Source organism: Amphiura filiformis, chromosome 7, assembly GCF_039555335.1.
Source record: "Amphiura filiformis chromosome 7, Afil_fr2py, whole genome shotgun sequence".
Taxonomy (NCBI): domain Eukaryota; kingdom Metazoa; phylum Echinodermata; class Ophiuroidea; order Amphilepidida; family Amphiuridae; genus Amphiura; species Amphiura filiformis.
Genome location: NC_092634.1, coordinates 5,152,276 through 5,224,364, shown reverse-complemented (window position 1 = coordinate 5,224,364; position 72,089 = coordinate 5,152,276). Strand labels below are relative to the sequence as shown.

Sequence of the window (72,089 nt, the reverse complement as noted above, 5' to 3'; positions counted from 1 at the left end):
AACATCCAATTCAAGCATGTAAAGCCTTGTTTGATCTTGTCTAATCTTGATATTACAAATGTAGCATTTTCATAAATTGCAAATTTTCCCCTTAATCTCAATTCCATAATCGAATTTTACGAAACTCCCTCATTTTCAAGCCTTTCCACGGAGTCAATATCTATCAATGACAACAGAGGCATCATGCGCTGATGATGGGCAGTGATTAGGCCATAGTAATTTTTAATCTTAATAGTCTCTAAAGCCCTTCCCAAGTTAAAAACCTAATACGGTATACGGTTTTAATTTTTTGTTATTATTATTCATTTTTTACTTTTCAGTAAGCCTATCTGTGGCAAGAATATACCAACTTTTTATCTCTCAGGGAGGTTGCACTGTGGTCAAGATAAATATTTTTATTTTTTAGATTAACGCTTTGGGCTATGTTGACGTCTGACGATGTCTGACGTGAGATTTTTGTGTGGTGGATCGAAAAAAAAAATAAAACAGCGGGAATAAAGTGAAAAAAAGGAAGATTTTACTAACGTGCGCGGGGCTTTGAGACGAATTATTAAATCAAGATGGCCTTAGCACACTGACTATACTATATATATAGATCATCGATTGATATTTGAATCCGTGGAAAGGCTTGAAAATAACGGAGTTTCATAAAATACTTATATTTCAAGAACGGTATGGTCAATTGTCATTTGAGTGGCCAAACGGTTCCTGGTAAGCCGTATACTTCTACTACAGTATATGCAGTCTACAAGTTCTCTGTTGACAAGGGGCAGTCTTCATTGAACAGCTTTTTCTCAGAGCCAACAAACCTTTAATTTAGCCGATAGGCGAGATCTGCTTGTTTTCTGTAGACAAGGGGCAGTCTTCAGTGAACGGCTCTTTTCAGAGCCACCAAAACCTACAAAATCAGCAGATAGGCGAGACCTGCTTGTCTCTGTAGACAAGGGGCAGTCTGCAGCAAACGGCTGTTTTCAGAGCCACCAAAACCTTTATACAGGGTGTATCAAAATGATTGGTACCGAAGACTTTTCATTTTTTGCCGAATTTTTTACTATTTTTTGTGCCAGTTTGGGGTTAATTATTAAAATATTTGTAATTATAGTAGTTTTAACTTCTCTAAGAATTTTAGATCATAAAGATAGCACATTCTATGTAGAAGTTACATGATTGTAAAGGAAAGTAGGTGCTTTTACACTTTTCATCGTAAAGCTGGATCAGTAGCGCACCATTTTCAAAGCTCTATTTTACTGCAAATTCCTTTTCGAGGATGATATGTTGAAAATCATGGAAATGTTTAATATTTTCCTTGCCTATTTCTTCATTCATAATAATTATATATTAATGTAATGTTCAATATTTATTGCTTGAGAGTAACATTATTGACTTAAATAATTTAGGTGGGGTGAAAGAAGTTTGTGTATCAACACCATCCAGGGCGGTAATTTAAATTGTATTTTTGAGATTACTAAGTAGATGGTGTGGCAGAATGGTTATAGACTGTAGACAGTATAGGTTAGTTTAGACCTGGTAAAAGCTATTGTAATGGCTCCACACTTCCAGTATTCCACACTTCAGTGTGCATTCATAGTTAAAAATCAAAAAGTGCAGAGAAGATTTAGGAGACAGTTTCTAAAAGCAAGGCGTATCCCATGCAAACATGCTATAACTTGCAATACTTCAACATTTGATATGGGCAGTTACAGAATGGACCCGTACCAGTTGTTAAGTTCTTTCTAGATAGGGCTTCACCTCACACTGCCAGAGTCGTAAGGCAGGGACCTCAGGAACTACCTTTCTAAAAGCATGTGTAAAGCAATTTTATGTTATGTATACTGAGGTGAGATATTAAAGAGTATGTATGAAATAAATGGTACAAGCAGTCAACATATTCATCTTGTGTTGTGTAAGTTAAACCATGATTACGTCGATCTTCGTTTTAATGACAATAGCTCCCAGATGCATCAACCTATCAACTTCAGATTAATAGATCAATAAGCTAACATATGTCCCTTTCTATTTATAGTACAAAAACTATATTAATTAGCAATTGTATATTTTTTATATATTTTTGAAAATGTCATATAGCCCGGTACCAATCATTTTGATACACCCTGTATTAGCAGATAGTCGAGATCTGCTAGTTCTCTGTAGACAAGGGGCCGTCTTCAGTGAACGGCTCTTTTCAGAGCCACCAAAACCTTTATTAGCAGATAGGCGAGATCTGCTTGTTCTCTGTTGACAAGGGGCAGTCTTCAGTGAACGACTCTTTTCAGAGTCATCAGTAGACAAGGGGCGGTCTACGTGTCTCATTCTTAGGTACTTTGTCCTGAAGAAGTCAGAGCTACTCCTGACGAAAGCTTGACAGTTCTAAACTTGTCCGACGGCGAACCCGCTAAAAACCCACTAATTGTTGTTATTTTTAGTTGTGGCGTTAAAATACAATTCTTTCTGGGACACCCTGTATCATCTATATTCTCTATTCCACACACTAACGCGTGGCTTTCCAAGCTGTGGTTCGCGACCTTTTGTACTAAAAATAATTAAATAATAATAAAACAAATGGGTTACATATAATATTGTTTGCTAAAGCAATTAAAAACGTGTGTCATGGTGAATATCTAATATATTATAGCATTGTTGCATTTTATATAATGTCAAAATGCCTCGAGTGCCACATTTTGTCAACGCAAGATACACATGATATTTACGTAAGAATATCGGTCTATTTATCTTCACCTATGTTTATTGTTTATAAACATTATTTATATGGCGAATTTGTGAGCGGTATGCGCTACCTTGTCACGCTTGCGCTGAAATTACCCTGAGCGCTTGTGGCTAGGTGACAAACCACACTTGAGCAACCAGTACACTGTGCCAAAAGCATGCACCGGTACTATTGCTGCAACCAGTACACTGTGCCAAAAGCATGCACCGGTACTATTGCTGCAACCAGTACACTGTGCCAAAAGCATGCACCGGTACTATATTGCTAAAAAATAATTGCTCGCGTAGATTGTTTTACATAATAATTACCCTCCGGCTAGTCGATAGAAAGCTTTGATTCTGCTAATGTTAACAGCCCATTACATCAATCATATAATATATAATAAAGCATAAAAATGAAATAGATTAATTGAACCGATACAAATAAATTAACCTATTTCAAACAAGAATGAAACATTACTATTATTCAAGCATGTCACTTACTGATTGTATTGAATTTTACTTGATCGCCAAGGTTTCTACCCACCGCATAAACTTTGTCTCAATAAAATCGATGGTCGACAAGCGTAGATATGGCCAATATTGTGTAAATTAGTCCTAAACAGATAAACAGCTTGGGCTACTTTCGTGTTTTTGTGTAGAAACAATGACTGAATTTTAAACAATGGTGCATTTGAAGTGGTATTTTAATTTATTATTTTTATTACTAATATCAATTGAGTGACAGAAAAACGAGGTACAAACTTGGCTTGGGGTCAAGTGTCCGAATGGTCGCTGACCTCTGAATTGGGTTGCCAGTCTGCTGATGAAAGTCGAAGTGTCGACTGAAAATTGCAGGTACGCAAATGTGTGTGTTGTGATCAAAATTATACAAACTTGATGTTTGAAATTGGCAAATAATGGTCCAACTATATAGTGCAATTAAGTAAAATCAGTCATAGCGTTTGAACCTGAACTAAGAAAGAAAGACACCAATCAGAGTTTTTTTCTGTTAGCCAAGATACGTATTATTAAGAGTTTCGAGTACAATGTATTATCTGGGTACCAAGATAGAGGCATAGTTATACAGTAAGCCACAAAATTAAGGTACCACTTATGTTCACCCCTGTATATCCTAAACAAAAACAGATATGTCATAATTGTAACCAGCAACAATAGCTGCATCTTTTAGCTCAAATTTAAGACCCCGTTTGTTGAAATTGGAAGATGCCAATTTAAAAGTTGCAGTTTGATCCATTGCATGCCCTATTGATTTGTACACAAAGCGTTCGCGAACAAGAGAGTTAGCGCCGTGATTCCATTGATTAGCACGTTGTTACGAGTTGTACTTGACTCAAGGCCAAAATCACCCTTTACCCGAACTCGCACAAATGCACAACACAAATGCACTGTTTGATTAAGCTAACGAAATCTAAGTCTTTAATTGAAAGCACGTTATGATTGGTACAATATATGATAACAAATGTACATACACAATAATCAAATATAATCACTCTTTTAACTATTTAGTACTTAGCCAGCATTCTTCTTCTTGGTGATCATAAAGAGTTCTTGCAATGTTCTGGACAGCTGAAGTATATATACTTATTCTCTTGCCCTGCGAAAATCAGCGAAGTACACTTGCATTGATACAATCTTTGCGTATAAAATCCTCACACAAAAATGGCGTTGCTTTCTCCAAACCGTTATCTCCTTGCGCTGCTTTCTCCAAACTCCTTCCCAGGTGGTGGCCGCATTGCATTCTCTAAATTCAGTAAATTTTCATCGTCAACCGTGTAATTGAATGGGATTATTTTGAAATTTTAAAACGCTTGAAATATCACAAACAAATAGGCCTATGTTGATAAATAACATAAATACAAGCTAAAACCGTTGTGGTTCGATAATGAACCCCACAAAACTAACCGACTATATTGGAAAATGCCATACGGCCGGGCGGTTTTCCAAGTTGCCGGCTCGATCATGTCATCCGCCGCTTGCTCCTTCCTTGCGCTAGTGGTGCTATTTCCACCTTTAACACAATATCTTCAGGAAGCAGGACTGCGACGCAGTTGTCCCCACTTATTTTTACAGTTGTGTTGGATCAAATACCATAGATCATCATATTTAGATAATCCATGCATTAACCAGACTTCAGCAAGTCGACAGAAGAATATATAGCGGGTGTCCCAATAAAAGGTTACATGTAGATTTTTGAAAATAATCTAAGTTAATGTTAACAAATATAAATATCCTTTTCATGACATAATCTATGTACCCTCTACTAGTTCCTCTGTGAATGTCAAGTTCACAATCTACGTACTTAGTCCACATTCCACGCATTCCTGAGCAAGCTCTTTACGTGACATAATGCAACACGAGGTTCATTATACCACCGTCACGGCCAGCGTGCATATGGCGGGGGACTTGAGTAGCCACCAGCCATAGCATGGCATATGCAGTATTTTATTCTGATAAACAAACAATACAACTTGTTCAGTTTTATTTCAGGAGTTCAGTCAGAAATTTAAAAACAAACAGCAGCGATTTCAAATCAACAAAACCTCGACGAGGCCTATAATGCAAAAGATTGACATTCATTTCAATATGTTGATGACAGATGATACAGCGTGCAGAACTGCTTTCACCAAAAACGTGTTCTTCCCTAATGACCATCTTCCTGTATTTGTTAACTCCAATAGTCAAGAAAGCACGACGCTAGTTTTAACGTTGTGATGTGCCCTGAGTAATTTGATTGGATGATTTATCTTTGTTTGCAATTACAATCTATTTGATGAGACGTTTTAGGGATTCCCCTTTCTTGCAGAAAATTAAATACATGTACATGTCAATGATTTTATCATGGTAAATCTTTGTCACCCAAGACATGTTAAAAGACAAAGAAATATTGCACACACTGTTGTAAAATGTTCTTTTATTAAATGAACTATACAGGTATTTGGATATAACATTATATTAAATTTTATAAAAAGTGGCACAAAAGGGTTTTCATTCATTTGTGTTTCGTGAAGTATATCTCTGGATTGCCGAAAACAAAAAATGAATGAAACAAACGGTATTTGAAAGCTAGGACTTTTCCCTTGACGGTGATGTAAGCATCATGTCACAACAGTATTGCCAAAGATGGCGCTTTCGACTTGCACAATTTTTTTTTGTATTGTCTCATGTTTTTGTAATCACGGATAGTAATCGCCATTTGCCCGTATTCCTTAAGTATATAAATTCAACCGGCAGCTGAACCGGCTGTACAATATAACTGACTATGTGTATCAGGTTCAGTGTCACAACTGATAAAACTTACATTGGAAAAACGGGACGACTCTTTGGGACTTACAAGAAAGAATAAAAATATGAGGCGGAAAGAAGCAACAAGATATTCTCGAGCCACCACCAAAGAATCAGAATCAAAATAAACAAAATCCACCATTACTAAACATGCTGCAAAGCAAAACCAAAATTCATTGGATGGAATCAGACTTTCTCACCAAAGACAATGAGATACACGAATTTGGATACAAGTCAGGGAATATTAATGAGATTTCCTGTTTAGATTGTGATGAAATGTACATTGGTGAAACAGGCAGAAAGTAAGAAAAAATGCTATCAGAACACAAAGCAAGGGCTGTCGGTTCCAAATCTTCTATCCGTGCGTAATTACTCCCATAACTAAAGAGTTTGTTCCAGGATGGTTCTAGAAGCCATATATATCAAACAAAATTCAAACGTAAATACAGACACTGGATTGGACCATTTGGAAAAGCCTTCTCATTCCTAAGTCAAGAAGCTCTTAAACGTATTTATTTACATTTTTCGAAATGTTTCTTTTGTGCAATAAGTTCAACAATATTACATAAGAGAAATATTAAAAGTAATACAGAAAACATCTGAAAACAAGGGTATGCTGTGCGATATTTTGATGGTTAGCCACTCTTGACACCCCTGTCATCTTGCCCTCATAGGTTAAGTAGCGTTTATGATACGGAATTGAAACTTTGCAAACAGTTACAAAAAGGATAAATAATTAATGTCTAAAAAATGACATTGTTTTGTTGTACTATCACTAAATGCGGACCATTTTCTACTTGTAACCTTTTTATGGGACACCTTGTATATTCCTTTCTTGGAACAAGTACGCTCTTTGACGTATTGTATATCTTCTCCGACAACACTGGCAGGTAGTAGTACATTGACTACTTAACATAATTCTGGTTTGCAATTTCCTTTCTTTGAAGGAATTGGACTGTAAGCATATTAGCTAGCTAGCCCAGATCGACACTATCAACTGTGAATAATTGTGTTTACATTTTCTTATCAAGCACTGGGAAATCCCAAGCATTAATATCCAAATGTGATCTTGGGAATTCCCAAGCCTTAATTATAACATTAATCTTTCTCATTACATCACTTCCTTAGGGGAATTTCATGACATCATTTTCACTTTACAAAGGGGAATTCCAAGCTATCCATTCAATTTGTTTTTGATCAAGTTGATGCAAGAAAGGGGAATCCCTAAAACGTCTCATCAAATAGATTGTAATTGCAAACAAAGATAAATCATCCAATCAAATTACTCAGGGCACATCACAACGTTAAAACTAGCGTCGTGCTTTCATTGATTAGAACACAAAAGTGCAACTTTTGATTTCGTTTCTTCATTAGATTTTAGATCACCATTTCTTTAATTCTCAACCAATTTCAACAAATAAGGTCTTTTAAAAGTCAGAGCTAAAGAGTACAGGTATTGGCTGCTTGTTTTAATTTTGACATACTTGTTTTTATTTAGGATGTACAGGGGTGAGCGCAACTGGTACCCCGAGTCTTGTTGGGAGTGAAATTATACAAAATAATGCTCGCATACTGAGATGTTGATGCGTTTAATGCGAACCCCGCAGCGGGTAGTGCATAGACGCATCAACATCTCATTGCGGGTGCATTATTTTGTACAACTTCGAGTAGCAACAAGTGATACGCATGTATTTTAAAACATATTTCATGCACAAGAAACAAATTCCGTCATTTTTGATATTTTATAACAAAATTGTTATTAAAATGCAAGCAAATATAAATGCATCAACCCGCAAAAAAAGTATTGCGTCCGAATGCACTGCGAGGACTACACGGAGTGCGTACCCGTTCAATTATGCACGCCTCGTATTTTACTAACGTTTGCTCTGATCTTTAGCGTTACCTTTCAGTCCATGATGTTGTTGGACAAATATTTTTCTCCTCTTGGATATGGATAAGACTGGAACCTTGATTGCGTCCATTTCAAATTTCACCAATCAATTTATTTTTCTTCTTCTTTAACATGTGACACTCAATCAGTTGAAAACACAATTAATCATCTGTTATTCATGATATTCCTTGATACCCTAAACCACTTTCTCAGGGGGATGCCAAATATGAGCTGAAACATTCCAGGGGCCCACTTTTGCCTCCTCATTGCCGGAGTCACCGAGGGGGAGGGGGGGGGGATCTTCTAAAACATCACCGGGGAAAATGTTAAATGGGCCAAAAGGTAGTTATATACAGTAAACAAAAGAAACAGTAGCAGAAAAGGTAGCAGTTGTGTTCACCCCTGTATTGATGTAAGCGGCGTGGAGGAGGGTTGGTGGGATGCACATTTTCTGTCGACTGAGGGTGATATTCCATTGATGTAAGCGGTGTGGAGGGGTGGTGGGATGCACATTTTCATGATATAAATCAAGATTAAAGGAAACAGTCACACATCACATTAGCTTCGGTATTAGAAACGTTGGTTTTATGTTTAGGTCGCGTCATATTATTCTCATGGAATTCTGGTGGCAAAAGGGTTTGGGGAGCTCTGCGCTAATGCCTTTAGTGCATTATTGTGACGCGATTTCGAATTGATGATTGGGTATTTTATTTTTAAGCTGAGAGGAATCAAAATTTCGTGTTTGTAGCGTAGAGTAAACACAAAATGGCTCCTATTAGGCGAGCTATACATGCAGCCTGCCTCAAAAAATATTGTGCAAGTGAAAAGCGCCCTCTTTGGCAATTAGAAAATACTCTTACATCAACGTCAAGGGCACAGTCTTAGCTGTCACTTGCTGACAACGAAAGGTAAAATCACAATTGTGCCACTTTTACTAGGGAAGTGGGCAGCACATGTATATCAATGATAGCATCAAGTTTATCGTGAAATGAAAAGAATGCATTGATTACAAAATTATATCAAATTGCTTTTCCTGTTTTTATCATGATGCAGTATACTCGTTATCCACTTGAAACAGATTGAAAGATAAATCATTCTGCTGTAAAATTAAATACATGTACATGTCAATGATTTTATCATGGTAAATCTTTGTCACCCAAGACATGTTAAAAGACAAAGAAATATTGCACACACTGTTGTAAAATGTTCTTTTATTAAATGAACTATACAGGTATTTGGATATAACATTATATTAAATTTTATAAAAGTGGCACAAAAGGGTTTTCATTCATTTGTGTTTCGTGAAGTATATCTCTGGATTGCCGAAAACAAAAAATGAATGAAACAAACGGTATTTGAAAGCTAGGACTTTTCCCTTGACGGTGATGTAAGCATCATGTCACAACAGTATTGCCAAAGATGGCGCTTTCGACTTGCACAATTTTTTTTGTATTGTCTCATGTTTTTGTAATCACGGATAGTAATCGCCATTTGCCCGTATTCCTTAAGTATATAAATTCAACCGGCAGCTGAACCGGCTGTACAATATAACTGACTATGTGTATCAGGTTCAGTGTCACAACTGATAAAACTTACATTGGAAAAACGGGACGACTCTTTGGGACTTACAAGAAAGAATAAAAATATGAGGCGGAAAGAAGCAACAAGATATTCTCGAGCCACCACCAAAGAATCAGAATCAAAATAAACAAAATCCACCATTACTAAACATGCTGCAAAGCAAAACCAAAATTCATTGGATGGAATCAGACTTTCTCACCAAAGACAATGAGATACACGAATTTGGATACAAGTCAGGGAATATTAATGAGATTTCCTGTTTAGATTGTGATGAAATGTACATTGGTGAAACAGGCAGAAAGTAAGAAAAAATGCTATCAGAACACAAAGCAAGGGCTGTCGGTTCCAAATCTTCTATCCGTGCGTAATTACTCCCATAACTAAAGAGTTTGTTCCAGGATGGTTCTAGAAGCCATATATATCAAACAAAATTCAAACGTAAATACAGACACTGGATTGGACCATTTGGAAAAGCCTTCTCATTCCTAAGACCACCGTTGATGTCATCTGGGACGTCATCCAATGTTGTCAAACAAGAACCCATCTGGGCCATGATAACATCCGACTGAGGACGCAGTTGTTACTGTGAAAGAGCTCCCGATAAGCGATCAAATTGAGTGATATTAGGGTTTTCTAATCTAGTCTATATACTGCGTACGAATGAACTAAAAGACTGCCTATTAAAATGAATTGTTTCTTTATGTTTAATTTGTTTACTTTATTTGTACCTTCAAACTGTCACCAACTACTTTATTCCTTTCTTAGAACATATTATTTACCTTTTAATGTCTTTTTTCTTTTTCTTTCTCAAAATAAATAGAAATTTTCAGGGTCGATAGATAGCATGATAGGTCGGGTTACGCCAATCAAAACTATTTTTTGCCTAATTGGGCAATTAACGACTATAATTTTTGATTGAGTTATATAATATGAGCTATTGCAGGTATGTCAATTCTAACCAAACTTTCAAACGCTTGATGCAATGGAATGTGGTTTTATTGTCAATAGTGAAAAAATGTTTCATTCCTGTAAGTGTTCGCTTGCAATAAAAATCACTATGTCCTAACATTAATCTGAAGTACCGTCGGCCCTGTTTTGGTAAAACGATCTAACTAAAATCGCTGTGAAAAGAAGCTTTAAAATATGAACACTTGACGCTTTCATTTTTCATCAACTAAATTAATAAACACATTTAATATCTTAGAATATATAAAAATCTTAATATTTGCAAACATTTGACTAATTTAGTTGAGTCATTTTGAAATAACAACTATTTTTAGGAAGTTAGATTGTTTTATATTGATTTACTTCGTAACACAAACGAATTTTGAGATAGATTGTTTTGCCATGAGTTACGAGTCGATTAATAACTCAAGGCCAAAAACACCTTTTTTCCAAAATCACTTCAGAATGTATAACAATGCACAGTGACACTGATTAATTAAGTTAACAATAACTATTTAACTTTTAATCAAAAGAAAAGTGTGGTTTAACAATAATTGTTTGAGTCAACATAAACACATACAATCAATCATATAATAATTATGTAATGAAAGTTACTTATCCAGCAGCCTTGTTCCTGTTCTTGATTGTAAAGTTCAATTTCTCAATGTTCCTGGTGCATATCCTGATTCACCTGTCCACAGTTAGCTAACCCACAACCACATTCAATTGTCTTGAATTGTGTAAACATTTTCTTATATACCAACCATTGAAAAAAAATCCCATTCTTATAATAGCCAATTACTACCTTTACAATATATGATGTAATCTGGGAAATTCCCAAGACTAAATAAGACATTAACCTTTCACATTCCATCGCTTTTTTCCCAAGATGATGTAATTTTCACTTTACAATCTCGGGAATTACGAGGGGACTCACTTTTACCACATTGACTGTCAATTGTACTTCAGACAGCTTCTTAAAGAATTGATGGCGTTGTTCCATGTGTTGTTCCCAAATCATATACATACGCTTCACATCCCTCTATGTCTGCCACAATTTGGTTCATCATTCTCTGAAATGTCGCTGGCGCGTTTTTCAACCCTATTGGCATAACTTTGTATTGGTAAATACCAAATGGTGTACAAAAATGAGAAATCTCTTTGTAGTCTGTTGGCTTATGTAGAAAAAGAGCAAATTTTTGGGTAGAAATCTTGCCAACAATGTTTAAACACATCTAAAAACATTACTGATTAATAAAAAGGTGGTTGCCAGTTTTTCCATTAACATTAAGAGCCTCCATTTTGAATTTCAAAATGGCCGCCAATTTTTTAGAAAAAAACCCAATTAATCATCACTATTCATTCAAAATGTCATACAATATTTATTATATTCTATTTTAACTCACACAAAATGGCCAACGAATCATTGAAAACAAAATAAAGAACACTAGAAATACTCTCAATTAGCAAAAACCTAAGATGGCCGCCACATTTCAGGCTTTTTTACGTAAAATGCCATAACTTTTGAAGCAATGGACATAGGAAGATGTTTTTGATGACTAACCATATGTTTTGGCATATGAAGATTCCAACAATAACAACGTATTTATGATTGGAACAATACCAATCCTTCAATTGCCATATTTTTAACCGATCCGTATGATATTTGGTGTTCATCATTATTTTAAATATATTCGTAATGTGTGCAAAGCGTTTGGGTACCAAATGCATTATAGTTAAGACAACTGTTTATCTGAACATTGCTGGTAAATAACAATCGTTACAACAGAAATTTATCTCATGACTAGTTTAGCTTTAAACTGCACATTCTCTGGCGCGTCAAGCCAATTTGTTCCACTTTTCATCATAATTAGTGTTTTAGCTTAATTCGAACTGATTTTGTTTTCGCATTTGTTCGTGAAAAGATATTCTGAGAGTGAAAACATTTGATTCAATCTTTTGCAGTCAAGTTAGCTCAATCAATAAGGCGTTCGACTATGGTGCGAGAGGTTGCGGGTTCGAACCCTGGCGGCGCCTATACGCTCACATGAAAAAATTGAGTTAGCTTGAAATTCCCTTGGACAAGGAACTCACTGCTAATTTGTCTCGTTGTAACCCGTACGAAACTCGGGGAGCTGATCCTGGTTGCGATAGTTATTTGTGGAATGTCTAGGGTGTGCGCTCTTGAAGCAGCAATGTCCCTGATTTGTTATTTAATGGTTTGTGGAATGATGTGGGCCGTACTGGTCAGCGACAACATGTAAAGTGTGCTGAGGCTTGTGGAGCAACGTCTAGGCGTTGTGCCTATGCGTAGCGCACTATAAATCACTGCGCTTTTCTTGCTTTTTTTTTCATGATTTTCACCAAAATCAACCCTAATGTCAAAAAGAAGTTTGTGCTACACTGAGATGGATGTGGATATAATGCATGGAGATGGATGTGGATATTTTTTCTTGTGAAACGTAACGCGCGAATAAATAATTTCATTCATTTCATTTCATTTTATTAAAAAAAGCATCGTGGCCCTAAGGCTAAATTGAGCAATTTTTACATTAATTGAAGTCATCAAAATATTACAAAGTTACAAATACAAAATATATAAACAACAAATTTAAATTCAAATAAAGTAAGATAAAAGATGAAAAATATTGCACATATAAAGCATAAATGGATATTGCCACATATTAAAACATCAGTATGCAGGTGTGAGTCGGTTCCTGGAGTCGGTGTGGGTGGAAAACGGGTACACAGGTGAAGGGTGCATGAGTGCATGCATGCAGATTTTAAACTCAATTTAACCTTAAAATAATGCTGTTTTTTCGCAGCACACGAACTTCAGGTGAAAATATAAAAATGTAAAATACAATTAACCAAAAAAGTAATTGTTGAAAATAGAGATTTTATGATTAAAATAAATTGTTTTTACTTCACTGAGGTACTATTTTGTTTTTCACGGCCCCAACTATCAGCCCAATTGATATAATAGTGGCAAGTCGAAGGTTTTCAGTCATGATGGGAGCTAGATGCAAGAGACAGGTCACGCAGAATGTCTTCATTTGAACAGTCAATGATATATAGTGGCGCAGTAAAGGCGAAGATGGGGAGCCCCTTTATTACACACTTCCCCGTCTTAATAAACAATAATTACTTTTTACAGCCGCTCAGCTGACCTCAGGTGATCATTTTATAGTTAATTTAACAAAATATTACAGAATCGATAATTAATTTTACTTGGAAGAGGAACACTATGTTTAAATTATAACAACAGAAGCTCGCTTTCGTTTCAAGAATACTTGTCCGTGATCATGGTATTCGTTATGCCAAATTACATTTCCCCGTGATTTATTCCATTTCAAAAGAGCTGGTGTGATGTGCCCTGAGTAATTTAATTTGATGATTTATCTTTGTTTGCAAAGTTACATGAGTGATGACATTTTGGGGGAATTCCCCTCTCAAATTGAGCAAAACAAGTTGAATCATATCTAATTTGGAAAATTTGGAAACCCCCCTGAGGTTGTAAAGTGACGATGACATCACGGATTCCCCTCAGGAAATGATGTCATGTGAAAGGTTAATGTTATAATTAAGGCTTGGGAATTTCCAAGATCACATTTGGCTATTAATGTTTGGGATTTCCCACTGCTTGATATATAAGAAAATGTAAACACAATTATTCACAGTTTATAGTGTTGATCTGGGCTAGCTAGCTAATATGCTTACAGTCCAATTCCTTCAAAGAAAGGAAATTGCGAACCAGAATTAATTTAAGAAGTCAATGCACTACTACCTTGCCAGTGTTGGCGGAGAAGATCTAGAATACGTCAAAGAACGTACTTCATCCAAGAAAGGAATATAAATTCTTCTGTCGACTCGCTGAAGTCTGGTTCATGCATAGATTATCCAAATATGATGATCTATGGTTTTTGATACAACACAGCTGTCAAAATAAGTGGGGACAACTGCATCGCAGTCCTGCTTCCTGAAGATATGGTGTGAAAGGTGGAAATAGCACTAAGTTTGGAGAAAGCAGCGCAAGGAGTTAAGTTTGGAGAAAGCAGCGCAAGAAGATAACGGTTCGGAGAAAGCAACGTCGCAACGTCATTTTTGTGTGAGGATTTCATGCACAAGGATATTTATAAACGCAAGTGTACACTGGACTTCGCTGAATAAGGATATATTACATCAGTCATCCAGAACATTGCAAGAACTTTATGATCACCAAGAAGAAGAATGCTGGCTAAGTACTAAATAGTTAAAGAGTGATTATATTTGATTACTATGTATGTGCATTTGTTGTCATATATTGTACCAATCATAACTTGCTTTCAATTAAAGACTTAGATTCTGTTAGCTTAATCAAACAGTGTATTTGTGTTGTGCATTCGTGTGAGTTCGGGTAAAAGGTGATTTTGGCCTTGAGTCAAATACGACTCGTAACACTGGTAAAATAATGACAAGGAAAAAATACATCATAACTAATACAACCAAACGCATGTACAGTAAGACTAACGCCAATTAACAACAATATTAACTGTTTAGAAACCAAAATACAATTTCAAAGTAGTTTTGTGACGCAAAATATATAATTAGTGCTTCTTGGGAGTCAACAATGGTTCATCAAGGTATCTGATTTATCTTCACAATATCCGTTTATGCCGATATTGATGTACAAATATTGTGTATCGTTTATTAACCAGCTCAGCTGGTCGTTAACAATGTAATTAGTGTCCAAGTTATTACTGCCATTTTGGAATTGCAACGATTCTTGTGTTATCTAAGTGTCTAATTATTACCATTGGTCATTATTCGCAATTTAATTATATGATTTCAAAAATAAAGCTAACAGTTCATTATTTTCATTCGGTGTTGATAAATATTAGATTTCACAGGTCACCTCACGCTATTGCATTGATTCGATAGTGTCAAATTATAATAAAATGTCGTGATAGAATGCTTCTTGAAGACGAATAACATAGTGCAAACGGTTTATGTGGTACTCAGTTTGAACAAGAACTCTTGAAATCAGTGTAAAATGAGTCGTTTATCCGTAAAACCTGCGATGGGGCTTACTGAATTTTGCGAAACGATTTTAACGTCTCCCTAACCAGTTTATGATTTTTATTTTGTTATTAATCATGTGTTTCAATGACATAGATTAAATTATTAAGCATTTTAAGTTAAATTTAATAAATTTAATACATGTCCCCACCTTATCCGGGTATTATAGTTGACTCATCTTGCATTAAGTGTTTTATTATATTTTTGTTGTTGTTGTGAAACGTGTGAACATAGATGAATGTGAAGACTGAAGAACTATCTGCAGAAAAACTCATGAATTGCAAAATACATAACCGCGTGATATAAGCCCTGTACCCTCTGGCTGCGATGGCCTACACTATTAATCTTTGTGTGCAATGAGCCTGTTTCGCATTTTTGTGAAACGGACAAAAAATCTTTACATAATTTCTTCGCATAGTATCATCTTTCTTGACAATTCGCATTCATGTGGTAAAGGTCAAAGGTTAGGTCCCCATACTTTGGGTGCAATGAGCCCTAAACCACTTTTAAATGTTATGAAATAATATATCTCATTAGCTAATGACAAGTTATTTTAAAACAAAAACTTTTAACTTGCTAGTTTTTATATTTTGGGTGCAATGAGCGAATGACTTTTGACATGAAAATATTTTGGGTAATTTCTTTGCATAATATAATGTATCTTGACAACATGCATTCCTGTGGTAAAGGTCAAAGGTCACATACCCATACTTTGGGTTCAATGTGCCAGATAAGCAACTTAATAGGCTACAGAGACTACAAAACATGCATGGCTACACGCATCATAACTTACACCAAAATGTCTGACCACATCACACCTGTGTTAGCTGACTTACATTGGCTACCTGTTTAAAAACAACTAGTGTCTTTCAAAGTTTGCTTGATCTTGCTCAAATGCATCCATGATCAGGCACCTCTCTACTTGAGTGATCTAGTTGATGCTTTCACTCCGGATAAAGCTGGATTGAGATCAACGGACAGTGGACGCCTACAGGAGCTTCGCACAAGAACCCTATGGGGAGATAGATCCTTCGAAGTTGGGGCACCTAAACTATGGAACACACTGCCTGTCACTAAGAACATGTGACAATATCACAACTTTCAAATCTGGACTTAAACCCATCTGTACAAAGAGGCATTCAAAGAGTGACTCTTTTAGTATTTGACTGTTATTTATATGAACTGTGTCACCATGTTGATATACTTTTCTCAGATTTTTTGAACTTATTGTTATTATTATTAAACTACTTTTTTTGACAAGAAATGTATATGCATGCAAAATTTGAACTTGCTAGTGTTTATACTTTGGGTGCAATAAGCCCGTTTCGCATGGTTGAATCCGATACCCAATCTGGCAGTCCGCATGGCCTTCAAGGTCTCATACCTATCAGAGATGGGTGCGGCGTCATCCATGCTCAAGACCTGTTTGATAGCTCCAGCTGAAATTCCTCCTTTGTAGTGTAGTCGAAAACCTCAATTCCGTGACCATTCTCTGGCTAGTAAGGTTTGACGATTGATTTGACTTCCATGGACTATTTAGAACAAGAATTCCTGAAAAAAATTGGTGTCAGTTCCAATTTACAATGTAATTATTATTTGAATGTAATGTTAAAGATGGAATTGAATGCCTGAGTGGAAGAAGGGCCCAACTCCAATTTTTTTACAAAATGCAAATTTTGCGACAAAAATCACATGGGATCTTAAGACTGCCCCTTACCACCATCCCACCAAGTTAAATCTCTATACGCCTCACCAGTTCCAAAAAATGGCAAAAGCCTTTTAAAATAAACAAATATGCAAATGAGGTGGCTAAATTGAATATTTTGCAACAAAAATCACGTGGGATCTTAAGACTGCTCCTTTACCACCACCATACCAATTTACATCTATAGACCCCGTTTTTAAAAATAGAAAAAAAAGGGAAATGAGGTGGCTGATTTGCATATTTTGTGACAAAAATAGCATCTGATCTTAAGACTGCTCTTAACCATCACCCCACCACATTACATTTCTATATAGTTCCGAAAAATGGCCAAAAGCAAGTCGACAAATAAAAAAATAGGCAAATGTGGTGACTAATTTGCATATCTTGCGACAAAAATTGCATCGGATCTTACGACTGCCGCTTACCACAACCTCATCAAGTTACATTCCTATACGCCTCACCAGTTCTTCGAAATGGCAAAAAAAACCACCCAAAACCAATTTTCAAGTTAAATATGCAAATTAGCTACCTAATTTGCGCCAAAAATGCATCAAGTCTTAGGGCAGCCACTTACCACCACCCTACCAAGTTGTACCCCCAATACACCTCACCAGCTCCGAGAAACTGCCGCTTACCACAACCTCATCAAGTTACATCCCTATACGCCTCACCAGTTCTTCGAAATGGCAAAAAAAAAAAAAAAAAAAATAATTTTAAGTTTAATATGCAAATTAGCTACCTAATTTGCATATTTTGCTAAAAAATGCATCAAGTCTTAGGGCAGCCACTTACCACCACCCTACCAAGTTACACCCAGATACACCTCACCAGCTCCGAGAAACTAACCTGGAAGCCAAAGGCATTTAAAAACAAAGTTCACACAATACAAATGTATAAGACCCCATTATAGCATAAGGTAATTTATAAGTCATTTTAAATGATTTTAAATGTGACGTATAAAATTTGTCTTTAACACAGGGAGATATAAAAAGTAGGGTTTTGGGTACTTTTTGTTCCATTTTCACAGAAATTGAAGGATTTTGACCTATGTTTTTGTTTGTCTGTTTACCCCTGGGTCGCTGAAACAAAGAATTATATTAATTAAATCACCTAATTTACAATTAATAAAGGACAAAGAAAGATAAAAGCAAAAGTATGCTTCATTTAGTTAAAACAATAGTAACATCCCTGTTGTGTACAAAAATATAACTCTATACGACAATGCAAATCAGGATCAATTCATGGACTAAGTGCTCAGGGAAATGTTGAGTATGTAAATTAAATGGAACAGCCAAAATGCCAATGGGTATGTAATTTAACTAGAACAGCCTTAAATTGATATCGATATTAATATTGACGTCACAGATTCGATTTGTCACGTGATCGTCAAACCTGTACTAAAGGTGTCAGTTCTGCAGGAACTGACACAAAAAATTGTATCAGGGCTATGTTGACGTCTGACGACGATGTCAGACGTGAAGTAAGATTATTGTGTGGTGGGTCGGGAAATCGATAGAAATTTGAATCCGCGGAAAGCATGAGGGAGTTTCGTATAATTCTTATCTCAAGAACGGTATCATGGTATGGCATTGTCAAAATTCAAAAAGTATACATGTATGTATGATAGCTGATTTATTCCTCAACCACACCAAGTATTTAGTTATTTTTAGTTGTGGCGTTAAATACCCTAATAATTACGTTTACGACGATACAGTTCTTTCAGGGACACCCTGTACCAGCAACTCAACGACGAATTTGCAGGAATTCTAATTACAATTGAAGACTTAAGACGCATAAATCTGGTCAGAAACAAGACTGAATCGCGGGCGAGTTCATGGCATAATACGATTAAAAATAATAATTATCTAATTCTTCTGAAATAAATCGAAGACGAGGACGTAAAGGAGATCGAGCGTTATATCGAAGACCAGGAAAAATCATCAAAGAAGCAAGTAAATCTAGGGTAAACGTATTTTATCGTGAGGGACTATACATCAAAACCCACAATTCACGGAAATCCACATATAAGATACATGTAAAAACAATCATGTGATCCAATAATGAAATTAGCAGGTTGGACGTAAAGCATTTTTAATGAGATAATTATGGCCATCTTCAGTAGTATTGTGTATCTTTTAATGGGCTATTATACACCCCTGTGGAAGAACTGGCCTCAATATCCCACACAGGAAGTGTGAATTCAAATTCTGAATAGGTAACTCCATTTGAAAAGAATGTATATCTTCAAAATGAAAGGTCAACATTTTCAACTGATGGTACAATACTTGTTTTGCTGTCGTTTTGTTTGATGAGTATCCACTTTTTCAGGGCTGGACCAGCTGTTGTTTTGACGACGATCCATTAAAATACACGGAAATAGTAATATCTTTCGGGAGTGTTTGCTAGATTCTTTCCTCCTGTCTCAATAAATAATAATTACTTCTTGCAGCCGCTCAGCTCACCTCAGGTGTTCATTTTATCTGTATATAAATATTACTTCGAAGAGAAACGCCTGGTTCAAAAGTATGCCAACAGAAAAGTTATCCATGATCGCTATGAAAATAACATTTTCACCATGGTTCGTATTGTTCAAAAGCAGGTCAAATAATAAAAAGTAATGTACATTAACTATCCAAAGTTATAATACGCAACCAGACGCATGCGCAAATGAATCGCATAGTACTTATTAACAGCTGTCAAGACACTATCCATTGACAATATTACATCAACTGTTTAAAAAGCAGAATACAATTTGAAAGTCCTTTTTGACGTAAATCTGATTGATTTTCTCTCACATCTGGATTAGTGCTTCTTGGAGTCAAGTAGCAACCACAGTAGCAACGATGGCTAATCGATTTTATCTTCAAAATCTCCGTTTATGCCGATATTGGAAGGTATCTGTGACATTGCGGTACAAACGTGTACCGTTTAATAACTGGCTGATAGTGTTGAAGGTCGTAAATAATCGAATTATTGTCGGCGGAAATCACTGCTACTTTGTTGTACACCGGAATTGCAATGGTTTCTTCAGGAAGGAAAAGTTTACATAGTGCCATTTCTATCTCATGTTTCTATTGTGCTGTAGTGGAATTCAATGGTTTGTGCGAATCTCTATTAGTATTACTATTTGCTCCATATCCGCTGTAAATTACATTCAATATTCAGCTTCAGACTACGTTAGCAGTAGTCACTTTACCTCATGTTGTTTTAATGTTACGTGATTTTTAAAGTAATTTTGGTGAAATAAATGATCAATGTAAACACGTCATTTCGATTTGGTGTTGATAAAGATAAGGCTTAACATGTCAACATGTCAACATGCTATTGCATAGCGTTTATAATGTCACAATACTTTGATAATCTCATGATAGAATTTCTCACGAATAACACTTAGCAATTGGTATTATCACTGATTAGTTTCAGCAAGAACACTAGTAAACCGGTTTAAAATGAGTCGCTTATCCGTAAAACCAATGATGGGGAATGCGGACACTATGTCCCAGAACTCATACGCGGGAATGTCATCAATCACATCTGGATTATTCACAATTGACTTCCATACGCGAAGAGGGCAAATACTGCAACTTGTTAAAATGGTAACATTAACTTTAATTCCAGCAGGAATACTTATCTCGTTTATCGCTACTGAATTATCTCACACAGTTGAAACAGAGCATCAGTTGAAAGCCCTTCAGCATTCAATTGATGAATCTATAACATTGGGTGATTTCATTCATAATTTGCAATTGGAATTAGAGGACATTACATATTACCTAGCACATAGCAAAGGTGATCAGCTTCACCGAGATATTTATGAGCAGTATAGTTTAACTGATAACGCCTTTGATGCAATTTTATGGTGGCCATTGACTGACAATGAGCAAGAGGAATTCAACAGCCCTGAGCACTTTCGCGCATTTTGAACATCCAAAGACAAGAATTTTCAATGGAAACAAAACGGTAAGAGAAGCAATACTGTTTTATGAAGACATTAATTTGGTGTTTATAGAATGGTTTACATCAAGTTTGCAAGATCAGAGTCACCAAGGGGACTTGTGGAAACACCTTATCTCGTATAAATTTATCATTCGCGCTAAAGAAAACACAGGAATTATGGCGGCATATGGACAAGAGTATCTTATCTATGGAAGCTTTATACAAGAAGACTATATATATTTCATTAGTAGCGACGTTTTAGCCAAAGACCATCTTGAATCCTGCTTCCGTTTTAGTGATGCAGCTCACAACTTATACCGTCAATTTCACCATGAATTTGATGCTATTCTGCTTACAATTGAGGACCTGAAAGAACACATCAAAATGTTAAGACACACGACGGAGTCACAGTTAACCTCGTGGCACAATACGATGAAAAATTATCTGACTCTTTTGAAACAAATTGAAGATGAGGTCGTAAAGGTGATCCAGCATGATATCGAAGAACAGGAAAAATCATCAAAAAAACAGGTAAGTTAAAGGTAACACTATCGCCATAGGTGTGCTATGATGAAACTATGATTGGAATGAAAAGAAAATAATCTCAAAATTTCATATGACCGTTGTCTCGGCCCTAAAATCATCATTTAATTCATAATTTCTCGGGCTTGCATCATTTTCAAATCCTGGCATATATTAATTGTGTCTCGAATTGTCTTACGCCCTGCTAGGGTGAAGTATAGAGGCCGCCTCCTTCTTCATTATTTAATGTTATAATTGGCCGCTTAGACATAGTGAGAGAGTTGATGACATTAGCTGAGATTGCCCGAGTGCATACTGTGAACTCAGGTAGTGCAATGGTTAAAACTCTGTTTGCTCGAGCGCCAAAATCATTAATTTTTAAAACTTGTTAAAGAACAGTTTTGAAGACCACTGTCATGTTTTGATGTGGTGAGTCACATTTTCCCTCTATGCATAATTGGTTAAGTTATACTCCCTGGTATTATAGGGCCACGAAACGACAGCCATCTTAATAATACAGTTATTAACCCAGACTCAAGCAAAATTAAACATAATCTGAGACCGAATTAAAAGGACTAGTTTGCGTCTGACGTCAGCGCAAAGGTGCGTGATTGGTTGCTGAGCTGCGCAGTACGGTATTTTTAGCCTTGTTGACTGGACGACATACGCAAAATTTTTAATTCAGTCTCTGATTATATGTCCTCACTCAATGAAGGTAAGTTCACTACACATTTAATATTGTTTTCTATATTAATGTAATTTTGCCCAATCCGTGAAAATGAATACGTGACGCATTGGGGACATCAATGTCACGTTCTCCCTTGACACGGTTGCTATCGCAGAGCCATCAAAGATGGTATACTGACATCTCAGATGGATTTGATATAGGTCTATATGTAAAATGTATTGGCTATGATGATACTCAAGGTTCTTTCGAAATTTGTCAATTTATGATTTCTATTGTATGGGCCAGTCGCGTGCAGCGCGTAAAATTTTGCAATACTCCATTTTGGCCAAGCACGGTGTTTTGTTGACAAAGAAATGAAGATGCACTTTTTGTTTTTGTTCTATTAGGATTTTTTGAAGGGACGGTCCCTCTTGGAAAAATTTAAGGAAGATAGTGCCCCCTCCGATCCTCTCCCCAGCATCAGAACGTGGGGTAATGAATAATATGTACATATTACAAAGAATTGTTAAATCGAGATAAGGCGGTTGTAAAGCCTCAGAAATGTAATATTTGAATAGTGCTATAACTTAATTATTCACATGCAATATACAAAAGTATACCTTTACGAAAAAAAGAGTCGGTGGATCTAAATATAACTAGCGTTGGTCTAAGACCACGAACACAGCCGTGTTGTGACTCCTTAATGACCTTTGACATCAAAATCTACGAAAACCCTATAGGCATTGGCTTATGTCAATGCATGTGTGTACATAGTATCGCTCTGTAATGTTATTTGTGACAGAAGAGACATTTTGAATGTTTCGTCTTCGACCGGAAGTGACCCCTTAATGACCTTTGACCCAAAATTTAAAAAAATACCACGTGTACACTGGGTAACATCAATTCATGTGTGAATATACCGTAAATGTGCTGTTTTTCTTAGCTGATACAATTTTTGAAGGTATTTGGTTTTATACCGGACGTGACCCCTTAATGACCTTTGACCTACGTAATTTGTGGGAGAAGTAGCATTTTGAAGGTATTTCGTTTTACACCGGAAGTGACCCCATTATGACCTTTGACCCCAAGTAAAAAATAACCACATATAGATTAAAGACAGAGATAAAAACAATTTATCGCGTCTGATGTCACTGTCAATTACGATCCTTGATTGGTTTACACAGGTTAATCAGCGCGTAAAAGGAAGACGATCTATCTGGTGCTGATCGGAGAAAAGGAATAGCAGCAAATGGCGAAAAATACGTACTTTTACAAGGGAAAGCGCAGCTTTTCTAGGCATTGTCGACATGGTGCCTTCACCAAAGAAAGTTTCCTACTATAAAGACCCAACTTTTGAGATGGTTTGCATGTCGAAAGGTGCAAAATTAACAATAAGGCGCCCGGTTATAAATCCGCATTCAGCAAGTCATCATCACGACACTTGTAAACAAACCGTGCTCGAGTTTTATTGACAGGTGACGTCAGACGCGATAAATTGTCTTTATCTTTGTCTTTCATTATAGGTAAACATTATTCATGTGTGCACATACCGTCACTCTCCTATGTTTTTCTTAGCTAATAAAATTTTTTGAAGGAATTTGGTTTTTACCGGAAGTTACCCCTTAATGACCTTTGACCTCAAATTTGTGTATGATTCATGGACACTGGGTAATAGCAATGCATGTGAGCAAGTTGCGTCACTGTCCTTTGTAATTTGTGGGAGAAGTAACATTTTGAAGCATTTCGTTTCATACCGGAAGTGACCCTTAATGACCCAAGTAAAAATAACCACATATAGATTAAGTAAAAACTCCTATGTATTTCTTAGCTTATAAATTTTTTGAAGGTATTTGGGTTTACACCGGAAGTAACCCCTTAATGACCTATGACCTCAAGTCTGTGTATGATTGATAAACACTGGGCAATAAACAAACGAATTTATTGTCTACATCGTCGTCTTTGCACCTGCGCATAGCTTCGAAGCACAATTCACAACTGACCAATAATTATCCCACTTTGGAAAGTAAATTAACCAATCAGAGTGAAACTGTTTAGTGATACAGCTATGAAAGAAAACAACAACATCAACAACAACAACATCAGAGAGTAAAACATTTCGAATATCTATGCACCAAATACAAATGCCGTTGCCAAATGCTACTAGGAGTAACACTAATAATCTAGTTAATTCAGTGGTAGAAGTAGTAAACGAAAGCGTGAGTATCCAGTGCTGGGATGATACAAGGTGTCCCAGAATGATTTATACCGTGTTTGAACAAAATATCAAAAATATATAGCCAACAGTGTATCTAATCTTACTAAGTGCAATACAATGCCACACATGTATCCTACTTATTCTGTGACATTCATGGAAATACCTTGATTTGTTTTCGCGTGACATTGCTATTACTGAAAATGTACAAAAACTGCATGTGTGTAATTTACAGTGCAAAGGTATCATAACACATGGATCCTTTATCACCATCGTTCAGCCGCACTGTGCAATATATTGGAGAAATCCTACATTCTTTTATAGGAAATACACCAAATTTGGCACAGATGTAGAGCTTACAATGCTAAATAAATCTTGATATGGGATTAAGTGATAAATTTCAATATGACATCAGATATTTAGGTTGAATTTTGCCCCAAAGGATCCTCCGCAGTAAATTTTAATCTTCTTCGTCACGTAGCTGTGGGTTTGCAAATATACTGTGGACATAAATGCATGCTGTGACACAAGGACGAACCTTCTCTATACTGTTATAAAAAAATCCATCTCTGCCGACATTTCAAATGATGAAACTCACATACCGCAATAATTGGCTTCAAAACTGCCGCCAAAGAAAGAATAGTTTAAGGTCACTCAAGCGTAGCAAATCCTTTATTCCATGCAGGGATTGCTTCGTAACATCATAAATAAACGATAGATATAGGCTATTTAGTAGAAATAAGAACAGGACACAACACATATACTGCATAACATTTTCCAAATAACTTTTTGCTAATTTTACAGATTTTCAAAACTTGGAATTCACCATTCTACGAGAAACGTCCAATTTGTAAAATCCAAAAAATATATGGAGAACTTAAAATGCAAAACAATATGACCAATAAAAATACCGTTCATACCTAAAAAATTCCATCTTTCTCGGTATAAATCATTCTGGGACACCCTGTAACTTTACTAAAAGTTTTAATTTTATTTTACACTGTCAATGCATCTATCAATCATATGCCACTAGTCTACTACGTTATCAAGATAGCTATTGCAACTTTTATAATCAAACAATACAGTTTTCAAACTAAAATGTCAAGTGCCTATATACAGCAGTATTTGGTCAAAAATAACACAATACTTGACTAATTACATCTTGAGTCCACATTCCACGCAGGCCAAAATTGTTTACGTAACAAAATGCAACCTGAAGTTCATCACCGTACATATGGCGAAGCATTTTGAGTGTAGCATGACATAGCATGACACATGTACTATTATATCCTGATGTGAGTATAGAATAAAACTTAGTCCTTCGAAATGTTTTATTCGGATGTGCAATATTTTGTTTTAATGTTTTTGTTTTTTTTGCAATAAGTTCAAACATGCAAAAATAAAAGAGAATTAAAAAAAAAAGTATTCATGACAAAAATGAAAGGTGTACTTGTGTTCATCTTGCATTATGTGATATTGTGATGGACACCCATTGTTAATTTGCTTTTAGAGTTGAAACTCAGCTGATACTTACAGGAAGAAAGAACGAATAATAAATAAAAAGATATCGTTTGTTGTACACTAGCAAAATGGGTAATATGTTTATTTTGTGTTGTATAAAACTTTACCAAACTACACCTGTTCAATGTTTTATACGACATAGAAGGCTACTATAGTACTAATTAAATTAAACAACAATTTAATATAGTGTCTATTATCTTCAAATGTTTTGTTCCTGTAGTTTCCAGTGGTTGTTCCTCATTCTTTCGGAAGTCTGTAATTGTATTACATATAGCATTATGTATGTATACAAACTAACTTTCATTGCACAAAATCAATTTTAAACAATGAAGGTTTGAATATCAAAATGTAACTTCATTCTGAAGATTTGAAGTAAAGAAGCCTTGTAAAAACATAATTTCGGAAATAGGAAATGGAATTGATTCTTTTCCTGGAGACCAGGAAATTAAAACAAAAACAGTGAAGATGCTTGTATGCATAAATAATACACAAACATGATATATAGCAAAGTTTCATAGAATTTACGCACATCACTTTTATTTGCTGTTTATCAAGATTAGACGTAAAACGTCAACATGCATTGTGTAAAAACAAAAAAAAATGTGTAACAATATTCAGTGCCTCTTCAGAATGAATACCGTATAGTACCTGGTTATTACACTGCAAATCAGTTTAAAATGAGTCGTTTATCAGTAAACCCTGGGATGCGGAATGCCGAGACAATGTCTCAGGCATCATCGGTGGGACTCGTATCAATCACATCTGGATTATTCACAATTGACTTCCATACGCGAAGAGGGCAAATACTGCAACTTGTTAAAATGGTAACATTAACTTTAATTCCAGCAGGAATACTTATTGCGTTTATCGGTACAGAATTATCTCACACAGTTGAAACAGAGCATCAGTTGAAAGCCCTTCAGCATTCAGTTGATGAATCTATAACATTGGGTGATTTCATTCATAATTTGCAATTGGAATTAGAGGACATTACATATTACCTAGCACATAACAATGGTGATAGGTTTCACCGTGAAATTTATGACCAGTATGGTTTGACTGATAACGCCTTTGATGCTATCTTATGGTGGCCATTGACTGACAATGAGCAAAATGAATTCAAAAGCCCTGAGCACTTTCGCGCCTTTTTGAACATCCAAAGACAAGCATTTTTCAATGGAAACAAAACGGTAAGAGAAGCAATACTGTTTTATGAAGACATTAATTTGGTGTTTATAGAATGGTTTACATCAAGTTTGCAAGATCGAAGTCACCAAGGGGACTTATGGAAACACCTTTTAGCGTATAAATTTATCATTCGCGCTAAAGAAAACACATGCATTATGGCTGCATACGGACAAGAATATTTCATTAGCGGAAGCTTTCCGCGAGAAGACTATATCTTTTTTATTAGCAACGATGCTTTAGCTGAGGACCACCTTCAATCCTGCTTCCATTTTAGTATTGAAGCTGAAAACTTATATCACAAATTTGCAGCAATTCTAATTTCAATTCAAGATATGAAAGAACACATAAAGCTGGTCAGAAACGAGACTGAATCTCATGCAAGTTCGTGGCATAATTCGATGAAAAATTATCTGATTCTTTTGAAACAAATCGAAGATGAGGTCGTAAAGGTGATCGAGCAAGATATCGAAGATCAGGAAAAATCATCAAAAAACCAGGTAAGTTATGGGTAACACGACAGTTGCCAAAAACTCACATTTAAAGACAACTATGGATGGAAAGGAAAGAAAATTTGGCACATTATTTAACTTTGCAACATTCGGCATAAATGTGCATAAAATCCCATATTAAATCAAATCGGCGGTATTTAGACTGGTTAACGAACAGTTTTGAAAATCATTTTCATGTTTTGATGTGGTGGCAGGAAGTATAAACTAAACAATTTTAATTAAAATTAATTTTAATTAATTTTAATTGAAATTGTTTAGTTTATACTTCCTGCCATTATGGGGGCACCGAAGGACTTAACATTCCTCTCTCTCTAATGTTGGTCAATTACAACATGCCAATTAGTCAAAATTCATGTATATATGTAACGTTACAAGTAGACACAAACGTTTTCGTAACATTTTCAAAAGGTGAGCAAAGGTTTCCAAAAAAGGCTATATAAGGCGGAAACAAATTGTTTGCTTGACCTCGACCAAAAACTGGCCAAAATCAGGGGCGGCCCTTTAAAAAAATGTTGTTGTTATTTTTTAGTTGTTAGTTTATATTTTAATGGGGGTTTTTATTACCTTCTCTGTGTCTAAATTTCATTTCAAAGCTAAATTTGGTCAACAACAGAAATTCCCATATGACTCAATGTACATGTGACCAATATATTGCATGAAAGTCCCAGTGGATATAAGAAGGTATAAGTGAAAGAGAGAAATAATTATAACTTGGGAATTTACAATTTTACTACTTTGGTATATAGGCAATGTAAATTTTATTCTCGTCACAGATTTGAGTTAGAAAGTGGTTAAGCTTTCGAATGTGTTATCTAAGTGTATTGAATTATAACATTAAATGGTATATTTTGAAGGTATATAACATTATTCATCTGGTGCTAAGGACCATGTTCAACATTCTGGTAAATGATTTCAGCTAACAATGCTGCAAACGGGAGCAAGTTGATGGTTCTACAATCTCACGAAGTCATTTGGTGGAAAATGCGATCATTGTATTGTGTGCTGGATGGGAAACATCAGGGTATGATTCACCCTTCTTCGTTTAAAGTTTAAAGATTAGCCGAATAATCAGTTATAAGAAAACGAGCAAGATATACCAACTTCATGTAGGGAAAAAGTAAAATACAGGTATGCAAATGGGGACAAACAACAACAAATGTAGGCACAGAAGTATGTATAGTTCGATAGCCAAAAATACCAATTCCAAGACCCACAGAAGTGTTGAACCTGCCAATCCAACCTGGGATTAATAGGAATACAAAAGTGCGCTGAAACAAGTGATAAAAACTACTGTGCACATAAACAGACACGATAAACTAAACAACAAATGTAGGCACAAAAAAGGCAAAGTTCGATGGTTCATTACATGATTTGTTTGTATGACACAAAAGAGGAACACTTAAAATACTCTTAACCCGAAATACTCATTACCCGAAAAAATCATAGTGTCCTTTCCTTAATAAGATTGTTTTAAATGATTGTAACGTGACACGCGACCAATCAGACAGCCTATATCAGAGGTGCTACTTCTCGATATCGATTCCTATATCCCCTTTGTGCAATGTTGTGATTTTCTTGTTTATACTAGGGGAAAAAGCACCTGAGGTCGGCCATATTATTTCAGGACTGAATTTGACCCAATTGTAGGTAAAATATAGATTTCAGCAATGTGCGTTATTACTTTTATTACGTACACAATGCGCTATTCCAGTTGAAATATAATATACACACCTTATGGAAGACACGACCTTAATCTACCACACAGGAGTGTTAATTTCAAATAGGGTTACCTGAATGGGTGATTTTAAATTAACACTACACCCCTGTGTAGAAGATTAAAGTCATGTCTTCCATAGGCCGATAGGGGGTGTATGGATTTCAACTGCAATAGGCCAATTATCTTTTAAGTATTTTGTTGTGTTTTTCCAGCATTGGTTCAGCTGTCTTATTTTCTTCTTTGCTGGTACATGCGTTGGATATTTAAATTACAATTACGAATTGTGTTTTTTAGGTAAATAAAGGTTTATCTCATTACTCTCCTCCTCAATTTGCAACGCTAAGATAGTGTTTTATACTTGTACCATGCCATACTGTCATACCGATTGCCTCTACGCGGCAGAACGCACGCGCATTGACATTATCAAGATATTTTCAAGACTTGTTATTGGCTGATACGCAATGAAAATCTGAAATGGGCATTGGTATTCTTTAATAACCACCCCGAGGAAAAATGCCAGAAATTCAAGCTGGCCGGCTGCTATGATACCATAAAATTTGCAGGCATGTAAATATGAAACTGAATCCTTTGATCCGACATATTTGGCTGTAAAGCAGTGGCATGTCCACATTGCGTCAACATCCCTTGCAGACCTGGGTTGCTTGCGAATCCACCCAAAAAAGTTGACAACACAAATGTTTTTGTATTACTTTATTTTTTGATGTCTTATTTCAATATATTTTGTTATTTTTTAATTATGGAAATAAAGATTTATTCTTTCGAGACTGAGGTCGGTCTGCTGTATGTGTTATGAACATCACGTGTAAGTTCAACTAATATTTTGACTGTATAAATTAAACAAAATCTCAGATATTGTCACAAATACAGCCCCTAAATGCTGATTAGAGTACAATATAATTGGGTAAATCAGAATCTTAAAAACATTCATGGCGTCCTCCTTAGCAAATGTTGCAATATTGCCTTCATTGAGTAGACAATGGTATCTGTTTTCTTTTTACTTAATGAAAGTCATAAGCATGGCATCGTCCGAGTAGATGATTTCATCCGTCCGAATGTGATCTATGAAGATGATGAAAAGGAGAGGACCAATGATGGATTCCTGTGGAATGCCTGCGATGCTGAATTCCTTCCAATTTAGGATGACCATCAAGGAGCGAATCAAGAGACAATCCTGTAGCCAGTACAATTATAGCTTGCCTGTGAATCCGAGGGCAGATAACGTTGCCAGTCTGGACTCTTCTCTGTCATTGATGACATTATTTGTAGCAATAGTAAAACCTGAAATCTTAATTTCACCTACAATTGGGTCATCTAGCCTGAAATTGTTACAAACAAGAAAATGACAAATGGGATACAGAAATCGATATCAAGAAGAAGCGCTCTAATAAACATCTGATATTACTTAAACAATCGTGTAATTGGTCGCGTGTTAGGTTACCAATCTTACCAAGAAAGGGACCCTAAGATTTTGTTCTCCAAGGTTAAAGGCTTATCAATAGTCAACGCATGCGTAAATGAATTTGAATAAATGACAAACAAAATGCATTGCCTTCGTCTTTCCACATGCGCAAAAATGAGTGAAATAAATACATCGTAATACGACAAGTCTTTGAGTAAGAGAGCTTCGAATCATAGCTGACAAATAATTCGCCCATTCTGGAAAGTAAATTGACTAATCAGAGTGAAGCTGTTCGTTGTATGTAGTCTATAGTTACAAGGTTGCGAGTCGTTTTGCGCAAACGCTAATTGTAAATCACCAATTGGTTTAAAGTTTGATAAGTATACGGTGACCATTTAAGAATATATTATGACGTTCCAGTGTCGAACCAATATCAGATATGAATCAATTCAGGGCATAACCCAGTAATGCGATGTGCCAGTAGCAATGACGTAATAAGATATCGCAATCGAAGGAGGTGCTAAAATAAAATAAGGGGAGGACTCATTCCCCTGCCTCACGATTAAGTAGCTTGTTGATGTACATGTCCACACAACGAAATGGATACGTCAAAAGAGTTCCGAGATTTGCAACAAAGTATGAGGACCCATATCACTATTTTACTGTTTATTATATGTTATTATTCATAATGAAGCTACAAAAACCTGTTTAGTATATCCACCATCAACTTCATGCACACGCCCAGAGTGTTTGGTTTATTGAGTGAGTTGTTTGATGCTTTTGTGTTGAAGGACCATTAAAAGAATATTCAATTAAACAATTTTGAAGTCTCACAAATCACTCAATATTTAATGGATTTCGCGGGTAAGATTTTCAAAGTATTGTGTAGAATTTGGTAGAAGTCATTAGAAAAACTTAACATTCATTAAGTAAATTGAGGTTCAATGTAAGCCATTTGCGTGTCTTAAAAACCTAATTCAAAATGATTGGAGGCTACAAATAAACTAAGGGGCTGTGTAATAATTACCTTTTAACCCTGGCGGTAGATATGTAGGTGAAGGAAGTTCTTCACAAGTGGGTGGGTGAGCAATTTTGGAAGTTCAAAAATCATTGACTTCTTTTTGACAACCAACATTTAATTATGGGGCACCTTTTAAATATAAAACCACAAAGTAGGTAATGGTGCCTCCAACGGACAAGGTACAAAACACACCAAGGATCAAAGGATGATACAAGAGGATGCCTAGAATTTATAAAAACAGAAAGATTCGAGCCAGGTATACCAACTTGGTGTGGGGAACAAAGACAAAGACAAGATAAAAACTAATGCAGTATGTAAACCAGAATGGTGTATATGCACTGTTACGTCTGCATTAGAAAAAATCCAAAACCACAGGGATGGTAGACAAAGTTAACAAAAATAAAACCACAACTTTTAGTCGAGGTTTTATCCAACTTAAAAGGCTACTAAAAAGTTAAACCCTATTCTATTACCACCACAAAAGTGGTATATTTGAGTGGTGTGGAGGTATCATATTAACTACTGCGTTGCAGTGTTATTACTTGGGTAAAAACCAATAAGTGGCATACCATTGACAAGCTTGGACTTTAAGCTTTGAGAAAAGCAAGATTAATATTTAATTATGTACATTTTATGCAAATTAGCTCATGAATAATTAATGAGCTCATAGCCAAATATGAAGAAAACATTATTTTGATTTACATTTTTGAAGTGTATGAGTACATCAATGTGGCATTTTTATGCAATTTGAAATACACTGCCGTGTTTCTACATATAACAAAAAGAAATCCGAGTTACTTTGGACTATGTTTTAAAAGTTTATGGACATTTTTGGGCTATTTTTAGGGCATAATTTGGCCTAAAATGGTTAAAATATGCAGGTTTCCGACATTTTAAACCATTTTATGATGTGTTAATGGTAGTTATATTAGGATAAAAGGCGTTTTGTTGATAGAGAAGTGATAAATTATCAAAATTGTTCCAAAGATAAGACCTTATTTGTGTAAATAATTTTTTACATGCATATTAAGCCATTTCGTGCCATATGGCACGATATTGATAGGGTTTAATCACATTTAATAGAGTGGCCGGTAAGTTTTGTTCAAGTGGTTCCCAGTAGAAAGAAAAAGAGCAAGGTATGTCAACTTGACGTGGGGAAACAAGTAAAATACAGACCAGACGGTACGCAGAGGAGGGACAAAAACAGCAGTAGTGAACTTTCTTTCATAGAGTTTATTTTGCTGTCTGTTGTCTGTTGAGTTCAATTTGAACTTGCCTTCAGTTTATGACTTGAATTTTGTTTTTCATTGTTTGCTTTTATTTAGAAGAGCAGTTTATTTGCTTGAAACGTCGGCTATATTTTATTTGTCTGCTACGTGCACAGTGATTTTCATCACTCCCAGTGTACTTTTGTACTGTTTTTCTGACACTTATGTGGGCTCTGTAATTGGCAATTTTTGGCCATCGAACTTTGCCTGTTTTTGTGGCTACATTTGTTGTTTGATTTATCGTATATGTGTATATGCACAGTGATATTCTTCACTTGTTCTAGTGCACTTTTGTATTCCCACTGATTAATGTTGTTTCTACAGATTTAGCACTTCTGTGGGCCCTGGAACGAGTAATTTTTGGCTATCAGTTTTACCTACTTCTAATGCCTACATTTTGCGGTTTTTGTCTCCTCTGCGTACCGTCTAGTCTGTATTTTACTTGTTTTCACCACGTCAAGTTGGTGTACCTTGCTCTTTTTCTTTCCAGTTCTTCATATTCAAGGTATCCTCTTGTATCATCTGTTGATTCTTGATGTGTTTTGTATCCTCGTCCGTCCTTTACCCACGTGGTTCCCAGTGGTTTTGCTCATTCTGATGGAAGTCGATAAATCTGTTGCATATTATACAAATATTACATGCCTATGAGGGTGATAGTACAAAATATATCATGAGGTCAAATTTTGACTTTTCTATTTTACGAGGCGTAGCCGAGTGAAATAGATCAGTCAAAATTTGACCAAATGATATATTTTTACTATTACACGAATATTGGCATGTAATATTTGTTTTATATCATGATATCACATGGTTTCTTTTCATGCCATGTGATAGTAAAAACTATAACACGGCTAAAGTCACTGTAATCATGATATAACATATTCTACAAACTAAGAACACTGAAGAACTAAGTTAAGAATCTTGGTAAAATAAAACTTCGGAAACAGGAAAGAGAATGAATTCCAATTTTGTATTTTGTGTATTGAATCCAGCTATTTACAACAAAAAATAAAAACAAAATTGAGCAGTATAAACTTTTTCAGAGTTAAGTGCTTAATATTGCAGAAAGCATGGATGAATTTGTGAATAATGTCAATATCCTGTATTATGATAAAAAAATTAAATTGAAGTTACCTATAATATCATAATAGTATGTGATTTGATTGTGTCCTTGAATTAGATTATCCAGTAATACGCGCAGTGTCGTCTTATGTATTTGTAAGTGGTTTCTATGACATAAAGACAAGTAGGATGGAATCGTTTTACTCATAACACATCTGAAGTTATCGATTGATTAATTTAGTTTTCATCAATACTCAAACGTGCGATGTGACTGATAAGTGCGTTAAATATTGTCACTATTGGTAGTTTATATCTAAGGAGAATATGTTCGATTCTGGAGAAATTTTACAGGGATATTATTTACGGTGTTTAAGTTTAAAGACGCTGACAGCTTCTGATAAATCGATTGTCAGTTTTTGAACGTATGTGTCTTTAGGAACAAAGACTGCATAGATTTAGGAAAAATTCATCACCGATTTATTGCAGATTGCAGCACACCATCAACGTGTTTAAGAAATTGTTACAATTGCTTACCTTATTTCCTCATTAAAATTTACGCCCGGTCGTTTGACCTTTTCTCTGGGTCACACAATAATATTTTGCTATTCGACGAGAACTACATGTAACATATACATTGATTGTTAAGACCTTTGAAAAATTGTCAAAACGTCACGTAGCACACGTTAAATTTTGAAATAAACTTTTAAATTGAAATTAGCTTTTTCTGATTGAATTCAGGTCATTTGTCAACTATTCTGAGGGATTGTGAGTTGCGATGTTACCTAACAGTCATTATCGGGAGATGAACAGCACTGCAGTTACTCGGCGATAGCCGCCATATAGCTGACAAGCGCGGCTATCTTGAACTAATTTGAAATTGAGTTCAACTGCATACGACGTGTAGACTGCCTGCAGTTGATAAAAATAACAACCAGTATGATAACAACTATTACAATTACCAATTAGTATTGTAATAAAGGAATTGTAATTAATAATATCATTAGAGTAATACTGTCAATATGAATTTGGGAATAAGAAATTCGGATTTTGGTGCGTCACAGGGCAATGGCAGGTCCATGGTATCTATGGCTTCATCAATGGTTTCCGTAAATTCATCAATGGCATATGCACGGCATGGATTACTTTATAACACTATGAGAACAAGAAAAGGACAACTGAAGCAACTTATTAAAATGGTCACATTGACTCTGGTTCCAGCCGTCGCACTTATTGCTTTCGTCAGTATAAAACTAACGGAAACCGTATATGAAGACCTGGAGTTGAAACAACTCCGAGCGTCGATGGAAGAATCGAAGAAAGTTGGCAATTTTATACATTCATTACAATTAGAATTGGAAGAGGTGACGTTTTATTTATCGATCGCGAATCATCACGACACTGAAAGTGATATTCATGCACAGTTTCTATTAACTGACGATAAAATGGACGAAGTCATAGCATGGCCAGAGGATGGGGTGCCAATTTCTGATGGGTATCATAACCGCGATGACTTTTCTGTGTATTTGAACAAAGTCAGAGTCCTTATTGTTGATAGGAGTATGGCAGTAACGAATGCAATACAGTTTTATGAACACGTAGATACAGTATTTATAGAGTGGTTTATAGGTAAATTACAAGAAGACACACATCGCGGAGATATTTGGAAAGATCTTTTGGCGTACAAGTATATATTGCGCGCTAAAGAAGACTACGGCCACACAATGGCATATGGGATCGAGTACTTATTGAATGCTAATATATCACACCATGACTACTTACATTTCATTACTAATGACGCTCTTGCAAATGATCATTTGGAATCCTGTTTCCGCTTTAGCTCAGAAGCGTCATTAGAATACTACATGTATCTTCAAGATTTTACCGAGCAATGGTATAACATCCGTAATACCACAAGGATGATCTTGGACAATACTAAGTCCTCATTTAGTCAACATGTGAACCTAAGTTGGCATGATGATTTTGCTGAATATATGGCAATATTGAAGCACATTGAAGATTTTGTCATACTTCATACGCAGTCTGATATTGATGAGCAGCTTGCTTATTCCAATAAACAGGTAGGTACTCATAGAAAACGTAACAATGTTTAATAACAACTTCAACCGAAACTGGTCTGTTTGAACATGAAATCTGACATACTGGGTGGTTGACTTGTTGGCTATTCACACCATCATCGTAGCTGTCACAATCTTTTTACCATAGGGTGAATATAATATCATTAAGTTACATGGAAAAGTTAAACAAAATAAAGTTCAACCTCAAGGCTTAGATTTATGCAGGTAGAATTACAATTACCATGCATGATTATAATAATTGTAACTTGGTGCCTTTCTTTTTTATCATATTTGTTTTCCATTATAATCGATATACATGTATAAATAGAAACGTCTTGATTGAATTGATACGATGGGTGAATTGAATATAGAAGTAACGAGAGGTTAAACAAAATCCAACAATTCAACAAGGTCAAATAAACTCATATATTCATTCCTCATAGAAAGACGGATAGCAAAGGGCAACAATATAATGTTCTATGAACATGAATGTAACCGACACGTATTTCAAAGACCACTGTGTATTGCTGGATTTCCACAGCTTTCCAACGGGGGTCACTCCAATATAAAATTGCTACATCTGCTCGTTAATCTACTCTCAAAAAGGCCATAAATGGCGTAACTAAAGGTAACAACTACGCCGGGCCACTGATTAGGATACACAACAAGCGTGGTGGTAACATCTGTAATGGTAAAGTGTAAAATAAGTTTCAGTTTAAGTTTCAGTAAGGCTTGCTAAGCGGATTTGCAATCTTTTGTTACTTGCCAAGGATCGAAAAGGAAAATTTACAGCAAGTCTTCATGCAATCGATCCTCAATCACCATGTCTTGTGGCGGTAGCACACATGTCGCTGGAGTATACAGCGCGTTTACAGCGTACAAAAGACAACAACATTATTTTAGCATTCCTGCACCATACCAGTAAAATTGCTGAAAATAAAATTATGAACACATCCCATGTTCTTCAGGAAATTGACAAACTACCTCTTTTTATTTACTTAAAACACACAATGACAGGCAAAATTTTACTTCCTAAGTGCTTGTATAATAAGAATAAAAAACCTAATGAAAACAGGAAAGCGCATTTTATGTTTCAACTCCGTAGCATCGCAAAAAATTGTTACAAATCACATTCTATAACAATTATTATGTTAACATTGATTTGACTTTTTACTGTAAATCAAAATACTTCTTGAGCCATGCACAGACAATAAAAAAAAAAAATTAACCGTGATAATTGTGTAATTATTGATTTTAATTTTTATATAACATGAAACACACAGAAATATGACGATAGAATATAATAGAATCACAGCCCTACGTCTAGGTAACAGATATTATAGTCTGCAATTATTTTTTGTCCCACGTTATATAACAGATATATAGTCTGCAATTATTTTACCTAATTTTTGTCCCACGTTATATAACGGATATATAGTCTGCAATTATTTTGCCTAATTTTTGTCCCACGTTATATAACAGATATATAGTCTGCAATTATTTTGCCTAATTTTTGTCCCACGTTATATAACAGATATATAGTCTGCAATTATTTTGCCTAATTTTTGTCCCACGTTATATAACAGATATATATAGTCTGCAATTATTTTGCCTAATTTTTGTCCCACGTTATATAACAGATATATAGTCTGCAATTATTTTGCCTAATTTCTTGTCCCACGTTATATAACAGATATATAGTCTGCAATTATTCTGCCTAATTTTTGTCCCACGTTATATAACAGATATATAGTCTGCAATTATTTTGCCTAATTTCTTGTCCCACGTTATATAACAGATATATGGTCTGCAATTATTTTGCCTAATTTTTTGTCCCACGTTATATAACAGATATATAGTCTGCAATTATTTTGCCTAATTTTTTGTCCCACGTTATATAACAGATATATAGTCTGCAATTATTTTGCCTAATTTTTTGTCCCACGTTATATAACAGATATATAGTCTGCAATTATTTTGCCTAATTTTTTGTCTCACGTTATATACCAGAAATATGATCTGCAATTATTTTGCCCAATGTTTGTCCCACGTTATATAACAGATATATGGTCTGCAATTATTTTGCCTAATTTTTGTCCCACGTTATATAACAGATATATAGTCTGCAATTATTTTGCCTATTTTTTTGTCTCACGTTATATACCAGAAATATGATCTGCAATTATTTTGCCCAATGTTTGTCCCACGTTATATAACAGATATATAGTCTGCAATTATTTTGCCCAATGTTTGTCCCACGTTATGTATCAGATATGTATAGTCTGCAATTATTTTGCCCAATGTTTGTCCCACGTTATGTATCAGATATATAGTCTGCAATTATTTTGCCCAATGTTTGTCCCACGTTATGTATCAGATATGTATAGTCTGCAATTATTTTGCCCAATGTTTGTCCCACGTTATGTATCAGATATGTAGTCTGCAATTATTTTGCCTACTGTTTGTCCCATGTTATAATATTTACATCCAAAATCAATTAGAGTAATGGGTATCTTTACTATTTGTACCATGAGAATGTTATATTTGAATTGGTATCTTTATATATTTTGATCGTATTCTTTATTCTAAACAACATCTCATAGCTTAACTTCATTTTTTTCCATCACAGTAGCCATTTTTTCTTGTCTCTTGTGTTAAATTGTATATAACTTTTGTGTAAACTTTTTTTGTGGTTTGCTGAGTTGGGGGCACTGCGCCTTTTGGCGACAGTGCTTTCCTTTGCTTTTCAGTGCTCCCTGGCAGCTCAGGAGGCCTCCTTTATGTTATTTTCTATTTTTGATGTTTGTTGCCAAATGAATAAAATTAAAATAAATAAGAAAGTTTGTGAAGGAAATTTAACATTTGTGTATGGCCCATGACGAAATTCGTGAAAAGAATTAGGGATTCAATCATGTTTCACCGTTGTTCATCACCGTTTAACAATGATGCGGCCGCGTCGTCTGCGTGGTTTACTTCGCGAGGGCAGCTTTAGCTGCCCGAGCGAAGTAAACCACGCAGACGCGCCGGACGCGAGTTGTTAAACGGTGATGAACAACGGTGAAACATGATTGAATCCTTTCAACAACGAAAAGAAGCTAAATATCGTATAATTCACGATTATTTATGAGGAATGTCAGGTAATCATTGCCACTCAGCCTTACAAAAACTTCGATGATTTCTCTTTTGATATCAGCAATAAAACTACAGAATAAAACGGCAATGTTTAGCCGCTACCTGAAAAATAGTGAATTCAACTTGTAAGTTGGCATACGCACAAAGGTTCCAGGCATGACGAATTTTACGCGCTCTCGCGTAACGCGTAGTCTCGTTCGCGTTTGCGTATACGCTACAGTAAAAGTGTGGGTTCATCACGGTTTAACAACGGTTGGCTCCTGTACAAAGGTATAGGAAGAGTTGTTGAATGGTATATCAGATGTCAAAATTCAATCAAAGCTCCAGGAAAGGATGTCGTCAATCCATAGTGCAGTAAATCAACTTGACGTTAGACATTAATAGATTTCTGTTACTTGACAAACACCTATATTTTGGAAGCACCAATTTGCAAGTTTTTTTATAACATTCTATGTTCAACAAACCGAGTCTTTGTTGTGAACTTGGACATTAACCAATGCTGAAAGTGGTCTCTATCAGAAACCTATGCACTTTGTTTATTTGTATGAAACATAAACGATGCATAGAGATGATTTGATTATGAATTAGTTTATTATCCCCGGTAAGCACAACCCAATCCTCTTACCTATGCTCCCCTCTCCCCCTAAGTGTCTCCTTCTCCCTTCTCCCTCCTCCCATCCCCTACACCCTATATCTCCTCTATCTCGAGTTCTCTTCCCCCTTCCATTTTCACTTCCAATGCTCTCTCCTGTCTGTTTCTCTTTCTACTTACCCTTACCTCCCCACACACCCCACTTCTTTCCTCACACACACTCTCTTTCCCCCTCTATCTTCTATTTTTGTTCCATAAAAATTGCTTCAGTAAAAGTCATTAGCTTATATTGGAAGTCATAATGATCTTCCGTCGATTCTGGTACACGGGATTAGGGACATGTATCGATTTTGTTTATAACACCTGAGTCGCCCCTTTTATAATGTCGAATGCAAAATGTCGATGGTCTATATTTTTCACAGCTAAGATAGCCATAGCTTATTCGGTTTTCTAAACCACTATTTTCAATGTAAATCGACATGCTCGGTTTCTCTCCTCGTGAATATTGCACTGCGTAAGTTAAACATTTCTTTTGTTTACTTAGATCAGGTAACTTCAAACCAAATGATTTCTCCTTCACACCATTATATAAGAAACTTAAATGGAAACCGAATCTCCTTGATACAAATTTTAAGTTTTTAACAAAAGGTAGAAATAAAGATATCAATATCTTGTGATTCAAGGGGTTAGGCAGGATAATATGAAACCACGTGACCAAACCAAAACCAACACTAAAACTCAATATTTGAAATGAGGCGATGCCGAACATTGCTGTGGACTATATAGTTAGCCGAAAAGAGTTTGCTTACTCGTTCTCATTCAAATGACAAAAATCATATTAGCTTATTGAAATCACAGCTCTAGTGCTAATAAGTTCATACTTACCCACAAGTCGTATACTTTCCAAATGTATCTACTATCTTACTTTCTTTTGTTTAACTCAATATTATTTAATACTGACCATAGTAAATGGTCCCATAATAACATTTCAGAGGTCTTCTCATAATTTTCACCATGCTAACCGGTGGCATGTAAAGGCTTTTATAACCATTTTAATTATTTGTATGGTGAGCATTCGATGAAACAATTTGAAGTAAACTGAACTACTTAATTCAGGTCGTGGGTGAGCTATTTGAAGTATCATAATAAGTAAAACACGAGTTAGCATCTATAAAACACTTTGAATATCTTACTGCGTTTGATGTCTTCAATTAATTACTTTATTTTGATGTGCACCATACAGAGTTTATAGCTACGGAGCTGTTTAAAAACGTTTATTTAATGATCTGTCTAATAAAAGAATTTATAAACGATTTTTAGCTATTTTTACGTACAAATATCCGCTGAATTTCCCATATACACTTTCATCATCGAGCTCGTACAGGGTGTCCCAAAAATAGAGGCCCCTCATTGCATGCTCTTTTTTTCCTATTTCAGAAAAGTTGATCAAGTATATGTTGGTATGTAAAGAAGCCTTTACCCGTTAGCTTAAATAAACCGAAACAATTATTTCAATCGGCTCATAACTTTTGAAGATATGCCCTTTTAAAGAAATGTATCTGTTTTTCACTCTGGCCACGGAGGAGGTTTGGCTACTTCAAAGATTGAAAAGTGCATATAGCATGCATGAATATAAAACATTCCTCGATGATAACTTTATAAAATAACAACTTTATTTTAGGGAATGGGCTTTACCGGTGGACTTATGGGTTATGAATTTTGTTAAGTGTCATTAATTTGGGCGAAATTGATGTGGGATGGGACATCTTTTGCTATACTTGCAATTAATTATGTTTTTCTCGGTTATTTTATGTCTTTTTGTTTTATTATGTTTCTTACTTTCTTACTTTATTGTTTCTTGCTTTCTTTTTCTTGACAACATAAGTCATTTCTCTTTTTGGAATAAAAGGTAGCCCTCAAAAGGGCTGTTTAGTTTGTCTTTGGTTCTTTTGAAGTGAGTTTAATGTGCTGCTCTGCCCTCTACCTGGTTGCCTCCTTGACGAACACAGGTTTCAGCCCTTGTCCTCATTGCATCAATTGCGTTGCGTACCAACCTTGTGCGCCGGATACTTGCCAGTGTTGGAGGACTCGGGACTCGGACTCGGACTCGAGTCCGGACTCGAGTCCTTTTTTCAAGGACTCGGACTCGGACTTGGACTCGGAAGCTAAGGACTTGGACTCGGACTCGGACTCGGACCCCAAGGACTCGGGGACTCGGCTTCGAGTCCTCCTCGAGTCCGGCAAAATAGGGCATTTTTAGGTCTTTTATTTTCGTTCATTGTAAACTTCTTCTTATGCTTGGTCAATGATCACATCACGTGATTAACTTAAGTAATTTTATATGCAAATAAATCCAATTTGTAAATAAAAGTACCACCAAAAAGCAAGATTGCTTTCAGTTATATCTTTAATTGGTGAAATGGATTTCAATCATATTCGTTTGTTTTGACATGACTGCTTTGTCAGATGCAAGTCTAGAATGTACATGAAAAATAATAATACTCTGGGGCACTCAAGTTAAATTTTGGTAGGGGTGTTCGGCGCCGAACTTTGGGAACTGTAAGAACTTAGGGACAATAGGGGCTTGATGAACTGAAATTTCAACATTTTTGGGCCAAATTATAGGCTTTGGAGCTAACAACTTAGGCCTATTCAAAATGTTTCCAAATTTTAAATGAACTGGAGCATGATGCAAATGTGTTAAGGAACTGCCAGAGAGCCTGATAGGAACCACTGACGGCCGCACATACCCGTACCACCTTTACATGTGAGTGACCCCCCACCCCCGGAATAATACTGCATAGGCCTACAGCCAGATCTAACACCTCTTCGTTTGGCACCTGGGGTTTGGTAGTGACGTCATATTTTGATTGTATTATTGCATCTTTTGCCTCTCTAAAACACAAGCCTATAATAAGTTACTGTAAGTGTGTGATTATACTCTGTTTCCATGCTACCTAAGGGGCTGAGCAAATATTATGAGCATGGGGGCAGGTAAAATTGGGGTAAAATTTTTTTGACCGATCGAAAGGGAGGATGGAAGCAATTTTTGGCAAGCCGAGAGGGGGGAACAAGCAATTTTTGGCACATATGGGGCACCTTTCAAATAACACGCTCTTAAAAGGCTTAGAAAACAGTACGGAAACGCTTACATAATGCAAATTTCCCTGCTCGCTGCGCTCGCAACATAATTATCTAAACCATTTAAAGTTCGTAAATTGGGATCCCCAAAAAATGGCATGTGCAAAGGAGGTGCAAGCGATTTTTGGCAGGCCGAGAAAGGATAAGCATTTTTTGCAATTTCACCCCTCCCCGGGCTCTGCATAAATATTGCATAGCCCCAAAACAATACTAGGCATGCTAGGTGGGACTAGCAAATTATGTATTTACAAGAAAATAATATAGAACCAAAATTCTGGTTAAGTATAGGCTATGCGTTGATAAAGTATTGGTGAAAACCACGGGACTTGAATTTGATACATAAGGACTCGGACTCGGACTCGGACTCGAACATTGAGGACTCGGACTCGGACTCGGACATCAGAAATTGGCAGGGACTCGGACTCGGACTTGGACTCGGACACCAAGGACTCGGACTCGGACTCGGACTCGGATGACGAGGACTCGACTACAACACTGATACTTGCAAATATAGTGTAGTAATACGTTTGTAAAGTTCTTGGATTTTGCCACAAATGAAGAAATCAAGTGGTGTGAGGTCTGGTGATCTTGCAGGCCACTCCACAGCATGACCCATCCCAAACACTCTGTTTTCTATCCGTGGACAGAGTGAAAAACGGGTACTTGTCTTTAAAAAGGCATATCTTCATAAGCTGTGAGCCGATTGAAATATATAATTGTTTTGGTTTATTAAAGCTAACAATTAAAGGTTTCTTTACATATCAAAATATATTTGATCAACTTTTCAGAAATAGGTGAAAAAGAGGGCGCAATGAGGGGCCTCTATTTTAGGACACCCTGTACATTTTCCTCCAAGTGGTATTTTCTATGCTCCTGTCTTATTACACCTTACACATGCCTAATCCGTTCTTTATAGAAAACTAATGCACTTATGCAACAGATGTCGTTTTTATAATTAATTTGTGTCTTGTGATATATTACTTGCATGTCTGTATGGTACCCTTTGCCAACACAAATTAAGTAACTGAGGTTTTATTGCAATTCCAAATTATAAAGAAAAGGTACGTCTTTTACCGTTTAATGTAAAGATGAAATGGCAGAATAACTGTTAAACAAGAGAAAACAGGCAAAGAAGATAATACAGGACGCAGCAGCTTTGTAGACCCATCTATTATAAATGAGTTCTTTTTAAATGATTCAAATGGTGGGTTAGTATTTATATTTCAGTTGCCCGGTACAAGGTCATTGGTTAGTAAATTCTTATTAAATTAAACAAAACAGCCGTCAAAGCCACGATGAATCGATAAAATAGAAGACAATTAAATAAATTAAATTATCCCTGTCTGTCCAAACATATTGTGTGTCTCAGTTAAATATCTATAAAGCTATTTTCAATATAATTGCAAAGTTGATTTAATTTTATTGCCATTTAGCTACTATGACCTACTTTTGTCTACGCAAATTCGTATTTCAATCGAACCAAAATTTTTCATTTTCTGAAGTTGTTTATTTGACCACTCAACATTTTACTATACGGCGATTAAACCAGTTGATTTAGTTCATTTTCTAAAACTTACAATCTGAAAAAAAGAAAGAAAGAAAAGTCAAATATTAATGTTACATGCATAGATGATTATCACAGTGGCTTTAAAATTGTTAAGGCCGACACCGAATATTCGACGTAGACTATTTGATGTAATATACCTACATTTTTAATTTATTCCCATTCTATTTCAAAGTTTTTCAAAGTTCTAACGAATGTTTGATGACGTCAAATTGATAATATGTTACGTAGAATATCTTGTAGAAATTGCACGATTGGTCTTTGCCTGGCTTCGGTCGAATAATATAAATATAAATATAAATATAAATATAAATATAAATATAAATATAAATATAAATATAAATATAAATATAAAAACTTTTCCCAGCAAACACACATTTTTTTCAACATTATTCGGATGAACCACTAGCAGGCTATGTTAGCACATCTATGACAATGACAAAGGTACCAAAATCTGAATTTTGATGATTTGTACGATCTTCCGGATGAGCAAATCACTGAACGTGCCTTTAAGTGAAACCATTGGCTCTGTTGTTGCTAGAGAAACGTTTGAACAATATGTTTAGGAGATACTTTCACATACTGTTAACCCAAAGATAAAGGTGTGAAAAACATTCTTTTTGTTAGATTAATTGATTGGTTGATTTATTTTTTATCTCGTACGCAGAGAGTTCACTTAATTTCTTTTGTCCATTCTAAACTACAATGCAGCACATAAGTGTTTAATGTGTATTTTTGCCATTGGAACGGTCCAATAATGGGTCTATTGTACAATCCTAATTATCTCAGTAACGCATTAATGAATTTTGATCATCTGTGCATCATTTTAAAGAAGAAACGCCATGGTTTTTGAATATTTAAACTAGTTTTAATTTTACAGCCGACTTTTTAAGTTATGTCTCCATATCCACAAGGCCTATTTTTATTGAGACACCCTGTAGACATAGGGGATGTCTATTATTAACCGTCATTTCCCTTTTCAGATACCGGATACGTTGATTATTGAGATATTTTTATAATTAGTAATTTATTTTAAATATTCAATTTCTTTTTATCTTCATCTAGATAATCGTTGATATTATTCTACTTGTTGTGGTTATCGGAATCCTTCCAATTATCACCTACCTATCCTATAAGACAACCAAAGAAATACAGACTTACGCCTTAGGGCTGTCCAACATGACTGAATCTCTTAAGGTTGAGAAGAAAAGAAGCGACTCGCTACTTTATCGTATGTTACCCAAGACGGTGGCTCAACGTTTGAGGCAAAATGAGAAAGTGAGGCCGGAGAGTTTTGATTTAGTGACCATCTTCTTCAGTGATGTGGTTGGGTTCACATCGATGTCGTCCAGGAGCACGCCCATGCAGGTTAGTGTCGGTGAATTACTCTATTTCGCAGATCAAAACAAAATGAAACAGGTTCTACAAAAATACAAAATATTAAGTTTGAATATTGCTTTTGTACAATGAAAAATGCCTAAGAATAAATAATCTTAGATTTGCGGATGATATAATTCTAATAGCAGAATCACCAGCAGAACTACAAACCCTGGTAAACAAAGCATACAACGAAAGCAGCAACTATGGACTCAAAATAAATATTGCCAAAACACAAGATCAAGCCATTACCAAATATAACAACAGACTGGATATTACAATTGGAGGAGATAAGCTGGAACAAGTAAAATCATTTGTGTATCTGGGCGGCACCATATCTGGAGATGGGACATGTGAGGAAGATGTGAGGCACCGAATCAGCAAAGCAGTAGGTGCAGTTCAAAGTCTTCACAGCATCTGGAAAGCAAAATACATCAAGCAAGACACCGAATTACAATTGTACCAAACACTCATCATCTCTGTATTACTATATGGATCAGAGACCTGGACCCTCAGAAAGCAGGACGAAAACAGGCTTCTGACTTTCGAGATGGCATGCCTCCGCCGAATTGCTGGAGTCACCAGACTAGATAAAATTCGTAACCAGGCTATCCGGGAAACCCTAGGCATAGAACACCCTATCTCAGAAAGAAGATTGAAGTACTTTGGCCACATTAAAAGGATGGAGACAAACAGATATCCAAAGATAACCATTGAGGGTAAAACACATGGAACAAGACCAAGAGGAAGACCAAGTAAAAGATGGCTGGAGTGTGCTAAAGCAGATGGGCAAGCAAGAGGAATACCAACCCTAACTGAAATGAGCAGGCTAACAACCAACCGAGGCAGATGGCAGAACATTGTGAAGCAGAAGCCATCACACAGCCCACTGCTGCTGTGGACGGCATAAGTACGAAGTAAGTAAGTATTGCTTTTGTACAATGAAAAATGCCTAAGACGGGATATAGGAAGCAACCACTGTCGAACTGATTAACGATATTTATATTTCATTTGCATTCATAAAGGGAAAAGAAGATATATGAGTTTGTGTATAGAAGAACATTCACCTGTCTCATAGCTGGAGAGGAGTTCTGAGCATTTTAATTGCTGATCTAGCCGGCTCTACTAACGTAAACTTCTTTTAATAGAAGAGTAACATCTTTTAATAGGAAGAACCATGTTGGTCAAGTGAGCCCGCTTAGCAAAATACAAGTATTTTAGATAAAGCGATCTTTTTTCACAGTAATGTTATTGATTCCTAAATTCCTTGTTACCAACTGTTTGATGGGAATTCATACTACCAAATCCACTTTTTGATGACATACCTTGTTACAGTTCCATGCTGCTGACAGCACTTCATTAGACTGGCAACCATGCTTCTTCTTTTTTTCCTAAAGTTGCTGCCGTTGGCGGCGCCATAAGCTGGTCGAAAATATTCGGTAAGAAATAGTTCCCTTCATCTCTGTTTATGGTGTTTCGCCCTCGCCGCCTGGTCCAAATTGATTCTCTAATTTGGTCTCCCTTGATCTAATATTTTGATCCTTCCAACCTATGACATGGTTGTTTTACGTAACATGGTCTGTAATAGCAGATTTATTTATTTCTGTAAGCGATTGCTTTCTCTGTGACCGGGTGTGAACCCCAAGTGCTGCCTTCTTTGAAAAAAGGGATTTGATAGTATGAATTCCCATCAAACGGTTATTATTGACAATCCAGATGAACCTAATACATTATATCCTTGTTACGCAAATTTACCTTTTATGGTTTCTTTTGATTTGCTTCGTTTTATTTGTTCCTGTGTGTTGTGCCCTGAGTAATTTACTTGATTTGATTTTAATTTACTTTATTTCATGAGAGATAAGAGAAAGGGGAAAACCAAGAGTTTATGTGTTACATCATGTTTTAGGGGAAACCCCTTTGGTTCAGTAAACAAACTCAATATTAATATCACAATGGGAATATCCTTTTCCAGAACATTCTCTGTATTGCATCATTGGGGAAGTCCTTTGGATTGTGAATTAGATGTGAATGTGATGACATCATTTTGGAAATTCCCTAGGAAGTAAATGACAGAATGGTCTATATATTAATAGATTGTATGTATAAAAGTGGAAGTTTCAACCTGCTGTTTGCAGAATGTCATGACAGATTGTAAACTCTACATGTGTGTGTTGGTCGTCGTTGTGCTTCAAAGGAGATATATTTTAACCAGTTTACAGAGCCAATAATGTGCTATTTTAATACAGCAAAATGATATTTTGAAAGACTGAGTCTAGTTTATAAAACAACACGTCTGTCAATAAAGAGTTTGGAGAACTGCGCAAGGAGTTTAGTATTTGGAGAACGGCGCAAAGAGTTCAGTGTTTGGAGAACGGCGCAAGGAGTTTTAAAAGAGTTTGGAGAACTGCGCACGGAGTTCATTATTTGGAGAAAGCAGCACCATTTCTGTGTGAGCATTTTATACTTAGAAATGCATGTGTACAATATACATCAGCCATCCAGAACTTTGCAATAACTCTATGATCACCTAAAGAAAAGACTGCTGGTTAAGTACTGAGTAGTTAAAATTGTGATTGTGTGATTATTTTGTATGTGCATTTGTTGTCATAAATTTTTATTTGACCAATCATGTTACTTTCAATTAAAGAGTTACTTTTTTTAGAGCCTAATCAAACAGTGTATGTGTTGTGCATTCGTGTGAATTTGGGTAAAAGGTGATTTTGGCCTTGAGTAAGTTTGACTCGTAACACCTGTTTCTCTTCTTTTTCCCCCATTTTCTTCTTCGATTTTTTCTTCATCGATCTATTCTTTTTTCAATGCTTTTAGCAGTTTCTGCATTCTATTGTACAAAATCTAAAAATAATGTGTACAAAATCTAAAAATAATGATATCTGGCAGCTATGGCTATTCTTGCAACCCCCGAAATAATATTATTCTGAAAACTTGAATCTCTGTATGTAATATTTTATCGGGAATTTGTCCTACACTAGTATCTTGAAATGAGGAAAACGCTTTATTTCTTATGTTTCCAATTTGTTCAACAGGTTGTAACCTTTCTGAATAGTCTTTATCAACTTTTTGACGGAAGAATCGAACTCTATGATGCCTATAAAGTTGAAACCATCGGCGATGCCTATATGATAGTCAGTGGTTTACCAACAAGAAATGGCAAGAGACATGTGTCTGAGGTAAGGGTTTCCCTCACTCGTATGATACAGCACAATCATGCCCCTGGGTGGGCACTCAACATTAGAAGTGACGGGCCCAGACAAACTAGTACCTAGACCAGTGACTTTGCTTCGCGTAGTGAAGTCAACACTGCATAGCAACAATTTTGACAAGGACGCAGCCCAGACGCAAACAAGCAGGCGTGTTCGCGTCTACGGAACATGTTGCATTTGACGCGGGCAATAAAGGCGCAGTAACCACGCAAATGAGCGCGTTAGAATGTACGCGATATTTCTCCGCGCCTAGTAACTCCGTCAATCCGTCAATATCACCTTGGATACGGGGCTTCACCTCCCGCTGTGGTAAGGGATGGGCAGTCATAGGTCTAGGTGGTATGTCTATGGTGACGGGTATGTGCCTACCGGCGCGCCGGTAGGCATATACCCGTCACTTTTAATGCGAAGTAGGGGCTTATCGGGTACAAACCGTTGTTTTAAAAAGGAGGGAGGGGAGTCATTGGGTACAAACAAAATGAAAAATGTAGTCATTGGGTATAACATATATAAAAACGGGTGTCATTGGGTATGACATTTCAAAAAAGGGGTCATTGGGTAGAAAGGTTTACAATTTTCAATACAAATTTGCTAAAATTTGGTAGCCGCACCTAAAAAAGGGGGGTCATCTGGTATAGGCGACTTTTAAAGAGGGGGCCTATTGACAGGCACATACCGTCACTTCTAAAGTTGAGTCCCCCGGGGGGGGGGGCACAATGCCGCCACTGACATTGGTGGTGACCAGTACACTAAACGGGCTCCAACTCTAAAAGGCAGCGGTGCATATGCATAAACACTTTCAAGGGCAAGCACTCTAATTCGGTCAATACATTTTATAAGTAGTCCTGATATCGATAGCACTTGAGATATTCCAAGTGCAATCTTACCTCAAACAGAGTAATCAATAAAATAATGACAATAGCTGATATATCAAGGACCAAGTACTTGACGATGTTATATAAGCTTTATAGTAGCCATGAAAGTTAATGGTAAATTATGCAATAGTGCCTAAAAAGTATAACATTCTTCAAGATACAAGATTTTTATTTTACCTTGAATAATTATGTAGCTCAACATATTTCTCTGCTAAACAAAGCCTTCGTATTAATGATGGGAAGTGTTGTGCCTGATCTATTGCAAATATTAAAAAGAATATCGTCAACCTGCTACGATAATTGCCTAATTTTTAGAACGAAGTACAAATCATCATGGTTCAAGCATGCATCAGTTACGTAATCACACCAACTATTTCTGATTATCCCCTTTAATTTGTCTTATTTTGTTCTTGTGCAAAGATTGCTGAATACAAATATCTTTCAATGTATACTTGAACCATTTTCTACTTTTTTCTCAAAATTACGAAATATGACTTCGTAGCAGACTGACGATATACAAATAACACCTATACAAATCCTTTTGGCGCTTCAGCACAATATCTTTGTAAAATATCTACTGCTAGACATAATGCAATAACCACCCAGCATACTGTGACACATTATGATACAGATATTGAGACACCCACAATTGACAATAGAAGTTATCATAGCAGATACCCAATAATCATAAAACGTTTTACAAACAAAGTTTAAATGTCGGGTTATATAATGAACATGAAATGAAAACATAATGCAAAACATTCTCAACAAAATGTTTTTAAGTGTTAAAAAATATTTTGCAAAAATATTTGCCCAAAATATTTTACAATAAAGTTTTTAAAACGTTTTCATGACCATTATATTACAAGACATTTCAATAAACGTTTTAAGAGCATATTTGTGTTTACTGGGTATCACCATCATTTTCAGGTTGCCTCCCTGTCACTGGATCTTCAGGAGCAGGTTAAACATTTTACTATTCCTCATCTTCCAGCAGAATCATTAAGAATAAGAATTGGTTTACATACAGGTAAGACAGACCAGCTGCATTCGTATTGCCTTTCCTTACGTACTGTGCTTCGTTAATGTTTGTAGCGTTTTGTACGAAATCTATAAGGAGTCGCTGTATCGGAACATATCAATGTGATGGCAGTGTATTGACTGGTATAGCGCGATATTCAAATGCAATTTACAGTTGTGTGGCAGCAGGGATTTCGATCAATAATGCCTAGTGGGCTACATTATGGCCTAAAGACGGGCCTCAAGAGTTCTTATTTTTTAGATTTGTCAATTTCAATAATTCATCATCACTGATCATATTGCACTGCACACAAAGAAACACCTCACCTCGTCTAGGCTGTTTCATCTTCTGTAGTATGAAGCCCTCTTCAAGAATCTTCCATTTCTCTATGTCTTGCGCATCCCTTGCCCAAGTGGTGCCTCTATAATGTTGTTAAGTCATCTCGCCATCTTCGTCTTTGTCTTCCTCTTCTGCGCTTTCCCGTTCTTTGGTGACAATTTCACGCTCCATGACTTTCACGTCGGATCTCGGAGCTTGTTCTTTTGTTAATCCTTTCCCTAGTTTAAGTGAACAAGGTCCTTCCAATACAGGTGAAAGCACATGAAAAGAGTGTATCGCACGAGTATAACGTGCGATGTAAATATTGCATTAGTTGAGTCACAAATGTAAAGTCTATTGTAATTTTTTCTTGCCCACATGCCCTGCCCATCTCCATTTCGTTTCATCAATCCTTTCCATAATGTCTTTGACTCCTGTTTTGCTTCTTATCTCACTCCCTCATTTCAAATTATAAGATTTGGTTTCTCTTTTGGTCAAAAACCAAAAATCAAGGGATTAAAAAGTGGTGCAGATCTGGTCTGCAATCATAACTCCATTATGCTGTGAGGACACAGTATAAGGTATATAATAGCCTATTGTGCTAACATAATTTATTATTATCATGATTATCGGATATCTCTCCGCGGGCGACAGTTGATGCTCTCTGTCGATGTCGTACTTTCATATCACCGTATAATTACACCCCGAGTTCTAGGCCTTGAATTCATGCGCGTATATTGAGGGGTGGGGTGGGGGCTTTGTTTTTGTATGAAACATAAACGATGCATGGAAGTGATTTGATTATGAATTAGTTTATTATCCCCGCTAAGCACAACCCATACCTTTTACCTAGGCTTCCCTCTCCCCCACCTATAACCTCCTCTTCCCTAAGTGCCTCTTCTCACCCCCTCGCCTCCCCTACATTCGATATATCATGCTCTTCTCCTCTTCCCTTTTCACTTCTAATGCTCTCTCTCATCTGTTTTTCTTTCTCCCTCTCCTTAACCCCCCCCCCCCACACACACACACACCCTCTTTCCCCCTCTATCTTCTAATTTTTTCCAGTTAAAATCGCCCCTTCTGTAATTTCGAATGCAAATATTTCGATGGTCTATATTTTTCACAGCTAAAATAGCCATAGCTTATTGGAATTTTTAAAGCACGTTTTTCAATGTACAGTAGACTGACATGCTCGATTTCTCTCGTCGAGAATATTGCACTGCGAAATTTAAACATTTCTTTTGTATGCTTAGATCAGGAACTTCAAAACGAACGAAGTTTTTCTTCACACCATTATATAAGAAACTGAAATGAAAACCGAACCTCCTTGATACAAATAAGAAGTTTCTAACAAAAGGTAGAAACAAAGATATCAATAATCGTGTGAGTCAAGAGGTTAGGCAGGATACTAGGAAACCACGTGACCAAAACCAAACCAAAACTTATGTCATTAAATGACAGATTGCAAATCTTGTGCAAAAAGTTACTATTTTGCCTGTTTTCTCATACGGTTGTAAATTCAATGAACAATAACTTTGCTGAAAGAGCGCTTTGAAAATTTATATGCTCTATCGACCATTTCAGGGAGCCCAGGTAACCCTCAGATTCAAAAAATGTTGCAAATAGGGTGTCAAAATCACCACCAACTTACCTACCCATTTTGATGATTTTGACACCACCACCTTAGAGCAGGCGTGGACGCGGACGCAAAACAAGAAGAAAAAGAAAAAGAAAGGAGAACATTAACAAAGAGCAGAAATTTGGAGAGGAGAGAAAAGAGAAGAGAAAAGGAAAAAAGGCGAAGAGAAACAAAAATGGCACGTAGGGCTTTATTTTGACCAATGATTGGAGTATAAGCCTAATTTATAGACAATAATAGTAATTATTTCCCTCAATATATTGAGCATGTTGAATGATTAAATAGTTTTATTAGTGTTATAAATGAAAGTGAACATAATCATGATCTTGAAATGCCGTATCAACAGAGAAAATCTATTGTCCATAATAAAAAAAATCGATACTCTTAGATATACTCGAAATCATGATTTATAAGATATTCATTTAAAACACTTTGAGCTTCATAAAGAACCATGTGTGCTAAAACTCATTATGAATGTTTCTTATTTCATATCACAATATAAATTACTTCATATGTTCATGATTCATCTGTTTTTATATATGTTTTGCTGGAATAATATAAATAACATGACTTAACGACAGATCTGTTATTTCACGTAATTTATTCTAGATCTGTTATTTGTTTTCATCATATTTTCCCGACACTGAAATTTGTATTTGTTGTATCTGCAAGATTGTTGTATTATTTTGCTTGCTAAGTGCCAAGATCTTATAAATCGTTATTGTTATAATTATAAATCGTTACGTGTTTAAATGTTATATTAACTTCTTTTGTGGTAGTGATGTTGCCTTTTGACTATGTTTGAGAGATATGTCACACAAAACCTCGAACAAATAAAGTGAAACGAAATATTGGCGTCAATATCAAAATAGATTCTTATTTCAAGAGAATAAAGTTGCCACCTGAAACTATGACAATAAATATTAAAAGTGTGTGAATTAGTAACTATACTGCGCCATAACGTATCCTTACACTTGGAAAAATAAAATCACAATTTCAAAACTGAACAATATTGGGGTAAACTCTGCACATTATGACCAATATGATGTGATCTCAAGAAGTAAAGTTACAAACAATTGAATAATCAAAGGTCCAGTTTTAAAAGTGACAAACTGGTCTATACAAGAAAAGATTCCAACAAGCGCAACAAAGAGACAACACAGTTTCTTTAATGAAGCTTGATTTAAAGCAGTTTTTATTTCTGTTTTTACTTCTCTATACTTTTCATAACTTTCATTTTGTTTGTCAGTTCTTTGGTTTCAGTTTTCTTTTGTTCGTTTTGTTTTAAATTGAAGGCACGCATAAATTAGCCATTCACCACTCTCAAACCAGATGACTAGTCCGTGGAGTTTTGAATAGGCTAGTTTGTCACTTTTAAAACTGGACATTCGTCTAATCAAATGGGTGAATTATTAGATCTTGGTATTCATACCATACCACAAAATACAGTGCAACAGAGTGCAAGTAGGCCTATACTTCATAGACATTTCCTTAAGCTGTTCAGCCTATATTGATATCTACCATACTTATTTTTATTTGACAGTATCTTACATTACTGATGACATGTTCAGTTGATATTAATTCATGATATTGGGGTATATTGATAGGCGTGTACATACACTTCCCAATTGTTCTTTCATTATTCTATATATTTATGTTCATGACATGTTGAATATCTTGATCATGTTGAAGTATATTTCTTTGTATTAGCCAACATCCAGCCATTACCCTTTTATTATCAGTATTTATTATTATCCCAGCCCACCCCTATTCCATCACATTTTGGTATAAGTGAGCTTGACTCATCTGTTCCAACTGTTTTAAATTTACTTTTGTTTCTAGATAATCCAATTCCTATTCACTTTGCATATATATATATTTTTTTTGCATTGTATATTTATTATTCGTTATGTCTTCGTCTGATTTGTCCGATTTTATGTCACATGTCAAATTCAATCCATCTACTTTTGATAGCACTTTCAACCCAAATTCATCAACATCCGATCAATCATGTAATATTGACAACACCATGCTTACTGATTGCAATTACTTCGACATTGAGCTTTTCAACTCAACTGACTTCAAAAACACTGAAATTTCTCTTTTCCACATCAATGCATTAAGCCTTAATAAACGTGCCAATGATGTACCAAACTATCTTTCAGCTATTGATCATCAGTTTGATATATACGCATTCACCGAAACATGGTTTAGGTCATCTGAGGATGCGGATCTCATCGATCTCAATGATTATTCAAACGAAAATTGCATCAGGCCAGGAGGAAGAACTGGCGGAGGGGCGTCTCTTTTCATTCATCCTAAATTCCATTATCGTATTAGACATGATTTAAAAATTGATTGCCCTGATTGTGATTCATTATTTATTGAAATTACCAACAACTCCCATAACACCATCGTTGGAGTAGTTTACAAACCTGATACAGTTGTTATGAATGACTTTATTATGCAATTAGACAATACACTGAACATCGTCACTAAAGAAAAAAAACCCTGTTACATCACTGGTGATTTCAACATTGATCTCCTAAAATATGATTCTAGGCCTGAAGTAAATACTTTTGTCCATCTTTTTTACTCGTACCAATTCATCCCATGTATAGATAGGCCTACACGTATTAAAACAAATAAAATGGAGTCACCAGTGTTTCCCTCATTGATAACATTTTCACCAATAACATATCACAAGTAACTAAGTCTGGTATTTTTGTTACCGACCTCTCTGACCACTTTCCAATATTTTCCCTCGTTAATAGGAATTCACGTCATACCACATCCAAGAAAACATCATTTAAAAAGTCACGTCAAATGAAACCAGATAACATCAGAGGTTTTAAAAGTGCTCTTGCACTTGTGGATTGGTCATTCATTACAAACAACAATGACACAGAAAGTGCTTATAATGATTTCAATAATAAATTAACCACCTTGTTTGATATTCATTGTCCAATCAAAATAACTAAATTATCTAAAGAAAAATCACCTCGGAAACCATGGATTACAAGTGGCCTAATAAAATCGATTAAAACTAAAGACAGACTCTATAAAAAATATATCTCTAAGCCCACTGTGGAGAATAAACTGAAATATAATAAATATAGAAACTACTTAAACTCACTGCTTCGTACCTCAAAGAAACTGCACATCACATCCGAAATTGAATTTCACAGTCATAACATGAAAAAATGTGGCAAACTCTAAATAAACTCTTAGGTAGGAATAAAAAAACGAAATTTCCTGATTTCTTTACTGATACCGTTAACGGTCATAAAGTCACTAATAATAAAGACATTGCATTGAAATTTAATGATTTTTTCACAAATATTGGACCATTATTGGCAGAAAAAATTCCGGAACCCGATAATAATTCCCCGTCAACCTTCAATGACTTTTCAAACAACAAAAGCCTCTTTCTTTCTCCAACATCAATTGAGGAAATTATCAAGCTCTCTTCCAAAATCAATAACACCTATAGCTCTGGTGTAGACGGAATAAGCTCCAATCTTCTAAAATCAATCATCTTCGAAATAAGTATTCCTCTCACCCACATCTTCAATTCATCTTTATCATCCGGTATTGTACCCTCAAAACTAAAAATTGCTTAAGTCACACCCATTTTTAAAGCAGACGATTGTCACAATTTCTCTAATTATAGGCCTATATCAATTCTACCATCAATATCAAAACTTCTTGAAAAAGTTATTTATAATCGTATTTTAAATTTTATTTCACTTCATGATATTCTAAGTCTTCATCAGTTTGGTTTCCGGCCACAAAGATCCACATGGCCATTAATGAGCTTTATTGCAAAATTGCAGAAAACCTTGATAAAAGGCATCATGTTGCAGGCATTTTTCTTGACCTCAGTAAGGCATTCGATACCTTAAACCACAACATCCTCTTGAACAAACTCGATCATTATGGTATCAGAGGTCTGGCCAATACATGGATTCGAAATTATCTCAGTGATAGGAAACAATGTGTGGTATTTAATGAAGCAGTTTCTCCTCTCACGAATATCACCTGCGGAGTTCCACAGGGGTCAATTATTGGTCCCCTCCTCTTCTTATTATATATTAATGACCTTCCCCTGTGTTCCAAAATCCCACATTTTATCCTTTTCGCAGATGGTACCAACATACTTTTTTCGCATGAAGATCACCATCACCTCGAATCAATCATTAATGCTGAGCTTATTTTAATATCAAATTGGTTTAAATTAAATAAACTTTCACTAAACATTAAAAAACTAATTATATGCTTTTTAAAAATAAATACAATAATAAATCTGAAATAAATATAAAGGTACTAATAGATAATGCAGAATTAAATCTAGTTCATACTACCAAATTTCTAGGCCTACTTATTGATGATAACCTCAGCTGGAAATCACACACTACACACATCACTAAAATTGTGTCAAAATATAATGGTATTATACGTAAAGTCCGCCCTTTTCTACCGGAGGCCTCTTTGCAAACCTTGTATAATACACTTGTGCTTCCCTATTTAACTTACTGTGCAATTGTCTGGGCAGATAAAAACAACGCCAATCTGGATTCTCTTTTTCTCCTACAAAAACGAGTTGTTAGGACGTGCACAAATTCTTTGTGGCTCGCCCACACTGACCCACTTTTCCACCAATTAAATGCCCTTAAGATCCATGACATATTCAAATTTCAAACAGCATTTTTTATGCATAAATTTCATTACCAAATGACCTCTACGACAACTTCTTTACTACTAATGACGACATCCATACACACGATACCAGACATTCTAAAGACTTTCACATCCAATTATTTAATACGGTTTTGCTAGCAACACCATCAAAACACATGGTGCTCTCCTCTGGAATGATCTTGACCAATCCCTTAAACTCACCCCGTCTCCTACAGTATTTAAAAAAACATTCAAACAAAACCTCATCAATGGATATTTACATGATGATGTTTAAAGTGCTTTTCTCCTGCATGATGGATTTACATGCGCTGCTTTAGTTCGCATTTTATGCTTCATTGATTTTTCGGACTTTATGTTGTCTGTCTATGGCATTCATAGAATTTGTAATCTTTGTAGTCGCAAAACTACATCTAGCCATTTGGTGGTAAATTCGAGCGTTTTAGCGTACCAAAACACACACGTCATTAGGGGTTGCAGGGTAAGCCACAATATCACGTTAATGTTAATAATTATTCGCTAGTCAAACAAATTAGTCTAGTCTATACTACGCCTGTTACTTCCACTTTCATAAGCATGCTTTTCTTCCATATTGCAATTATAGTTGAATTTTAATTGAATACGTCCTTCATGTATAAAGTAAGGCTTCTATATGCGCTTTTTCGCCTGCAAACCCAGCAAACACAAAACGTTCTCGACATCATTCGCAAAAGGTTATAAAATGTTGTCAGAAAACGTTTAAATGTCGTGTTATATCAAGGGTATATTGAGGGTATAAAACGTTTTCATAACATTGAAAAACATTTTTTTATAATCTACTGCCCAGCAAACACAAAATGTTTTACAGAAAACGTTTAAATGTCGGGTTATATAAAGGGTATAAAAACGTTTTAATAACATTCCAAAAACATTTTTGAAAACCTGATACAAAACATTGTAAACAGAATGTTATTTTTGGGTTGAAATGTTTGCCCAAAATATTTGCAATAACGTTTTAAATACGTTTTTATGACCTTTATATAATCCGACATTTAAATGTTATTAAAACGTTTTGAAGAAAACATTTTAAGAACATTTCTGTGTTTGCTGGGGGCAAATATTTTAACATAATGTTATTTAAGTGTTGACAAAATATTTGGTAAAAAATGTTTGCAAAAATAGTTTACAATAACATTTTTGAAAACATTTTAGAAATATTGTTGTAGTGTGTTTTCATACAAAACGTTTTGAAACGTTTTCATGACCTTTATATAACCCGACATTTTAATGTTATTAAAACGTTTTTACCTAAAGCCAAAATATAACTTATTTAAAACGTTTTAAAAACGTTTTTGTGTTTGCTGGGAAGGCGGCAAGATTTTGTATGCACTAGATATTGTTTTTAGCTGATGTAGTGGGGGAAGGGTTTTTTTCAAAGACTTCCTAATGGTGCGTCCCTAAATTTTTAAGTAAAATGTTACGTATTTCTTCACGTATACTTCTTTGGTAAAAATTTCAACTTGCTCCGATTTTGAAAGAAATGGTGGCAAGTATTAATGTTACAATAAAGATTTAATAGAATTTTGCTGATCGCCTCAATGCTTTTAATTGTACAAACTGAATGTACCACTTTTCCCAATCACTATGCATCCGGGCAAAGATCTTCAACTGAGATATTGATTGGTGCGTGAATTAATGTAAATGCCGTAAACATTTAAAACTGAAATAGACCATTTAGGTGATTTCCAGAAGGCTTTGCGAATTTAACCCAGAATATGTCATCCTCAATGCGCACATCGTTACTGCGCAGGTTCAAAGTGCGCAGTAATGATGTGCGCACCGACGAAAACGTACTTTGCAAAGGATTCTGGGAATTACTACAAATATTTCTAGAACATCCGTTGATAATGTTTGTATACATAAATATTGTTGTGATGTCCTTGGGATAACGTATAACGTTAAACTGAAAATGGTTTGACATTGGAGAAATAATATATTTTGTGGTGTTTAAAGGTATTCAACCGTGTTTGAATGGATAGTAAAACCACGTACATAGTTGGATTGACGTCTTTGTTAAAAGGAAATGGCTTTGAGAAAAATGCAGAAGCATGTGCGAATGACGTTTTTGAATGTTAAAAGGTCTGCGGTGTTTGATTGCATCAAAATACTTCTCGAAATACAATACAGGGTGGGTGTATCAAAATAACGTAAACAGGTTAAAAATGCCACTAGATTGAAAAGTATGAGTTGATAGCTGCATCAGCATCTTGTCCTCCCACAACTGTAAAATCACTGGTGACCATTAATAATTAACTCGGTGGCTATTTTGTGAGCCGAGTAAAAATACAGTCGCCCGAATTCAATTAAAATAAAAAAGTAACATGATACCACGTTTTTAACCATTTTTTACAGTAATTTACAGTGTTAGTCTTTCTTATGGTCAATCACGCTGTTGTCAAATAATGCTGCAAGGCGTTCTGAAAATTATTGCAAAGAAAGTGGTCAAACATGTAATGTTCATTGACTTTGCGCAACTTCCATTCTACTCGGCTACAACTGACGTCTTCAACGGATGTTTTTGCTCTGAAGATTTGTTTGTTGAGGCACTTCCGATGACGTCACAGGTGTAGATGGCAATAAATCTTCAGAGCAATAACATTTTATTTCAAAACCTACTGCTTGGTCAAAAATTGTGCGTGAATAGGCGTGAATTGCGTCATCTGTTGACATGAAAAAAAAAAACGTTTTTAACTTTCGCTCGATATGAAAATTTTTCTGGTTGGATGAAGGAAACTATCGGGGTTTTGACAAAACCAATCACAGATGCCGTATTTTCCATTAGTCACCAGCTAGAAGCTCTCGCAGCCCTTCTGATGCTATGCACTAAACTGTGTAGTGTAAACACAGATTGGGTAGAGACAATGCATTGCTAGACTCACTATGGTTGGACAAAATTGTACTCAGTTGTATCGAGGTGGAAACTGTGCATGCAAACCTTTCGATATGTTTCAGTAATTTTGTTTCGGTTTTCGTTTATTCCTCTTGTTTTAGATTTAAATAAAACAAAGCGCGCATAAATCCATTTATCCAAATATGGTTTAGTTTTTACAAAAATGTGCAAGTGTTTGGATACTTTTTTGGCGAAGTATTATCACAAGTGTAATTTTCCATTGTAATTTCGTTCCTCAAAAGATGCTATAATACCGGCCCAAATTTTTTTCTCTTTTGTTGCAGGCGTGTGATAGAAATGTCCCCATTTTTTTTAAATATGCTTATTTGTAGCTTGCATTAGTATGCAAAATTTGAAAATGGTAGAATTTTGATACAAATATTGTGGAATTAAGCGTTCTCGCTAATTTACAAAAAGATTAAATACAAGTACACAATGAAATTAGTCTTAAACTAAACTCGAGTTGCAAACTTTGCAAAATCTTTCTTCTCGAGGTACACCTTACCTACTCAACCATGTATGCTTTCATAAAGTCTCATTTGTTTAATGTTTTGCTTTGTATTTTCATTTGTTGTTTATAAAAAAAAAACACTTTAGTAATTATACTTCATCGGTTTGTAATTCTCTTGAAGTTAACAACACAATGAACAAAGATTTGATACACACCCCTTTTTCCTTCAATGTATAGTAAATGTATCAGTGGTTGTCAATACAAAAATTGAAATATTATGAATGTCACCTTGTACACATCTGCTTAAAACAACTTTACCGTTCATTTTCAGGTCCATGTGTTGCCGGTGTTGTTGGCTCAAAAATGCCGCGATATTGCTTGTTTGGAGATACGGTCAATACAGCTTCGCGAATGGAATCTACTGGACTTCGTATGTATACTATCTCTAAATCGATAACAAACAAAGAAACAAAAAAATCTGAAACATTTATTTATTTCTTATTTACATAACTGGCTAAAATACATCAAAATACACATACAAAACATGACATAGAATAAAAATTATAAAAGATGTCCCGGTAGGCTAGCCAGGAGGAGCCAGGAGCGCGAACACTATCACCCAGGGTGTGTTTACCCAGGGTAAATCAAAGCATTAATATTGGACATTTATAATAAATAACACAATATACATTACACATATTTCTTTTACAATATCATAAAATGTAGGAGTCCGGCTCCAGCTGTTTAAGGTGGCGTTTGATTGGCCACATATTTTCATGCAAAATAAACTGATCCCTGGTAGTGCTAAAATTGACACTAATGGTATTTTTAAAACATTAGTTAAACTAAGATCGGTCGGTGGGCACGTTGGCGCAGCGGTACGGGATCTGCCTTGTAATCGGGGGTTTGCGAGTTCGAGCCCCAGCGGTGCCATCGTGTTGTGCTCTTGGGCAAGGCGCTTAACCTTACTTGCCTCTCTCTACCCATGGATGAAATAGGGAGCTGTTATGGTATAAGCATGCCTTGGGCATTGTATGGAAGCTGACATATTCTAACGACAGCGGAATAAAATTCACACATGTGAAAGGCGCTGTATAAATACCAACATTTAAAAAAAAAATATTTATCGGTTCAGTTCAGTAACTATTTCGCTCCTATACGTTGTTGATTCTATATTATCTCTGATAGCCAGGCGCTAGTATCTTTAAGCCGAAGTTTACTACGAAGGCATTAATGGATGAAGTTTGTACTGATTGATATTTCAATTTTTAAATGGTGGCTCTAGTTTATCACAGATAACGTTAATCAGCAAACTCAGTTTCCAATATACCACTGAATGCACAAAATAATACTTTAATCCTAGAACTTCGCTACTCCTAATCGAAAAGTTAATCGTACATTCATTCGTTGTGCTCCTTTTAGTGATATATATTTTTCCCCAGCACCTTACCAGGGTAGGAACAGCCATAAAACTTGACCATGGGAGTGATGAGGCCCATCATATGTCTCTATAGTAAAATCCTTGGTTTTCATTTACCTCTTGTAAAATAATTCCAAGAGATTTATAATACTTTTTACTAGGTAAAATAGTCATTCCTTTTATGTTTCCATATTTCCATATAATTCTATTGTTCAGCATTTTAAATACGTGGTATCTTTTCCCTGCGTAATCCTTTCCTCATTTCTTTTCGTAGCTGGAAAGATACACATTAGTCCTGAGTGTAAAGAAGCTCTTGACAAAGTTGGGAATTTCATCTGCGAGCCACGAGGAAACGTTGAAGTAAAGGTAAGTGACAATAAAATACAGTCGTTTGTACGCAGCTTTGTTAGTGCTTCTTGCAGTGGCATGCATGACTCCTGTGTCGCTTCCCAGTAATGCTGTTCTCATGTCATGCCGCTTTGCCGCTCAACTACGTGTCTTGGCAAAGTCGCACCAGAAACGCAAGCGGTGACAAAGCAGCGTCTTGCCGATAAATCGACCACCCTGTAACATTTGCCCAAAGCGGCAAATCACAAGAGCAAGGCGTTGAGTCAACTCGGGAGTGGTGTGCCACCCGTGTCGTATCATGGCATTGCACACTTTTTTCTTGTTTTTGGCCGATGAGACCAAAGTAGGCAACATTGTTTCAGATAGAAACTGCTGCCGCTGGGCAGCGTACCGCTGGCATTAATCAGCATAAAATGGCAATACTATGAAACCAGCATGTGAATTCAACCCAACAGCGATTTGCCGCTTTAGGCCAAGCTGTGAAAGCGGCGCGGTGGTGTGATCAATATCCCAGCAAACACAAAACGTTTTCGACATCATTCGCAAAAGGTTAGTATCCCAGGCAAAAATTTAGGCATGAGTCATGCCCATGAACATTCCAAGATCTTGCCATGAACATGCCAAGAACATGCCCTATTTTCGCTAGCAACGGGCATGAATTTTCATGAATTTGGGAAAATTTGGTGGGTTGTTCATGCTCACCCATGAATATTCATGCCCTTGCATGCTTTTTTTTTTTTGTCATGCGTGTAGTCAGAGCCTTGACATGTTCAGGGCATGTTCATGGGTAACTCGTGGGCATGAATCGCGGTCAATGTCAAATTCTCTCTACTTTCATGCCCATAAATGCCTTATTCATGGGTAACTCATGGCATGAATCATGGTCAATGTCAAATTTTCTCTACTTCCATGCCCATTATTTTTTATTCAAGGGCGTCAATTACAATTTTAATGGGTTCAAATTTAACGACCCATGAATCCTTGATAGAGGATTTTCATGCCATATACAAAACAAAAGAATCAGAATGTCTTGCCATGTTCATGGCATGAACATGCCATGTTCATGGCATGATTTGCATAGCAACCAGTAGCGAATTTTGGGAATACCCATGAATTATTTTTGCCTGGGATAAAACGTTGTCATAACCTTCAGAAACATTTTCTGATAATCTACTGCTCAGCAAACAAAAATGTTTTACAGAAAACGTTTAAATGTTGGGTTATATAAAGGGTATCCAAACGTTTTAATAACATTCCAAAAACATTCTAAACAGAATGTTATTTTGGGGTTGAAAAAATATAAATGTTTGCCAAAAATATTTTCAATAACGTTTTAAAAACGTTTCCATGACCTTTATATAACCCGACATTTAAATGTTATTAAAAGGTTTTGAAAAAAAAAACATTTTAAGAACATTTCTGTGTTTGCTGTTTTCAAATATTTTAAAATAATGTTATTTAAGTATTGACACAATATTTGGCAAACATTTTTGCAAAAATAGTTTACAATAACATTTTTTGAAAACATTTAAAAATATTGTTGTAGTGTGTTTTCATACAAAACGTTTTAACACGTTAACATGACCTTTATATAACCCGACATTTTAATGTTATGAAAACGTTTTTACCTAAAATATAACTTATTTAAAACGGTTTTAAAACGTTTTTGTGATTGCTGGGATATCGGCTTGTTGCTAGCAACCGCTGGCGGTGCTGGCCTGATTGCCAATCATATCAATTTGTAAGCGCTCTTTAACAAAGTCATAGTTCATTGAATTTACGTATGACAAAACAGGCGAAAATAGTAACTGTTCGCACAAGATTTGCAATTCAAAGAGAATTGGTCATTGCTCATTCTAGTGATGCTAGTTTATGGACAATATAAGTGTGCCTTTTCATTTAAGGGGGTATAATACCCTGATTTTCATCATTCCCCGTCTTCTTTTTTGTTGCAAATTTATGAAGTACATAAATGTTCATCACCTCATGTCCTGAACTTATAAAATATATATCTATACATAAAAAGTGCTTTTAAACCATTTTTAGTAAATTATTTTAGCCTCATATATCTTTGTTTGTTTACTGTATCCCAGTAACTCAGATACAGTGTGTATCATAACAAACCATAATTTATTCTATTCAACATGTTCAAGTAGAGTATATGAATAGAATACATTAAATCCTTTGTTATACTATCTATAGAAATGTACTCAGTGATGCATGCTATATAACACTGAATAAATTAAATAAGCTCTTCCACATGTGGATGCATAGCCAATTTAATACTACACCATGTATGTATCTTCAATAATGTGTTGTTAGGAAAAGAGATTTAGAATGCTATATGTCATCATAGGTCAGGTTATATAGGGTAGGTAAAAAAAGTGCAATAGAGAAAAGAATCCATTTTTATTTAAGAACCTATTTGAACCTTTAAAACAGTTTATAAATGATATATCCATTAGTGACCTTTCATGAAAAAATCAAGGAATTAGCATTTACCGTTTTGTTTTGATGACCCATTATAGTGATACCCAATTTTAATGTTTGTCCAAGAAAGGTCTAAAATTTGAATGTCAGCCCACTCTGTGTAAGGTAGATTTGGAACAACTGCTATTTTCTTAACCTCATTGGCATTGAAATAAAATGGAGCACCCAAATTGTTATTGTCCTTGGTCTTCTTTAAGGAAAAGAAACATTATTTGTTGTTATTTTCATTTTACCTTTACTTTAAAGATGTTTATTCTCTATCAAAAACATACACATTTGTAGGCGGATTTTTTCAAATGTCGAAATGAAATGCGCGCAAATTGAAGTGGAGTGAAATATAAAACATGCAGTAGTTGGACATATTCGTATTTAAAAAAAAAACTGTTCGAGTCGAGTGAGGTATGAAGGACTTGAACAGAAAAAGGAAATTGAAATAACGCAAAAATCAACCTTATTAAGGTAAAGTCATCAGTTTCAGAACTGGTGCATTTATCGAGCATAGTGTGCTATAGTTCAAAATACATGGCACCTCGTGGACAAATAATGAAATTGGGTTTCGTAGCAAAAGGACTCATAAAAATTAAACGGTAGATGGCTATTGAGTGTGGCATTTATAAAACGTTCAGCTCTAGCAGCAAGCAGCTTCTTGCCGATAAATCGACCACCCTGTAACATTTGCCAAAAGCGGCCAATCAAAAGAACAAGGAGTTGAGTACAAGTGTCGTATCATGGCAGTGCACACTTTTTTTCTTGTTTTTGGCCAATGAGAACAGTAGGCAACATTTTCTTTCAGATAGAAACTGCTGCCGCTGGGCAGCGTACCGCTGGCATCAATCAGCAAAAAATGGCAAGACTATTAAACCAGCATGTGGATTCAACCCAACATCGATTTGCCGCTTTAGGCAAAGCTGTGAAAGCGGCGCGGTGGTGTGATCAATATATCGGCTTGTTGCTGGCAACCGCTGGCGGTGCTGGCCTGATTGCCAACCATATCAATTTATAACATACATATTTAAAAATGTAACACTATTGGGAATAGCTGCTCCAAACTCCGAGAAGTTAAGCTTTCAAATTGGGCAAAGTTCTTTTTGGACCACCCTGTATAGCATCAAAGAAAGGTATCTCAGACTCATATTGGCTGAAAATTAAACAACGCTCAATTTCTACGTTTTACGGGGACTATTTACGGGTTGCACTTTTTGATCGCGGAATCATACGGTGGTGTGCCCCCATTGCAATGTCACAAATTAATCATTTTTAATGATAACATTATTACAATGAATAATTAAAATAATTTTACAGATTACAGTCCCACTGTGCCAAACTGTCCCATAATATATTTTGATTTACCTGTCATAATTGTTTTAGTAATATTATTATGTGGTTCATTTTTCAACGTTTATGACGTACATACATTTTTGACTTGTTGATGTTACACTCACGAGTCATGCAGCTTTGCTTTCATGCCGACATATAAGTGCTTTTATGAAGTATCCAAGCAAACATGAAGTTCATAAAGGCCTGTAAGTACGTCACTTAAGGTTAGCAAGTATTTGAAACTGTTGGTAGTACGCAGCATCTTGTGAATGGTAGTAAGCTTTAGCAAAAACTGCATTGATCATAGAACAGCGAGCGTGTAGAAGCATTCAAATATCACAGCTATACTTTTGTAGGTCCTGTGGTTCTTGTAAAACGTACATAACTCATTAACAACAATAAATCAACCAGGTTTTCAAAGAATATGTATTGTATATAGAATGAACTTCTGCAAAACAAGTGGTTTTTTTTTTCAGATAATGAAAATCGAATTTTTGGCTGCTTCAATCAACAATACATCGTGTACCCTTAAGCATAGTCCTCGTCAAGCGATATTTATGTTAGGATTTTGATGTTATTGCGACTTACTTTTAAAATTACCCACTTTCAAAGAAAGGCATGAAAGAAAAGTGTTAACATATGCTGAGACCTAACAAGATTTTTTTTTATTCAAAATATTGAGTGAAAGTTTTCCTATATTTCTATTGAAATTGGTAGGTTTTTCTCAACATTTAAAAAATAATCTGCAACATGATGCAGTCATGTCTACAGTAGAATTCACCACGACCTTTGCAGGACTTAAACCCCATGAGCAACGAGCTGGTATTATAGTTTCAGTTGGGTGAACGATTATAAAGCAAACGAAAGGTAACAATACTGTGTGGGCTTTTGTTTACGAAATGAGACAATAGTCTGCTTATTGTTAACCAGCATTCTTGAAAATGAGAAGCATAATGGGTGCAGACTTAACACGGTTTGGAAATAATTTCTTCATATTTTTGGTGTTATCTGTCGTTTACATATCCTTCCTAAAACACAAAAGTGCGAATATTTCCAAACACCTAAATTAGCTAAAAATTTAGGACATGTTAAAAATATATATTTTCTACAATTTCAGAGAATACTTTTAATATTGGCCGGTTATTTTTCACACAGTGACGTTAACTAGGCAATGTCCTATTACCTATAACATACACTAAAACACCAAAGTGCGAAAATTCCAAATACCTAAATTAGCTAAAAATTTAGGACATGTTACAAAACTATATTTTCTAGAATTTCAGAGAATACTTTAAATATTGGCCGGTTATTTTTCACACAGTGACGTTAACTACCTAATTTGTAGCGGTCACGCGTCAATGGTGAAGGCACTGTGTATTGTGCATAGGAAAACGGACAGTAACTGCAGTATGAGAAGTTTGGTACCTTTATTTTGGAAAGTCCAATTATATGGATTTTTAGGCATGGTGATTTTAAATAGAGATGGGACGAAGCTTATATTAAATTAATTATACCACACACCAAAAACATCTGTTAACTTAAGTTTATAAATGCCGCAGGCAGTGTTTGTTATTGGCTTATTTATTCTTAGTGTATTAACTCAGTGATCCTGGTTTTGGATTTTGGTTAACGGCAAAGTTTCCCAAACTCAAGTGTTTTGTTTTCTATTTTCCATATCTAAAATATCGGCTTATTACCGGCGTCCGTACTGATGGACCCAAATTAAAAGGCCATTAGTAGATATGAGAACATAATAGCTTTGCATGCGAAGTCTTTGTTGAGTAAAGTTTAGCGGGTAAAGCCATGGTAAAGATATGTAACCGTAAGTTACTTAATATTAAATTTATATCTGGTTTTTCAAAAAATGTTCCCCAATAGCAAAAGAAAGCAGTCGGCTAGAATTGGCATGGTCGTCCAACAGTCATCACATGACCAATGAGCTGTATAAATCAGGTCATATTAATTGTCTTTGATGGACCGTTCAAGGTTGTTACTCTTCAAACGTATGCATTATGTAATGCATTTCCCATACATAGAGTACTATCATGTCATGTCCATCATTATGTTGCTGTCTAGACCATGAAGATTGAGATTGAACAAGTCGTATAACGTCAAATATTAAGGCAGATTATTTCAGTAGTTGGTTGGTATTTTTTTATTTATTATATAGGGTGTATCATAATAAAGTAAACAGTTGAAAAATGCCACTATACTAGAAATTTCAATTGAATGAACACAGCTTTCAACAGCTGTATGATGCAATCCAACCACAATCGTATATCTTGTATTTTAAACTAGAACGCGAACACACGACCTTGGATACATTAATTAAAATACTAACCAATTACGAGTGAACTGGCATTGTTGGTTCCGTTCCGTGTTACACAGGTAGAGTCGCACACGCTGGCGTAGATCCCCGGCGTAGATCGCGCAGTATACGCGAAAAGTCGACATGCTATGTCATGCTGTGTTCATTCAATTGCAATTTATACTGTAGATTAAAAAGCATGAGGTTTTGATCAAAATGGTATTGTTGGTAGCTGAATCAACATCTTGTCCTCTCCAACTGTAAAATCACTGGCGTATGACCATTAATAGGGGATCAGTGGCTAATGTGTAAAAATGCAGTTGTGCTAAGTCAATTAAAATAACATGAAAATGTTTCACCACCTTCTTTACAGTAATAATGACAGAACGCCTTGCAGAATTATTTGACAATCGTGTGAAGCTTTGAAGCACCAAGTGGAATGGCCCCAAAGATCTCTTTATCTTACACCTCTGGATTTTTTCTTTTGAGGATATCTGACCTTATGTTTGTACAAGTCCTCCTGCAGACCTTGATGAACTCCAGAGACACAGTTGACATTCTCAGGCAGGACAGACCTCTCATAAGACATGGTGTGAATGCCATGTTGAGGAGAGCTGAAATATGCATACAGAAGAATGGTGGCCATAGCCGGGTGGTCATGTGGAAGACAAAGACTGTCAATTACTGTAAAGAATCTGGTCAAACATGTGATTCTTATGTTGGTTTAAGATTATAATTGACTTTGCGCAACTGCATTTTTACTCGGCTCACGATAATAGCCACCGAGTCCTGCTAGGATCGAAAGCTCAGGGCATTTTTTGAAATTTCATTTTATATCCATGTATGTTTTTCAGCGAATGTTCGTTGTTATGATAACAATCGTTAATCCTTTGGTGTTTTTAAGGATTGAAAAAAAAAGGAAAGAAAAAATAGAAATTAACCAAAACCAATGTACATCCCATTACACATTACAATTAATAGAATCTGGAAAGTAATTATTGACAAACACAATAAACAAAGAGAGAACCCAATATTAATTTTTGTGGGATCTGTGTAATTGTCTCTACACAGACGCCCTCAACTTTTCTCGAAATTATTGTAATGCCCTACACGGTGTTCTAAAATATAGGAAAGATTAATTACGATAAAATTTATGTTGTACAATAAACCAGATCTCCGGTTTCATTCACCGTGTTCACCGATCGAGTGATGGCTGACACGTAACGTACATGTGTATCATTGAATCATTGACGTATAAACTGTGTCTTATTCTTCTTATTTATACGTCCCTGCTGCGTGAAACTCAACAACGATCGGCGCGGCGAGCTTATACACGCATTGACGATAATTATATGCGCTGGAATGATTTTTTTTGTTGGCTCGAAATTAAAAGATTGACCTATTTGGCGATGTTACCTATGTACCGATACATCCTAGACCTAGATGGTGCAAACTATTCTTGAAAGTATTGTAATATTTGATTTATTATTGCACTTTAATAAACTGGAAAAATACGCTCAATAGACTGATAGAGCTTGATAACAGTTAGTTCCGTTTCAGTTTCAGGCTAAATAAATACCGTCCTAATGACCACTTACTTCTCGTCGTATAAATATTGTTAAAGATGTAGTGCATGCAATTATACCAATAACGATCATTAACTTTTATTTTCAATGTTAAATACACTGGCCCTAAGGAATGTTATTACACTAAACTAATTAAACTGAAACTTTTCCCAATAGTACATGTATGATAACATATCATGAGTCGATATTTGTTATGAACACAGCAGAGTGTCGAATACGCAAAATTGATATTTTGAGTAAAAGGCGTTTGAAAATCTTGGTACCATTCCATTAATGGTCCGTCTAAAACATTCGTGAACACTCATTTGAAATGTATATTATCCCTGGAACTACGAGAGGGTGAACAGAAAAATGCACACGTTTACGTCCAAACGACCTAAGCTAATCGTAGATACATCCGTTGTCCGCTCATTTTTACAATTTACACACTGGCATCTTATCCGGGGGTAGGACCTGTCATCAAAGATGGCCATAGAGGGGGGTTGGTGAGGACGCAATGATCATCATTTGCTCTTGTGAAATAGTTATTTCCTTTTCGGAAAATTCGGTGAAAATCGCATTTTGTACAATTTTTAGCTCAAAATCAATTTTGCCTATACTTTTGTACATATAACCAGAATTTCCGAAATTTGCATGGGCGCCCTCACATTATGACATCATAGCGATTATGATAGCGATAACAGTTAAGTATACGATTCGTCTCTTTGTCCAAATCAAAATATCAATATCTACGTTGGGGAGTAAAATTTACCATTAATTTTGGTGGAAATAAAAGATCGCCTGAAACATAATCATTAGCATACAATACCTCAATTTGCTCAGAATTGTCGATTCGTGACTCTGCCGAATTCATAACGATGTTAAAATAATGCTTGAAAGTGAAACACCACAAATTAAGCAGTAATTCCTAATTTACTAATCATGATCATTTTGTTCAATTTATTTTGCAGGGAAAAGGTGACATTTCAACCTATTGGTTAACCGGGCGCAAGGACCACGATCGACGACTGGACACTGCAACTATGAGATGTATCAGCCCTGTGATAGCTAGTGTACTAGACCCGTCTGTTGTGATGTCTATAACCGCACCTGATATTAGATCAGCGTAGGTGTCTCAACAAGAATATCCTCTCATCCGTTTGGAAACTCGCATCAGTTGTCTAGAGAGGGGTAGGACTGCTGTAGGCTTACCCCTCTCTAGACAGCAGTCATTGGGTTGCGATCATGGCGGCACGCTAATGATATGGATGTAAGATACAATTTTATTGGGAAATTTTATTGGCAATCACTGACTGGAGAACGTGCAATGATGGAAGAGGTTGGCGCAATTGAAGAACGCAAAAACAGAAATACTT

The 72,089-nt window shown here is 35.7% G+C and overlaps 1 protein-coding gene across 1 annotated transcript; it reads left to right on the top strand.

Annotated features, from left to right (window-relative positions):
* The first annotated feature begins 35,386 nt into the window (after positions 1–35,386).
* Positions 35,387–71,879, top strand: LOC140156459 (uncharacterized). The gene is made up of 7 exons (XM_072179405.1): positions 35,387–36,310; positions 45,802–46,104; positions 49,158–49,301; positions 51,140–51,239; positions 61,597–61,695; positions 62,960–63,051; positions 71,685–71,879. The coding sequence occupies exons 1-7, from the start codon at positions 35,387–35,389 to the stop codon at positions 71,841–71,843; spliced, it is 1,821 nt and encodes a 606-aa protein (XP_072035506.1). The 3' UTR covers positions 71,844–71,879.
* The last annotated feature ends 210 nt before the right edge of the window (positions 71,880–72,089 follow it).

Excerpts from the sequence above, each read along its gene's own strand:
- LOC140156459 (XM_072179405.1), top strand. The coding sequence starts at position 35,387 with ATGAGAACAAGAAAAGGACAACTGAAGCAACTTATTAAAATGGTCACA. Across the intron at positions 49,302-51,139 it reads GCAAGAGACATGTGTCTGAG|GTTGCCTCCCTGTCACTGGA; the intron begins GTAAGGGTTTCC and ends CATCATTTTCAG. Across the intron at positions 61,696-62,959 it reads AATGGAATCTACTGGACTTC|CTGGAAAGATACACATTAGT; the intron begins GTATGTATACTA and ends TTCTTTTCGTAG.